At 33.4% G+C, this 60783-nt stretch overlaps 6 protein-coding genes, 1 long non-coding RNA gene, 1 other non-coding gene and 1 pseudogene across 14 annotated transcripts; 5 read left to right on the forward strand and 4 right to left on the reverse strand.

Annotated features, from left to right (window-relative positions):
• The first annotated feature begins 4078 nt into the window (after positions 1 to 4078).
• On the forward strand, positions 4079 to 18875 carry LOC120189116 (annotated as a pseudogene).
• On the reverse strand, positions 13905 to 15453 carry LOC120189117 (adenylate kinase isoenzyme 6 homolog). Its single transcript, XM_039192453.1, has 3 exons — positions 15238 to 15453; positions 14558 to 14703; positions 13905 to 14102 (listed from the first exon to the last, which is right to left on the reverse strand). The coding sequence occupies exons 1-3, from the start codon at positions 15436 to 15438 to the stop codon at positions 13916 to 13918; spliced, it is 534 nt and encodes a 177-aa protein (XP_039048384.1). The 5' UTR covers positions 15439 to 15453; the 3' UTR covers positions 13905 to 13915.
• An 11909-nt stretch (positions 18876 to 30784) lies between the features above and the next one.
• On the reverse strand, positions 30785 to 31630 carry LOC120188672 (small ubiquitin-related modifier 1-like). The gene is made up of 3 exons (XM_039192089.1): positions 31478 to 31630; positions 31234 to 31383; positions 30785 to 30982 (listed from the first exon to the last, which is right to left on the reverse strand). The coding sequence occupies exons 1-3, from the start codon at positions 31574 to 31576 to the stop codon at positions 30911 to 30913; spliced, it is 321 nt and encodes a 106-aa protein (XP_039048020.1). The 5' UTR covers positions 31577 to 31630; the 3' UTR covers positions 30785 to 30910.
• Positions 31631 to 34322: 2692 nt separating this feature from the next.
• TRNAI-UAU lies at positions 34323 to 34396 on the reverse strand. The gene has a single exon. It is a non-coding gene; the product is annotated as a tRNA-Ile (tRNA).
• A 1947-nt stretch (positions 34397 to 36343) lies between these two features.
• LOC120188670 (vesicle-associated membrane protein 721-like) lies at positions 36344 to 39551 on the forward strand. Of its 4 annotated transcripts, XM_039192086.1 has the most exons (6): positions 36344 to 36678; positions 37673 to 37814; positions 38116 to 38236; positions 38418 to 38480; positions 39127 to 39148; positions 39398 to 39551. In XM_039192086.1, exons 1-6 carry the CDS (start codon positions 36489 to 36491, stop codon positions 39421 to 39423), a joined length of 564 nt encoding a protein of 187 aa, XP_039048017.1. In that variant the 5' UTR covers positions 36344 to 36488; the 3' UTR covers positions 39424 to 39551. The 4 variants fall into 4 exon arrangements, with proteins under 4 accessions (XP_039048017.1, XP_039048016.1, XP_039048015.1 ...); XM_039192085.1 differs by having other exon boundaries at positions 39127 to 39551; XM_039192084.1 differs by lacking the exon at positions 39127 to 39148 and having other exon boundaries at positions 39171 to 39551.
• Positions 39552 to 40813: 1262 nt separating this feature from the next.
• Positions 40814 to 41233, forward strand: LOC120189051 (S-protein homolog 1-like). Its single transcript, XM_039192388.1, has one exon. It carries the CDS (start codon positions 40814 to 40816, stop codon positions 41231 to 41233), a length of 420 nt encoding a protein of 139 aa, XP_039048319.1.
• A 2465-nt stretch (positions 41234 to 43698) lies between these two features.
• LOC120188671 (photosystem I reaction center subunit IV A, chloroplastic-like) lies at positions 43699 to 44444 on the forward strand. Its single transcript, XM_039192088.1, has 3 exons — positions 43699 to 44055; positions 44181 to 44246; positions 44325 to 44444. Exons 1-3 carry the CDS (start codon positions 43783 to 43785, stop codon positions 44427 to 44429), a joined length of 444 nt encoding a protein of 147 aa, XP_039048019.1. The 5' UTR covers positions 43699 to 43782; the 3' UTR covers positions 44430 to 44444.
• A 2614-nt stretch (positions 44445 to 47058) lies between these two features.
• Positions 47059 to 48182, forward strand: LOC120188673. Its single transcript, XR_005522431.1, has 2 exons — positions 47059 to 47463; positions 47945 to 48182. It is a non-coding gene; the product is annotated as an uncharacterized LOC120188673 (long non-coding RNA).
• Positions 48183 to 48437: 255 nt separating this feature from the next.
• Positions 48438 to 51768, reverse strand: LOC120188668. Of its 4 annotated transcripts, XM_039192083.1 has the most exons (5): positions 51234 to 51762; positions 50259 to 50345; positions 49687 to 49967; positions 49147 to 49608; positions 48438 to 48500 (listed from the first exon to the last, which is right to left on the reverse strand). In XM_039192083.1, the coding sequence occupies exons 1-5, from the start codon at positions 51564 to 51566 to the stop codon at positions 48473 to 48475; spliced, it is 1191 nt and encodes a 396-aa protein (XP_039048014.1). In that variant the 5' UTR covers positions 51567 to 51762; the 3' UTR covers positions 48438 to 48472. The 4 variants fall into 4 exon arrangements, with proteins under 4 accessions (XP_039048014.1, XP_039048012.1, XP_039048011.1 ...); XM_039192081.1 differs by lacking the exon at positions 48438 to 48500 and having other exon boundaries at positions 48507 to 49608; positions 49747 to 49967; positions 51234 to 51768; XM_039192080.1 differs by lacking the exon at positions 48438 to 48500 and having other exon boundaries at positions 48507 to 49608; positions 51234 to 51768.
• Between the last annotated feature and the right edge of the window lie 9015 nt (positions 51769 to 60783).

Here is a 60783-nt window from a genome sequence, read left to right on the forward strand (position 1 = left end):
TTCAAAAGTAATTCTAAATACGAAAAATTCTACTATACATGTCGCATATCGTAATGTACCACTAAAGTGACGTATTAAAATGTATCATAAGTAAATTTGTTTTTATCATGTAAATATTAAAAAATATAAGGATTTATTTAAAACTAATCATTTATTAAAATTAATTATAATTTTAACTTATATAACTTAACCATCCTAATTCTAAATGAATTAAATTACTTAAATTAATTATTATTTTTAATAAAAAATTATAATTTAATTATAATTCTATTAAAATTATAATTAACTTTTAATAAATGATCAAATTTAAATAAATCTTTATAATTATAATTCTATTAAAATTATAGTTTTAATATTTACATAATAAGGATTTATTTAAGATTAATCATTTATTAAAATTTAATTATAATTTTAATAGAATTATAATTAAATTATATTTTTTACTAAAAATAATAATTAATTTAAGTAATTTAATTTGTTTAAAATTAAGATTTTTAAGTTATATAAGTTAGAACTGGCTACCAACATCAATCATGATCGGTGACCACCTTAACTTTTCGAAAAATCAACTGCTAAAACATCAGTGTTTTCGTTTGTCGTCATCCAGCTCGTCATCTCCCAGCATTCGGCCGCCGCGAAGGAGAAACTTTGTCGTTTGCGACTTTCATTTAATTTTTATTTTTTATGCACGGTGACTTTCGAAGAATCATCTCCTGCCGCTCGTTCATCGTAACCAGACCAATCATTCTAATATAACACATATAAGGGGGTTGGAATGTAATTTTACCATTAAAGAAAACTAATGGAAAAGATGATCAGAGAGTTAAGTGCGTTGGACTTATACACGACGGCGGTTACAGAGACGAACGAGAACCGACAGTCGTGGTTGGTCTGGCTAGGATGGGCGATGGTTGGGATGATTCTTTGAAGGTCACTATGCGTAAAAAAAGGAAAAATAAATAGACTACGGCCAACGCAAAAGGCAGAGCTTCTCTTTCGAGATGGCTGACTCTTGGACAATGGCGAATTGGGCGACGACAAACATAAGCGTTGGATGTTGCAACATTTGATTTTCCGACGAGTTAAGGTGATCGTCGACGATGACTAACGCTGATGGTCGCTTCTAACTTATATAACTTAAAAATCCTAATTCTAAACAAATTAAATTACTGAAATTAATTATTATTTTTAATAAAAATATAATTTAATTATAATTCTATTAAATTTAATAAATGATGAATTTTAAATAATTTTTCATACTTTTAAATATTTATAAAATAAGGACAAATTTACTTGTGGTACGTTACGGTACGTCGTTTTAGTGACATGTTGCGGTATACGACGTGCGTTGTATATTTATCCTTCTAGACACAATATATTTTTAATAATATCTAAATTTATTCAATAAATAATATATAATAATAATTACTATATAAAAAAAGAGTCGATAAATTTTAAAATAGACTAATTACACCACCTGCTCATTCAGTCTAAAACCTACTAATTAACTGTTGGATATCGAAAATATGATTATATGGGGGGGAATACCTAATCAAACAACTAAAAAGGTTAAAATATATAAATAATCAGTATTGCTGGTGATAAAGGAAAATAATATAATAATAATCGAATACGATAACACCAATCGATATGAGATCAGCAATTTGAAGATGAAAAGTAGAGGTAAATCAATAAGATAATTAAATAATTATCGATTGAAGAGATGACAATAAATCTAAACATAAAAAAATTTATAAAAGTAAAATAAAATCGTACATTTTGTTGATAAAATCTTTAATTATTTTTATAAAAAAATATTAAAAATTAAAAAAAAAACTAAATCTCAAAAAATAAAATGATAAAAATATGATAAATGGAGTTAATTATAGACCTTTGGACCGTCGATTAAATTTATTAATTTTAATTAATATATTTAATGATGATAGTCTAAGCTTTGAGTTTATTCCAAAGTTTTAATTGTCCAGCAGCCTAACATTGAAATGACCTACAAGTAATTATATCAAGCATACTTGATAATAAATGTTATATTAGATCTTATTACATGATATAAATGAGCATATGTTACATACAAATCAAATTATTTCAATAGTTAAATGGATGATTGTTATCTCTAGAAGTTTTAGCTTCGAGCATCAGAAACTAAAAAAATATTCGAAATTTCATTATCAAATGACCGAGAATGTTTAAAACATATACTAACCTTAGTTTAATAAAAGAAATAGTTTAGTAAATTGTTACAAATAGAGGGGAACTTTATATATATATTTATTAATTATGTGTTTGATTTTTAAATAATAAATCTTCATTATATTATTTAAAAGTTATATAAACACACAAAAATAAAAATCATTCTTATAATAATATTAATTAATATTTTAAAATATATTTAAAGAATTCATCAAATTAATTCAATGGTAGAAAGGAAGTGTAATTCTACTTGGGGATTTCTACACAAATAAAACTTCATTATAAATAAAACAATTCTTAATAAAACCATTATAATATTATCTTTATTTAATTAATATGTAATATCAATTCAATAAAAAATTCATAATAAACAAAAATTCTAATTTAAATTTTAAGTATTTTTTTTTAAAACTGGATTATTATTTAATTAATTCATGATATTAATTGAATTTGATCAATTTATTTTTAAACAAACGAAATTTAAATATATAAATTTTTCGTGAATAATCATATAGTATTAACAATATTTTTTTTAATTTTTTTAAATTTAAAATAAATATAAAATAATTTATGTTTAAATATAATAATTTATTATATAATATTAACATTTAAACTTCTAATATTTGTGATGCTCAATCCTCGAACTTTTAAAAAATATCAATAAATCAATTAGTACCAAAATTGCTTCAATCATTTCTAGTATTAAGTGACTTCAGTTGCATATATTTTAGTGGGGAACATGAATCAGACTCTAATGGCAATTTAGTAATTAAATTGAAAAACTAGTGGCAATTTACAAACTACTTTGCCCACCAACTTCCAACCACAAGACATCGGTCGCATCGACAGAATAAAATAAATAAAAGTGTAAATTATACAAATAGTCACCAAATACTTAGTGTACTTGTATTTTGATCATCAAAGCTTTAAAATTTTTAATTTATTTTCATTACGGTCATTATCATCAAAAAATATATTTGAGATGATAAATGATAATATATGTGTGATGCTGCTTACTAATAGAATCATAATTATGAAGTTCTATAAGTGAAAAATACTTATTTCTAAACACTAATCGATCTATTCACTAAAATACTTCAATCAGTTACTTGTAATGGCAATACTTAAACTTCTTCTGTCAATTCATTTCCCTTTTACATCATCTGAATACAATTCAATGATTAGAAACAAACTATTAATGGCTTCCATTTAATGATTAGTTCATTGTTTTTCTTTTTGTCGGACATAAAACTTGACAACGCATTCTTTATCTTGCAACTTTGAATTGCCTACGGTTTAATAAAATCAATTGATCATCACAGATGAGGACATAATATAGTCTCAAGAAAGGATTTTCAAGAAAAAAAATATGCTCGTGCAAGTTAAAGATACGTAGAGACTCCAAACAAGGGGAGCAAATGATAAACATATGAAATAAGTCAACTATTAATTTTCATTTATCGATGCATGGTTAAATGAAGTGAAAGTTGTGGATACAAAAAATAATAAATATACAACTAGACTTAAAAATAAACCATGAGTAATGATGAGACGATGGGCATTGAGTTAAGCATTGAAGAGGAATGTTTAGCTATGAAGGGGGGAAAGGAGAGAAAGAAGATAATGTGAAACCTCGACATCTCCTGTATAAAAATTGATAGTCATCATAATGAAAATGAATTAAAAGTTCAGTAATTGTATTGTAAGTTTTAAAAGATCAGTAATTGTATTGTAAGTTTTAAAAGTTTAGTGACAAAATAAAAGAAGACTAAAGGTTTGGTGACTATTTAAGTAGTTTAACCTAATAAAATTATAAATAAAATCGACCCCAATAGAGGGGAAATGCAAATCAGACTTACAAATAATTAAGTACTAAAGAAAGCTTAGAGCTTTTAGGAAGATTTAAGGAAGAGATAAGAGATGCTGAAGCTTTGTTCTTGTAATGTGACGGACCAAGTTCAGGCGTCGGCTCAATGCCGGTTCCTCGGTTCCCCCGGTCCGTTCGCATTTCGGCGGCGGGCCCCGGTCTCTGTCTCTTGTCCTCTTCCGAGTAAACTCAAGTTGACGCCGGTCATAGCGGTTATGTCGAGTCAGAAACCAGAAGTGGCCGAGGTCGTTAAATCCGGGTGGGGGAGTTTGGCTGACCGGCTCCGGTTGGGAAGCTTGGCGGAAGACGGGTTGTCTTTTAAAGAAAAGTAGATCGTGAGGTGTTATGAAGTTGGAATCAACAAAACCGCCACTATTGAAACCCTTGCTAATCTCTTGCAGGTGTGTTTTCCCCCCTTTGCTTCGAAACTTGCGTTCCTATTTTCAAGTTGATTTTATTTGTTTGCAACGCATTTGGTATTAATATCGAGTGTTAAGAGAGCAATTTGAAACTGTTATGAAACTTAAAGCTTTTTATGGGTTCTTTTCAATATAGCTTTTAATATTGTTGGATTCAGCATACATTGAAGTTTTGTCAATGTAATTTGGAAGCATGATCATTCTTATTTAAGTTAATTACTGCATTTCTCTATAGAAATTAATTAGATTAAAGCTAAAATTGAATGCTGAAGTTAGTGTAGTAATGAATCTCGCTGACTATATCAATAATATAAATGGTATCTAAAGTCAATGTTTAATAACAATTTTTTTAGGAAAAAAAAAACAATGAAAACCATATAGTTTTCAGTTCAAAATGAAAATTTTACATTAAAATGTTAAAACTTTTAGAATTACTAGAATCTATACTATATATAGAGCTCTTCAATTGAGTTGTACTATTCTTGCTTTAAATGTGAAACCGATCTATTTAGCTTTGATGTTAATTTCTACTTGCTCCTGTTTTCAAGTTTTTGCGAAACTTCGTTCTAGGAACTCTTATCATAGTTTCCACTCATTACATTTTGGTTTGGTCAATTTGTTTGTTAATTTCGACTTTTTGTTAGTTTAATCTTTTGGAAATTTATGCAATGCAGGAGGTTGGATCTAATCATGCTCAGAGTGTTGAATTTTCGACAGACGGGTTTGCTACGACCCCCACCATGAGAAAATTGCACCTCATATGGGTGACTGCACGTATGCACATAGAAATATACAAATACCCTGCTTGGTGGGTCACTTACTCTTTCATAACAACATTTTGGTTTCCATTTGTAACATATGTTAAAAAGTTTGGTATTTGATTTGGCGGTGTAGGAGTGATGTGGTTGAAATCGAGACATGGTGCCAAAGTGAGGGAAGAATTGGAACCAGAAGGGACTGGATCCTAAAGGACGCTGCAACTGGTGAACGTATTGGACGAGCTACAGGGTGCATCCTGAGCTTTTATCCGGCAATATCTTCCTTCTCTTTGCATGTTATAAGATTCATAACATGAACTGACCTAAGGGGACTAATAATTCTCTACACGCACTAGTCAACATTGAAAATTTACATCAAAATTATATTTTATTTACTAGCTTAGATTCTGTCCAGTGAATGATCTTTTTGCTAAGCCTGCTGCTCTTTCCTAACATATTTATATATGGTTGGTTGTCCCTTGTTCCCATATGTAATGGGGTAAGGGGGAGGTAAGATAGTAGGCTGCCCCCAACACCAGGTTGAGAGCAGCTTCCGTAGAAGACCTCCGAATTATGAAATGCCCTCCGTGGGACTCGATCCCATGACCTCAAGGTTAAGAACCTTGTGCTCTACCAACTGAGCTGGATTTAATATTTCCATCTCAATTTAATATTTCTTTATGAATGTCATTGACATATTTACATCAAAATTAACTGCAATGATTTGTATTAATTTGTGCTTATATATTTGTTAAGATTAGATTTATCCCAAAAGCTAATCGAATTTGGTATGGTTGCAGCAAGTGGGTGATGATGAACCATGACACGAAGGTTAAGAACCTTGTCCTAACATATTTCCATCTCAATTTAATATTTCTTTATGAATGTCATTGACATATTTACATCAAAATTAACTGCAATGATTTGTATTAATTTGTGCTTATATATTTGTTAAGATTAGATTTATCCCAAAAGCTAATCGAATTTGGTATGGTTGCAGCAAGTGGGTGATGATGAACCATGACACGAGGCGGCTGCAGAAAGTTAGTGATGTGGTCCGGGAAGAGCTTTCGGTCCACTTTCCACAAGAGCCTAGGTATGAGCTTTTCCTCACCTTAGACATAAACATTAACTCATTTTATATCTTCAATTACATAATTTAACGGGATAGTAAATGAAAATGACGTGATTATACTTCATTAACTACCTTAGCATTATTTTGTTTAATTTTCTAATTGCTAATGCTCGGTGCTTCGTTCAAGTTGAGACTGAAATTGGATGACTAATAGCTTATTCATAAGTGCTTAAAAATTTTGCTTCCATTCCTTTGGGATTTCAAAGGCACAAAAAAATTATGGTCGTGTATGTATTTGTGGCCTGAAAGCCTTGAAAAGGGTTAAGAGAGACCAATTTAAGAATTTTTATTAGTAAACCTCTTTTTTCATACATATACAAAAAAGAAAATCCAAATGAAGTTTCTTCGAAAGGGATTATTTTTGGAGTACAGTTCTAAACTATTTGTTGAGGTGTGGCGATGCCAAACACGGCTCTATGATTTCAACTGTGATGTTTCATAGTCTGCAGATGTGGTTGGACGGGGAGTATTTTGGTAAACATTTAGAATGTCTGTTTTAGTTACATATCAGAACTTTTAATTTATTTGCTTTGGACACACATTTCTTTATCAAAGTTGCCTGAAGCTGGATAGGGTAGTCAATAGTATACATGCATCGTGATGACCGAATCATCAGAATTTGATACTAATCTTTTAAGATGGCGGACTGAATGCTCAATATGTAAATTTATTAATCTCTATATTTTGTTCTGAGAAATATTGTGGAAATGCTGTAGAAAGCAGATGCTCCGACTTGCAGGATAAATTTCTCAACTCGGAAAAGACTCTTTCGATTTAAAGCTTGCATCAATAATAAAGCTAAACTTCTTAAGTTCAAGAAATACATTTCCCTGTTCTCATTTGTGCAATTTGTTTTAAGCGAGGCATTGTTTATTATTCGATTGATCCTCTTGTGGCCTTTACAGATTAGCATTTCCAGAAAAGAACAACAGAAGTTTGAAGAAAATTCTCAATTTAGAAGATCCTGCTCAATATTCCCGGCTTGCCCTTACGGTAAGATTATTTGGTTTATCTAAGCATCGTTCGAAAAATGGACTTCAAGTTTTTCCGTAAGAAACTTGAAGTATACCGGACCGGACTAGGCATAGGTACCTGGTTCAACCAACCAATTAAGTTCGGTTTTTCCATCATTGTATCTAAGTGTTTTGCATACTCTTTAAAACCCTTGATGTGCTTCTAAAATTTGCAGCCAAGGCGATCTGATCTGGACATGAACCATCATGTCAATTATGTCACCTACATCGGATGGGTTCTGGAGGTCAGTAGAGAGAGCATCCGGAAATTCTTTTGTTCTATTGGTTTTTGTTGTCCAAAGCCAGTTGGTTTAACTCTTCCGGTTGATTTTGTAAGTTGACGTCGATTATACATATCTATATGACAGAGCATGCCTCAAGAGATTATTGACACCCATGAACTGGCAAGAATCACATTGGATTATAGGCGGGAATGCCTACAGTACGACGTTGTTGATTCGCTTACCAGTACGGAGCCAACAGACAATGCCGAAACAGATTCAGAGCTTAACGGAACAAATGGATCTGCAGTGGCAAGAGAAGATGATGTGGACTGCCCTAAGTTTTTGCATCTGTTGAGAGTGTCTTGTGACGGACAGGAAATAAACCGAGGCCGTACCGAGTGGAGAAAGAAACATGCGAGATGAGGTACACAAGTGGACAAAGAAACCCTAAGGACGAGCAGATAATCCATAATCTACCGTACCGTTTTGCGTATTCATATAGTCGAAGGATGTCGTGTCAAGGTGTGGAGTTCAAAAATCATAGAATGGAGGAGAACGTAGCGAGGATTAGCTCAATACTGATGTTCGAAACATCATATTAAAATTCATTAATCTGTTGTGCTTTCCATCTTTCTTCCAGCTTTTCTTCACGACTGTGGTATTTACTTTGGGATGGGCATGGGTCGGGTTGGTTTTTTGGTAAACCCGTCCCGACCCGAGAACAATGACTCCTCTCCTGAAATCCGACCCACATGAAACAATATTTCACCCAACCCAATATAGAACTTAAAAATCTGACCTTACCTGATCAGATTAAACTTTACTCTTTGATTAGTTTGGTAGAACTATTTAGTTAGTTTAAGAACAAAGTCGATGACTTTATGCTTTTTAAACTTTAATTAGTAAACTAAACAAGTATTATAATATTAAATCAAAAGAAAAGCATGAAAATAAGATGAAAAATTGTTCTCCGAACTCTATAGTAGTTTATATGTTCTATATATAGCATATTTTCACGTAAACAAAATCAACAAATCCAAAAATCATGAAAAGTACTTACCTTACTACAAGTTGAAGTTCCTCTACTTTTAAGTTTTGGTTGGCTTGTTGTCAATTAATGGGTATCGACTCTAGAAGAAGAATGAATGAAAATGAAAAAAATTGAGGTTTTTTTATGGTTGAGAATGAATCGGAAATTGTAAGATTTAATCTTGAGCATGAAAAGGGTAAGATTTTGTGAGAAAATGAATTAGGGTAAGAGTTTCATATTTCTGCACATACAATCCTAGATCGAGGAGATAAGATTACAAAGGGAAAGTAAAACATTATAAATAAATAAAATATTAAATTAAGTACCCGGGTCGGTTCGAGTAAGGTATTTTTAACCTTAAATCAAAGTCCAATCCAAACTCGAATATTTTAAATTAAAACACAACCCGACCCGAACCCGGTTTTATTTAAATCCGACCAATCGGATCGGGTCGGATTCCGTCGAGTTTGAATCTCATGCCCATCACTATATTAAGTATTAATGTTTGAAACTCTTGTTTTACACCCCTACAATCTTGTGCTTTAGAACATGTTTTGTTTAATGTATGGGTCAATTTTCAGCCAGTCCCTTGGTTTTATGTCCTACTGTGAGTTTTCGGCACGAGTACATGGCCATATTCAATTTTTAAAATTTCAGATTCTCACGTTCTTATGGTAAAATTAGGGGGAAATGGATACTCAAAAAACAATTAGGGGTTTGTGGATGATAATTGATTTTGATCGGTGATTTTTCTTTCATTCTTTTTAAAATTTTAAGAGAAAATCAAAAGTATAGAGATTAAAATAAAATTTATAAGAAAAATGACTATACAATAAAATAGAATGGTAAGTTTAAGGAATATGTCTAAAAATTTAATTCACTTTCTGAAAATTTATATTTGAGTCTCTTCACTTTCATTTCTTTATAATTTGATTCCAAAATGCAAAATAAAAAAGAAAGCAAAGAGTAGCGTGTCAAATACTCACTGAATAATAATTTTTCTAAAAAACGAATTGTAGACACTATTTTTTCAATTTCATTAAAAATTATTCTTAATTATTATTTTTATTATTATTTTATTATAAATAAATACAAAACAACCCCAAATATATTACAAAACTCGAAGCCCAATATCTGGCCCAAACCCTTTAGGGTTTGTAACATCTCAACTAGGGTTTTCTAACCCTAGCCCCAGCCGCCGCAGATCCTCAACCGTTGGATCTAACATGATCCAACGGTCTTAATGCTTCCAGACAAAACCCTAGGGTTATGATACCCTAGGGCACACATGCGCTGCCGCCTATGCCAGATGCCACCTCCAGCCGTTGCCGACACTCCCATTGCCAGGTGCTCCATTCCGACGATGTCACCACGCTACCACGAACCGTCGAAGCTCCCAGAAGAAGCATTTCATCCGCCCACATGTCTCGTTCTTCAGTGAGTCACCACAGGTTCGGTGACTCACCATAACTCATCTTTGGGACTGGTCCGATAAGAGCCTCGGTGGTGGCTATAAAAGCCACCACACCTGCAAAAAAAGAAAGGAGACAGCCAGGGATAAACAGAAACAAACAGCAAAAAAGGGCAACAGAGAGCAGAAAACCACCACGAACATAGGCGAAAGATCCAAACAACAAGCCAAATACCACATCAACAAAAAACCATTCAAAAAAAGAAAAACAAAGAGAAGGGAGAGAAACTTACCACGTCCGTCGGAGCACTCCAAACCGCCGTCGAACCGAAAATACGCATTTTCCTTAGATCTAGGAAATATTGGAGGGTTTTAGGAGAAAAGGGTATCGGATTTGGCTTTAGAGTTTAAAAACGGAGGATTTGGGTTAATTTGTAAAATTTCGGCCACCGCCCGTACTCGACCCGAATATGAGTCTGAGGTGTCACATTGACTTTTCAAACCTTGACACTTAAAGAAAAACCCCGGGAAATTTAAAACTTGTTTAAAACATAATACTTTAATTTACATAAAAGAGACCACAAAATACAAACTTGATCAGAGTACTCATAATTAACGACTTATTACATGCCAACACTCTATACACAACAAAATAAATACTTTGTCGATTACTTCTGATCTGATCTTCTAGTAATAATATTGTCCTTGCTACTTCTATTCTTGCTCTTCACGTTTCTTGGTATCTACGTGTAAATCACTTACACGCTAAGTCATAGACTTAGTGAGGCAATAAATAAAAGTAACAGTAGATTCATGAATATGTATTCTTACTATTGATCATTATATTTCAATATGCATGGATTTATTCCTATGACATATATAATCAAGTCATACACATGAAACTTACCTTTTTGCATCACTTTCACTTTAATTTATATTTCAATTGCTGTTGCTATACACAACAAAATAAATACTTTGTCGATTACTTCTGATCTGATCTTCTAGTAATAATATTGTCCTTGCTACTTCTATTCTTGCTCTTCACGTTTCTATGACATATATAATCAAGTCATGTACCATGAAACTTACCTTTTTGCATCACTTTCACTTTAATTTATATTTCAATTGCTGTGTTGCCCATGTATATTATTGAGAAATAGAGGTATGTGAGTACATTGAGGTTGTGCACTAATGCTGTCACCACAGCTCGTATAAATTTCCTCATGGGCACCGAACATTTGTTCAGTATTCGTCCCGAAGGACTGCTATATATGTCCCGTAGGACCACTACGTCCCGAAGGACTATAATACCCTCGACTCTTGGCATGCCAACTATACCTATAGCTCTCGTATCATATACTATGGGCATTTATTATGAATATATTTCTCATCACTTATTCTTTCTCTTCGTCACATACCACATGTATGTAACCATATTTCATATCATATCACATATTGCATATTCATATGTCATTTCATATATTCACATAGCGTATTCTTTCACATTGGTCATATCTCATAGCATATATCACATATGCATATATCATATATATCATATCATATATTTATGTTTCATGCTCTTATGTTTATGCATATCATGTATTCATGTACATATAAGAATCATATATCAAATAACATTTTAGAAGTCACTTCTTACCATAGTAACTCCATCATTGGCTCATCGCAAGCCAATGTTCGTTCAATAATATAAGTACAATTAAAATTGCACTCACCTTAGCCTTGTTTGATTTGAATCAATTCTAATCATTTGATTATTCCAGAACTTGTTTAGGCTCAATATCTACATAAACATAACATTTCAAAACAACTATCAGAAGCCTAAACCTTAAACTTGATGTTAACAACTTAAATCGGTTTAATGAATCAAATTTTATTTTTTCATTTAGGGGGGAATCGATGCCCCCCAGGGGGGAATCTGTTCCCCTGCACATACTAGAATTTTCGTCCAAGAGGGGGAATCGATTCTCTTCATAGGGTATCGGTTCCCTCTACCCAGAAATTGTATTTTAACCTCGAAAATCATCAATTCTTTACTTAATTCTTCTATTTTAAAATTCTTCTATTTTAAACCCCTATCATGTCATTAAACTCAACTACCATTACTTAAACCAGAAAATGGCTACCGGCCGGTGGCCAGTTTTCTTTCTGGCCCAAGGAGGCCGGTTTTTTGATTTAAATACCCTCCCCGAATGACGTCGTTTTGAGGAGAGGCATGTCTGTAATTTAATAAGGGTAAAACCCTTTCCGCAATCATTCAAGTTCTATAAATTTACATTATGGTCACCAAAATCAATTTATATGTCTTTTAATTTGGTATTTCAATTTTATTTTTTTATATTTTCGCCACTAATTATATATTTTTATATATATGTTTAGGGTTATGGTTAAATTACATTATTAATGTTTATATTATATTAATGTTTCGAATTATAGTTTTAAGTTTTAATAACTTTTATTTTAAACCACGAAATGACTAATTAAGGCTAAATTACATTATAAGTACATATTTTTTTGAATAATTCAAATTAGGATCTTTAAATTTTATATTTTAATCCCTAATAGTTTGATCTTTTTTATTCATTTAAGTTAATTTTATAATTTTGTTTTATTATTATTTTTTATATATGTTTAAATTATTATTATTTTATTAGTATTATCTTAAGTCATATAAATATATATATAATATTTATTTATTTATCTTATTTATTTTCTATTTAAATCCTATTTTTAATTTTTTTACTTTTAAAATAATAATAATAATCATATTTTAAATATTTATATTTTTTAATATTAAGAAATAGGATGTCTTAAAACACCTAGAAGTCCTTTTCTGATATTCTTAAATAAATTTTTATAAACTATACTAATTTATTTTATTAATATTTATTTATTTTTTAATATTAAGAAAAAAGTTGTCTTAAAGCACCTAAAAGCCATTTTTTATATTTCTAAATTAATAAATATCTTATTTATTAATAGATTTTTTTATAGTAATAAATGTGAAATAACAAGATCATAAATTAAATATATTTGAATATTTAAATTTTTAATAATAGAGACAATTTATAATTAATAAGTACCAATTTGGGCATTGTGAGAGTGTTAATCCTTCCCCAAACGTAATCGAGTACGAACCCCTTTTTATTATTAAAAAAGAATGAATTTTTGGTTAAAACGCAGACCAGTTTATCTTTTAACTGATGTTTTCCTAAAAACTCTTTTAAAAGATAATTTTTAAGTATTCGACCTACCTGATCCAAAAGGCCAACGGCGACTCCTGAAAATATTTTAAAAACCATTTATTCACATTATTTTCTCGCCAAGTAAAAATTTTGTGCCCGGACGAAAACCGGTTACGGCACGAATATAACAATCAAAATTTGAAAACGATTAGAAAATAAAACCTTTTTTTTCCAAATAAGCCTAATATTCATGTTTAGTGGATATTCTTAAATGAGTATACCAACAAAGATTTTCTAAAAACAAAGTGTTGATGCATCAAACAATGAAAATATTCAATCCAAATTGCAAATGACTTATAGTTTCAAATGCAAAATGAAATAGGGAAAGAAAACTACAGAGAACAATGGTCAAATTCTTGGACTCAGTTACAAACACCATTAACAAAAAACACATTAGATAACAAATCTCACATAACCCAAACCCGACACATTAGATAACAAATCTCACATAACCCAAACCCGACCATGGAGATCAACACTTAAACTGATACTCGATAGAGACATACCTGATTAATGCACTCATGGGAACTTCTTCCGTCCAGTGAAGCAAAACATACGAGCCGTTAGTCGCGAAAGATTGCACGCGTTCAAGTTGCTCGGGGCCAGCTCCTGATCCAATCAGTTATGGTTGAAATATTTCTAGTGATATCCTCAATATTATCACTCTTCAAAGCTATTACAATATCTACTGGGTAACTTTCTTTTGCCTCCTCTAGCAGTACTTGAAAGATTTCACACTCTATGTTGTTTGAAAGCTTGGCACCCTCATAACCTCTGTCAGACAAAAAGAGTTCATGAGAAAACCACGTAAATGTGCATGTCTGATTCGGGTATATGTACGAGACAGGTGTGCTAAATTATTTCTAAGTTTTTTCCCAAGCATTCAGAGGATTCTTGGAGGGTGATATTCCTACACCACATCCAAAAAGTAACGGACACAAGTTTTAGGCACAAGTAGTTCAAGAAAAAAAGCATTGAAATAAAAAAGAAATGAAAGTAGATCATACGGCAGAACATTGGCACAATTCGAGTGTCGGATATGGTTATGTACCGAACATGAGTATGTTTAGTTTTTTCCCTATGTTTTTCCATATATTTGGAGGGTTCTCTTTGAAGGTCATATACTTGTCCTTATGTCCAAAAATAGGCCTGACATGAATACTTGAAAAGGATAAGTAGGAACAACATATAAATGATTGGTAAGAGTACTATGGACAGAACATTGGTACCTTTTACTCAACCGATCATACAACACAGTGTTGTCGGTTTGAAGAACTACAACAAGATCGAACCATCGTTCCGGAAAGAAATCACAACCATGATAATCTACAATGTTTCCGCCTTCTTCCATAACATCCTCAAGTTCATCACACACCTTCAGAATTCGATACATTGGAATCAAATGCAAAAAAACACATGCTAAGCTAAAAATACAGAAAACTAGACAGTAATCAAAGGCAACATACCCAAAGTATGTACCCAAAAGTATCAGTATCCACATATATCCGGACACTAATATGATCCTCGAAATATACGAAATGCATAGGAAAAATTGAGCATACCTATCTGTACCCAAAATTTTCCAGAATCCAGGTTACATAGAGTGAATCAGATATACAATCAAACTCCTCTAGAATAAGTATCTGACACTCCGTTCATACTTCATACTATATAAATAGAAAATTATGAATAGCAATAATCACAAACAAAAAAAGCCTAAGAATTTTTTCAAGTTTCAGAACAATTTATTGCTTAAATTAAATGTTATTCCTAAAAACTAATGGTTGTTTTAGCTTTCCTTTTGCAGTAATTAAAATCACCAATATCGAGAAACCCTAAATTAATAATCTCAAAATCCCATCAATCAATAAATTATAAGGTTCAAGCATAAGGGAAGAAGCGGAATTACGAGGTCTTCGTTGATGACGTGGCACTGGAGGTCGTCGTCCCAGCCGTCGTGCAAGTTTTTCTCCTTGACCAAATCTCCAATATTGACGTGGCGGAGATTGGTGGCCTCCGCCAGAGCCGTAGACGTCGTCGTTTTTCCGGTCCCAGGCGTGCCCGTTACCAGTATGTTGGGACTCTTTCTCTTCTTGCCGTCGGCAGCCATAGATAAATTCACTTATTCTTATAGTTGGTGCCTAAAATCAAGGGCTTACATAGGTTTCTACTTTCTCCCCGTTAAAAAAAACGCTTTTGCTTTTCTTTCTGGTTAAAGTAAACAAACGGTCACTAAATTAAGCAAAACTGATCCTTTTAGTCACTTACATTTTAGAAGTTACAAAATAGTCATTGCATTTACCAAATCGTTATAAAATAGAGAAAATAAACTCAGTGACCAAAAATGCCTTATAATATACGACTTTAACCAACTTTTTTTGGATTTGCCAAAATGACCAACTAAATCGCAATGTGATCGATAATTCGCAACGCGATCTCCGGTATCGCAAATCAGTTTCCAGATTCGCAACGCGATTTCCCAAATTCGCGTTGCGATTTTCCTAATTCACAACGCGAATACGTAAATCGCAACGCGAAAACGTAAATCGCAACGCGAAAACGTAAATCACAACGCGATTACGTAAATCGCAACGCGAATACGTAAATCGCAACGCGATTACGTAAATCGCAAAGCGAATACGTAAATCGTAATGCGAATCTGACTATCGCAATGCGATTTACATAGCGCCATTCGTATTAACGCGTATTTTTTTCAAATTCCAAACACGAATATATTAATATATCGAAACACTGAACCGTCCACAGTATATCCAGTAATCGCAACTCATAACCTAAAACCCTAAATCACAACTCAGTCTCATCTCCATCTCTCACTCTCTAAGGCGACAACCGTCCCCATCTCCGACGAAATCAGTCCCCACGACGATAACAGTCTCCATCTCCGACGAAATCATTCACGGTCAGAAATGGAAAATCAACCACCGAGGGTTAGTTTTTTTAATTATTTTTATTTTAAAATTTTTGCATTATTATTAGGTTTTTCATATTGAAATTGATGATAAGTTTACTGGTGTTTTCAATAATAGATTAACCATTTCACTTAGATTGCTTATTATATTCATTTGATTGCTGCCAATACTGCTAAACTGTTTAGTCTTTAACCCTGTGAAGTTAGTATTTGTCTTTGTTTTGTATTTTGGTTGAAGTAATGCAATCCATTCAAGTTTCTTTCAATTTTAGTATTTGAAACCGAGAATGACTATCGCAACGAGTGAATCGCAATGCGAAAATGACTATCGCAACGAGAGAATCACAATGCGATTTTCATTTCGCGTTGCGATTCTTGCGTTGTGATAGTCAAATTCGCGTTGCGATAGTCATTTTCGTGTTGCGATTTAAAGTTTCAGAAACTATTCTTCTTCTGCAAATTGAAACTTGAATGGGTTGCATTACTTCAACCAAAAAACAAATACTAAATTCATAGTGTTGAAAATTTAAGTTTGAAGAATAAACTACTACTCTTTATGTTTATTGTTCATATCTTCACAGTGTAGTTTTTGGTATATCTAAATTGGTATGTTTATTGTTTTTGCAGAACTTTTATTCGGCTCAATTGACCTTAAGAAATAAAGTAAGCCTGGCCAAAACAATTGCGTCGAAGCTTTCACCTGTACAAAGAAAAAAATTTTAGGATACTTGCTTCGGGCCATGGTTGAAAGTACAACATCCGGGTGGAGATGCTATGTTAACCCATCTGTTTCTTCAAACCATGACTATCGATCTACCAGAGACAATACAACGTCGTGATGAAGAGATATGGTTTGATTTTACGCATTGCGATAGTCATTTCCGTGTTGCGATAGTCATATTCGCGTTGCGATTTCCGCGTTGCGATAGTCAAATGAATGTCTAATAAGTGATAACAACTGAACATATCATAGCAATATTCAAACTCAAGTTACTAATACATGCCTAACTGAAAATGTTAAAAGTTCACACATAATATACACATAATACAACGTTTGCATTTAAAAATCACCTAAGTTAACAGTCCCAAAAGGTGAAGCCATTGTGATTGGGATTTTGATGAAGATCCATATTTTGGTAGAGGAAAAAATGATTGTGATGGCACTAGTGATCCACATGTCAACCTTGTATGACCACTTTCCTTGCACCGACTACATGTCGATCTCTTCTTCTCTTCACCCTTAGACGGTATACGATCGTGACCTTTTGGTCGGCCAGGTAGCCTTCTGTCCATGGCTGGTGGCAAAACTTGTTTGTAAGTCATCTGGTATGTGTAACACCCCCAACCCATACCCGACCCGGATATGAGTCAGAGATACTACATTGACTTTAAAACATAACTCTTAATAAATAATAGTAAAATATTTGAACTTATATTAAGAAAATACATTAATATACATACTGTAATATAAGTTTACAAAGATATTCAGAGCATACACAACTTAACCCTTTAATTACATGCCAACTGCTATTTACATAACAAAATGACCTACTGATTAAGTTGCTTCTGATCTGGGGGTTGCAGGAGTAATACTGTCAAGCTGCTTCACCTGTCTCGTCTAATTCCTCGGATCCTACGTGTGAAACACTCACACGCTAAGTCATCGACTTAGTGAGGCAATAATAATAACAAGGCAATATAATGTAATGAAAATATCAGGATCATATGAGATGAGATGCAAACATGTACTTAATCAATGTAGTATACTTCATCAATATCCATACCTGTAAGCGTATGACTGTAACATTCATGAATCTGTATTAATAAGTTTATTGGCCCATGATAGCATTGAGAACCTAAGGTATTGGAGTAATGTGAGGTTGTGCACTATGCTGTCACCACAGCTCGTATAAATGCACCGAAGTGCCCCGTAGAATTGCACCGTAGTGCCATAATATGTCCATAAGGACCACATAGAATTCCTTAAGAATCATATACATATACTATGGATCAAGTATGTGTCTTTCAAGACTTCACACAGGTTCCAAAGGATATACATATGTCCTAAAGAACCGCGTAGACCCTCTACCCTTGGCATGCCAACTATACCTATAGTTCTCATCTACATAACATGGGCTTATACATTTCCCGTAGTTCATATCGCGTAGTCATATTATTTCCATACCTTTATCACATAGGCATATCATTTACATACCTTTATCACATAGCTCATATAACTTTTTCTGCATATTCATGTCATGCAATACATATAATATGAATTCATGTCATGTAATACATTTAATATAAATTCATGTCATGTATCATAATATGGAATGTGATCATATGTCAAAATATGGAATCTAGACTTATCACAAGTCTAGAACTGAATATAATACTATATTCATGCTATGCATATGCACTCACATATACTTCTTTGCCTTTTCCTCGATCGATCCTACTTGTAGATTGTTCCCGAACTCGAGTAGGCTCGGTATCTACATAAACATAATTTTTAAGATGATCATCAGATGTCTATGTCTTGAAATTAAGCTTTAATAGCTTACTAATTTAAGAAATTTATAGCTTAGTCTTTCTTTCTTTTCTTTCTTCTTTTTTCTCATGGGGGAATCGGTTCCCCCCCTGGGGGTATCGATTCCCCTCAAGCATTCTGGAATTTCATTTCGTTGAGGGGGTATCGGTTCCCCTTGAATGGGTACCGATTCCCCTAACCCAGAAATTCTATTTTGAGCCCGGAAATCATCTCATTTCAACTCAAACATACATATTTCAATCCCTTTAATACTCTTAGCTCTCATACACTTACTTAAACTAATTATTATCCATTAAATACCTCTAAAACCTAGAAATCTAATTCTCCATTTAGAATTTAAGAATCCAACCCAAATTCCAATATGTTCTAATTTGAATTCTAACACCTCATACTTCTTAGTTAGCTTCTTGACAAGTCAAAAATCTTATTCAAACTTCAAAAACTCATTCCTATCAAAATTTCATCTAAAAATTCATTTTCCAAATCATTCTCTAAAACACTTATCTTGTTATTTTAATGTCATATAAGCTTTCCTTTAGCTTATATAACATCCAAGCTTTCATTTCCAATCTTAAAAATCAAAGAAACTACTAAGGTTCAGATTCTTACCTTTACTTGCAAGCTCCACGTTGAGAGAAGGAAGAGAAGAAAATAAGGAAGAAGGAAGAAGAAATGGGAGGGTTCTGGAACCTAATGTCACACGTGGGTTCTCATATAACCCCATAACATTTTATTTTAATTAAAATTTCCTTACAAATGACCATTTGGTCCTTACCTCCATCTCATATTTACTAACCATACTTTTTAAACTATATAATTATTCTACTTTAATCACCAAATGTTGAAACTTTGCAAATTAATCACTCACCCGACATGGAGGATGTTACAAATCTCTCCCCCTTAAGAAAATTCGTCCTCGAATTTTCATTGCACGAACAAATGAGGGTATTGATGTCGCATATCTTCTTCACGCTCCCATGTTGCTTCTTCTACTTTGTGATTTCTCCACAACACTTTGACCAAAGGAATAATCTTGTTCCTCAATTGCTTAACTTCATGGGCTAAAATTTGAATCGGTTCTTCCTCATAAGTCATATCCGGTTGTACCTCGATCTCTTATGGATTTACAATATGGGAGGGATCCGATCGATATCTTCGAAGCATTGAAACGTGAAAGACATCATGTATCTTTTCCATCTCAGGTGGTAAAGCTAGCTGATATGCTACCGGTCCTACTCTCTTTACAATCTCATATGGTCCAATAAACCGAGGACTCAATTTTCCTTTTCGACCAAATCTCAACACCTTCTTCCATGGAGACACTTTTAAAAACACTTTATCTCCAACTTGAAATTCAATTTCTTTCCTTTTTAGATCTGCATATGATTTCTGCCTGTCTGCTGCAGCTTTGAGATTACTCTGAATTATCTGGACCTTTTCTTCTACTTCCTGAATCAACTCAGGACCAAGCACTTCTTTATCTTTAAGCTCATACCAGTTCAAAGGAGTACGACATTTCCTTCCATAAAGAGCTTCATAGGGAGTCATCTTGATACTCGACTGATAACTATTGTTGTAAGCGAACTCTGCCAGCGGTAAATACTTTTCCCATGATCCTTTAAATTCCATTACGCATGCTCTCAGCATATATTCCAATATCTGAATAGTTCTCTCCGATTGCCCATCAGTTTGAGGATGAAAAGCCGTACTAAAGTTTAACGAGTCCCCAACGCTCCATGCAAAGATTTCCAGAACCTAGAAGTGAATCGAGGGTCTCGATCAGAGACTATGGAAACAGGTACTCCATGCAATCTAATAACTTCTCTAATATTCAGCTCTGCATACTTCTCCATAGAGAAATCCGTTCTAACAGGGAGAAAATGCGCTGACTTAGTTAATCGATCAACAATTACCCAGATTGATTCTCTTTTGTTCGGAGTCAAGGGTAACCCCGAAACAAAATCCATCGTAACATTTTCCCATTTTCATTGAGGAAAGAAAAGCGGTTGCAATAATCCTGATGGAACTTGATGCTCGGCTTTGACTTGTTGACATATCAAACACTTAGACACAAATTCGGTGATGCTTCGCTTCATCCCTGACCACCAAAATCGATCCTTCAAATCCATATACATCTTGGTTCCACCCGGGTGCATCGTTAACGGACTGCAATGAGCCTCTGTTAATATTTCTTTCTTCAAGTCGTCATTGTCGGGTATTACAATTCTTCCTTTACAATATAGATTTCCATCTGACTTAATCTCAAAGTCTTTAATCTCTTTGTTCTTTACTTGTTCAATTCTTTTCAAACACAATTCATCTTTACCTTGCAATTCTCCTATTCGTTCCAACCATGCTGGTTTAAGGGTTAATTCCACACAAATACCACCGTCTCCCGTTAAAGATAATCTTGCATCCATAGCTCGTAAAGCTGCAAACGTCTTTCTACTCAGAGCATCTGCTACCACATTAGCCTTTCCGGGATGATAGTCAATTATCACATCATAATCCTTTAAGAACTCTACCCATCTACGTTGCCTCAAATTCAATTCTTTTGAGTCATCAGGTACTTCAGGCTCTTATGATCCGTATAAGTAACAACGCTCCCCATAAAGATAATGACGCCAAATCCTGAGAGCGAATACTACAGCAGCCATTTCTAAATCATGAGTGGGGTAATTCCTTTCATGTGGTTTCAACTGTCTCGATGCGTACGCTACCACTTTTCCTTCTTGCATTAATACACACCCCAACCCGTTATGGGATGCGTCACTCCATACTACAAAATTCTTGCCAGATTCCGGTTGAACCAATATCGGAGTTTCCGTCAGAATTCTCTTTAAAGCTTCGAAGCTTTCTTGACATTCAGAAGTCCAAACAAATGGTACGTTCTTTCTCATTAGCTTTGTTAGAGGCAGCATAATCATAGAAAAATTCTTAACGAATCTTCGATAGTAACCGGCAAGTCCAAGAAAACTCCGAACTTCAGACACATTTTTAGGAACTTCCCAATCCATTATAGCTTTAACTTTCTGAGGGTCTACTCTAATCCCAACTGCCGAGATCACATGCCCCAGGAAAATTACTTCCTTTAACCAGAACTCACATTTGGACAATTTGGCATACAACTTTTTATCTCTTAAAATTTGCAAGACGATCCTCAGATGTGTGCTATGCTCTTCATGGGATTTCGAGTACACCAGTATGTCATCAATAAAGACAACAACAAACTGGTCCAGATAGGGCTGAAAAATCCTGTTCATAAGATCCATGAAAGCAGCAGGTGCATTCGTTACTCCGAATGGCATTACTATGAATTCATAATGACCATATCTCGTTCTGAAAGCTTTCTTCGGAATATCTTTCTCCTGGATCTTCAATTGATGATAACCCGAACGTAGATCAATCTTTGAAAATACCGAAGCTCCTTTTAGTTGATCAATCAAGTCATCAATGCGCGGAAGGGGATACTTGTTCTTGATGGTCACCTTATTGAGCTGTCGATAGTCAATGCAAAGACGCATTGATCCATCCTTCTTTTTAACAAATAACACCGGAGCTCCCCAAGGCGATACACTTGGTCAGATAAATCCCTTCTCTAGCAACTCTTGTAATTGATTCTTTAACTCTTGCAATTCTTTCGGAGCCATTCTATAAGGTGCCATTGCAATCGGAGCTGTTCCCGACATTATTTCAATTTGGAATTCTACCTCTCTATCCGGAGGTAATCCTGGCAATTCAGCAGGAAAAACATCAGGGAACTCTCGAACTATTGGAATTTCCTCTAACCTTTTCTCTTGAGCTCTTGAATCAATCACATTTGCAAGAAAACCCTGACATCCTTGTAGCAATAATTTCTTGGCAGACATCACTGATATTACATTCGCTAACGGATTAAACTTTTCACTGCTCACACTTATCTCTGTTCCTTCTGGACTTTTCAGAGTTACCTTTTTCAATATGCAACTAATATCTCCATAATACCGGAACAACCAATCCATTCCCAGAATCACTTCAAACTCGTCAAAGGGTAATTCCATCAGATTAGCAGGGAATTCAATTCCCTGAATCTTTATGGGACACCCCTTACAAACTTTATTCACCCGGGCACTATGGCCTAACGGAGTTGTTACTATAATCTCATTACTCGTAGCTTCTAAGGGAATCCTCAACTCCTTTACTAACTTACTTGTAATATAAGAATAATTAGAACCCGGATCAATCAGTACCAATACTAATTTATCATACAACTGAAAAGTACCTGCTATAATATCAGGGTCATCACGGTCTTCACTTGTCTTTAGGTTGTATACTCGAGCAGTAGATCGAACTTCAGGTTGAGCAGAGAATTCAGACGGGTTCCTTCCTCTGCCTCTTCCTCGTCCTCTTTGTGAGGAAGAACCAGCTCTTCCAGATGGTACCGGCTCACCAACAATCAATGGACAGTCCCTGACAAAATGTCCGGCATTTCCACATCGAAAACAAGTCCCAGCTGCCATACGAAAAGTTCCATAATGGTTTTTCCCACAATGCTGACACTGTCTCCCTTGACCCGGAGTAGATCTCCCAGCACCAGATTCCACTGACTGCGTCTGTCTAGGTCTTGCCTGACTTGCTCCCCTAGCAGACGATGCAACTGATTCTGATATAGTTTGTGATCGAAATCCCGAGTCTCTTCCCCTTTTTGTTGGTGCTGAGCTAGAAGAAGTAGTCGTCCTCTTTGATGTCTGAACTCTTGAGTCCCCAAATCGTTCATTCTGAGCCCTTTCAAGAGCTTTTGCACGATTGATCACCTCCTGGAACGAGGACAGGTTTAATACTATCAACATTTCTTTAAGTCTAGGGCGCAAGCCCTCCACGAACCATTCACAAGCATCTTTCTCAGTAGACACAAGCTCAGCTGCAAACCTGCTCAGCTTATTAAACTCACATTCGTACTCATATACAGAGCGGCTCATCTGCTTCAAATTCATAAACTCCTGCTTCATTTGTCGGATAAACTGATCTCCAATATACTTGCTTTTAAATTCTTCTAAAAACAAAGACCAAGTCAACTGGTCGGTGGACATCCTCATGGTGACGTTCGTCCACCATATCCTCGCCTGACCCCTCAATAAAGACACAGCTCCATCTAATTTCTCCACTTCGGAACAGTGGAGACCATCTAACATGATTTTCAAATCATTCAACCAAAGATCCGCTGACACTGGACCTTCCTCAGCTTCTCCCTTAAATTCGGGAGCTCCTAAACTTCTCAACTCTTTTGCTACATTAATTCTTGGAGTTAGTGGAGCAGGAGGTTGAAGACGCGTCAGAATAGCGTCTAACGTTCTGAAGAACGTATCTTGATCTTGCACAGGCACTCCTTGAGATGCCCGTTCTTCACTCTGCCTGGCCAGGGCAGGTGAATTACTGCTTTCAGCATGCCTATCTTCTCCCGCTTCACTTCAGGAGCTATTATGTCCGGACATCTAATAAGAATAAACACATTGTTCTATTAGCAAAACAGCATACTCATACTATACCAGATCAGAAGTTCTCACTATTTGTTGGTATGTATTCCATTTAAAGACTCCATAGACTCTGGTTTATGCCTAGAATCGACTAAACCATAGCTCTGATACCATTAAATGTAACACCCCCAACCCATACCCGACCCGGATATGAGTCAGAGATACTACATTGACTTTAAAACATAACTCTTAATAAATAATAGTAAAATATTTGAACTTATATTAAGAAAATACATTAATATACATACTGTAATATAAGTTTACAAAGATATTCAGAGCATACACAACTTAACCCTTTAATTACATGCCAACTGCTATTTACATAACAAAATGACCTACTGATTAAGTTGCTTCTGATCTGAGGGTTCCAGGAGTAATACTGTCAAGCTGCTTCACCTGTCTCGTCTAATTCCTCGGATCCTACGTGTGAAACACTCACACGCTAAGTCATCGACTTAGTGAGGCAATAATAATAACAAGGCAATATAATGTAATGAAAATATCAGGATCATATGAGATGAGATGCAAACATGTACTTAATCAATGTAGTATACTTCATCAATATCCATACCTGTAAGCGTATGACTGTAACATTCATGAATCTGTATTAATAAGTTTATTGGCCCATGATAGCATATTGAGAACCTAAGGTATTGGAGTAATGTGAGGTTGTGCACTATGCTGTCACCACAGCTCGTATAAATGCACCGAAGTGCCCCGTAGAATTGCACCGTAGTGCCATATAATAATGTCCATAAGGACCACATAGAATTCCTTAAGAATCATATACATATACTATGGATCAAGTATGTGTCTTTCAAGACTTCACACAGGTTCCAAAGGATATACATATGTCCTAAAGAATCGCGTAGACCCTCTACCCTTGGCATGCCAACTATACCTATAGTTCTCATCTACATAACATGGGCTTATACATTTCCCGTAGTTCATATCGCGTAGTCATATTATTTTCATACCTTTATCACATAGGCATATCATTTACATACCTTTATCACATAGCTCATATAACTTTTTTTGCATATTCATGTCATGCAATACATATAATATGAATTCATGTCATGTAATACATTTAATATAAATTCATGTCATGTATCATAATATGGAATGTGATCATATGTCAAAATATGGAATCTAGACTTATCACAAGTCTAGAACTGAATATAATACTATATTCATGCTATGCATATGCACTCACCTATACTTCTTTGCCTTTTCCTCGATCGATCCTACTTGTAGATTGTTCCCGAACTCGAGTAGGCTCGGTATCTACATAAACATAATTTTTAAGATGATCATGTGTCTATGTCTTGAAATTAAGCTTTAATAGCTTACTAATTAAGAAATTTATAGCTTAGTCTTTCTTTCTTTTCTTTCTTCTTTTTTCTCATGGGGGAATCGGTTCCCCCCCTGGGGGTATCGATTCCCCTCAAGCATTCTGGAATTTCATTTCGTTGAGGGGGTATCGGTTCCCCTTGAATGGGTACCGATTCCCCTAACCCAGAAATTCTATTTTGAGCCCGGAAATCATCTCATTTCAACTCAAACATACATATTTCAATCCCTTTAATACTCTTAGCTCTCATACACTTAAAACTAATTATTATCCATTAATACCTCTAAAACCTAGAAATCTAATTCTCCATTTAGAATTTAAGAATCCAACCCAAATTCCAATATGTTCTAATTTGAATTCTAACACCTCATACTTCTTAGTTAGCTTCTTGACAAGTCAAAAATCTTATTCAAACTTCAAAAACTCATTCCTATCAAAATTTCATCTAAAAATTCATTTTCCAAATCATTCTCTAAAACACTTATCTTGTTGTTTTAATGTCATATAAGCTTTCCTTTAGCTTATATAACATCCAAGCTTTCATTTCCAATCTTAAAAATCAAAGAAACTACTAAGGTTCAGATTCTTACCTTTACTTGCAAGCTCCACGTTGAGAGAAGGAAGAGAAGAAAATAAGGAAGAAGGAAGAAGAAATGGGAGGGTTCTGGAACCTAATGTCACACGTGGGTTCTCATATAACCCCATAACATTTTATTTTAATTAAAATTTCCTTACAAATGACCATTTGGTTCTTACCTCCATCTCATATTTACTAACCATACTTTTTAAACTATATAATTATTCTACTTTAATCACCAAATGTTGAAACTTTGCAAATTAATCACTCACCCGACATGGAGGATGTTACAGTATGTCCCACTCAGAAGGATGTGGAATAGGGTAGACAATCTCGCCATAAGTCTGTCGATATACTTCTGTAGTGTAGCAATCCATAGCGTATGTGCTTGAATCATTTTGGTTTAGATGAAGAGAAACTTTTATAACATGGCCACAAAGATAACCAGATGTTTGTCATTTCATACAACTACACATCTTTGCATTTAGATCAACAAGCCCATTTAAGTTATTATCCAGTACTTCAAACAAAGTATTTGAACATGGTTCAACTCTCCATGACGTTGACTTCACAATACGTTTCGTTATCTTTTTTTCTGTCCATGATGTAACACGATGTTCCAATGTTCATTTAAATTTAAATAAATAATACTTAGTAAAATATATGATAAGTTACGAATTTAAAGAAATAATACCTGCATGGTTTTTTTTCTTGTAGTATCACTGTTGAATAGAGGCTCAAAAAAACTCCATTAACATAGTAATGGGTAATTTCCGGGAATGACGACTTAGAGCGTTGATTGATTCTGCACTATTAGACGTCATGAAACCATATCTTGCTCCAATTTGATGTACTCTTGACCATATTTCAAACCCGACATCTTCTAGTGTTTGAGCACACTGAGGCAAAACACGTCTTAAACAGTTTATATGCTTATTAAAATCCACTTCCCGATAAGCTTTTACAGCATTCCAGTATGTCCATTTGTGATTTTTTATACCAGCAGACCTTGATTTTAGATTTCTATACAAATGAACACCACAAAGTCCATGAAAAGCATCTGGGAAACACCTTCTAACAGTGTTGTCAATTGAGTTTGCCCTATCGGACATGATTGTCAGATTGCTAATATGACCTATGCAATCCCTAAGATGCCCCATAAACCATGTCCATGAATCAGAGGTTTCAGATTTGCCAAACCTGTAAGCTATTGGCAGTATCCCATTGTTAGCATCCATGGCTACTGCTAATAAGTTTACTCCAAGGTATTGACCTTTTAAATGTGCTCCGTCAACTATAATAGCTGGGCGCATGCAATTAATAAACGAACGAATCTACAAAATCATATACACAAGAAATATAATCATTTAAATGTGAAATGCATGTAACTAACAAAAATGAATCAACAAAATTATATTGATTTACTAACCGCAACACCAATGGCGATAAACAGCAAATCAAAGCGTCCATCTTTATCTGTTTTGATATGAGTTACCGACCCAAGATTTTTCAGCTTTAAATTGTGACAATAAGCTGGCAGTTGGGAAAACGATGCTTCTGGCGACCCCCTCAACAATTCCAAGGCATAACATTTGGCTCTCCAAGCTTGAGAATATGAGATACTAATCTTGAACCGAGCATTCATGTCAGTCATAATTTCATGTCCCCGATATACCCTACCATTCAAAAACATTAACTCAACCAGAAAACCACCCAACACCTTTTTGTTTGCTTGTCTATGGTGAGGAAAAACTTGGGTTCTTGAACATGTATGTTTATCAATAAAAGTCCTAACTTGAAACATTTCGCAATCTTTTATCCTCTTTGCAATCATACGCCACATACAGTTTTTGTCAATCATACACCTTGTTTCGAAACGATCTTTGATTGATTTGTTAACTTTTAGTTGATAGCCATCTTCCACACATTTCGTATACAAAGCTATCTTCAAGTCTTCCTTTGTATCAAAACAATCATCTTTCTTGATACGAATAATTTTTGTGTAACAATCAACTGCTATCTTTACAAACTCTTCTTCCGGTATCTGAAGTAATTCTGGCATATTCCAGTTATACTCCCGTGGCATTTTCTTCGGGGACTTTTCTTTGGGGATTTATTCTTCTTCTTCTTTTTCTTCTTCAGTGTTATATGAATTACAGAATGGATGTTCAACATGTTCATTTACAGTCGTAACTTCCTCCTCATTATCATCAACAACATATTCCTCGGCAACGGCTATTTCATCATCAAAATTCGGGTATTGACCAATATCAAAATCATTACACGCAGGGTCTGTTTCTTCTTCTAAAAAATCATCAAAATCCGAGTATTGACCAAGATCAAAGTCCGGGTATTAACCAAGATCAAATTTCGAATACTGACTAGTACTCACAATTTTTTCTGTTGGCTCATCATCGTCTAACTGGTCAATACGAAAACCGGAATTTGGTGCTGAAAGTTGATTGGGATTTGGATTAGCGAAAGGTTGTGGGTTTTGAGATTGTGTTTGGTATTGGAAATATGGTGAAATAATATTTTCTTGGTGATGAAATTATGGTGGAACCATTAAATTTTGAGCGCCATAAACTGGGGTTGAAAAACTTAGTTGATTACTACCCGCTACTGACCCAACTTCACTACTTCTAGGTTCAACAACATACAATGTAACATCATCACTTGAAACACTAATGTAAGCAATGAATCGTTCAACATCTTCATTGTCGGTTAACAAATAAACTTTACCATTTCTCTGATAAGATAGCCTAAATCCACTTAGGGGCTCTAAATTCAATTTATTTGCAACACGTAACATTAGAGTTTCATAAGTTAACTTTTTTAATAACAGTTTTAGTTGAAGATTCATGGGTAAATGCATATATTGTAAAACACCATGAACATTCTCCCATGACCCTCCAAAACACAAATCTATCCAAACATGATCAACATTAGATGATTTCATTATTGTAAATTAATTTACTAAACAAACGAGCTGCGAAACTAAAACATGTTGCCGGATGGGGAAGTATGTCATTGGATATAGGAACGGATATCGCCGGAGAGAGTGATAGATGGAGATGGAATGAGTTGCGATTTAGGGATTTAGGTTATGAGTTGCTGCTGCTGCGTAGTTATATACCCAAAACATTTGTGTTGCGAAATTAAAACCTGTTGCGAATTCAGAAATCGAGTTGCGAATTTGAAATTCAGTATTGCGATAGTCAGAATCTCGTTGCGATTTACAGATTCGCATTGCGATTTACGTATTCGCATTGCGAATCTGGAAACTGATTTGCGATACCGGAGATCGCGTTGCGAATTATCGATCGCATTGCGATTTAGTTGGTCATTTTGGCAAATCCAAAAAAAGTTGGTTAAAATCGTATATTATAAGGCATTTTTGGTCACTGAGGTTATTTTATCTATAAAATATTCTTTGTATACTATATAATAGTGATAAATTTTAATATGTTTAAGGAAATTTCATAGTAATTTGACAATTTTAATAATTATTTTATAATAATTTAATAAATTTAATGATCATTTTATAATTTTTAAAACCTAAGTAACTAAAAATGATTTTTTGTTTAGTTTGGTTATTATTGATGTACTTTATTCTTTTGTTGAAATCGACAATGGCAGTAACATGGATGTACAGTTGATCCAAATCAAATAGTTTTCAACTCAATTTTATAGGACCAAATCTTTTACAGATACAATTGAATTGAGTATGGTATGAGATGAAAATTTTGAATTGATTCAGATATAAGATAAAGAATTATCTGACTCATCTGGATAATAATAATATAATAGATTTTTATATATTTAAGAATAATTGTTATAATACATATATTTATATTTCTTAATTAAGTTACTATTTTACTTAATAAAAATAATATATGTATATGTAATTATAAAAATAAGTCAAATAAAGTGATAGATGAAATAATATTATATTAAGATGATGTTTAGGTGGGCCATAATCACAACCCATGATCATCCCAAAGCACAATTAAGGTTTTGAAGAAGAATTCTTTAGGCCCTATAAGCTTGAAGTCGGCCCGTGAAAAATGGTAGGTTTATGTTTTCTCTTGAAATTGCATCGCTTTAGAAGTTTTGAAATAAGATTATAGTTAGAGATATTACAAATACCGTTGTAAATATTTTTAATCCGTAATATTAAATACGTTGATCAATTAATCTAAGTTAAAATTATAAAAATATTTTATTTTATTATAAATATAATAATTTAAATATTAAATGTTCATAATATTATAATTTAAATCTGGTATACGAGTTCATAAATTTAATTTTTATACTTCAAATTGGTAAAATCTTATTTCTTATATATTTTTTAAATTATTGACTTAAAATATATAAAAACAAATACAATTAAATTAAAAAGATTTAAAATAATTTAATTTAAGAATAAAAGTTAAATCTATAGCCATACATAAGACTAAAAGGATCTGCAACAATTTCTCATAATACTTTGAAAGAAAAGGCCAGATTATCCATAGTTCATAGAAATCAAGTTCACAAACCAACTATTCCAAATATCCTCCACAATCTTCGTTTACATACATTGATGAAACTATATTTATATATGATGATACCTACTACTTTGCACCAAGTCTTCTGCTCCTCTCAAATTGGCATACCTAAGAGCTTCCGCATCCACCTCCGGTCTGGTGCAACATCGCGTCGATTTCATCTCCATCCTCCATCTCAAGCTAATCGGGTCACAAAAGAACAATATAAAATCGATTACCAAACACAACTATGATTCAAATCCTAGTGTTAATTTGGTTTCAATATTACTTAAATATATTTAGTTCGGATCAGTTTACATTCAACAAGTTAATCACTGATCGGATCAAAAGCCTGTTCATGAATTTATATAGCATCACGGAACCTTGAAATAACAGTAGCAGCCATCAAAGACAAGTAAAGCAACGCGTCAGAAACACGCAAGGGAGTTTACCTCATCGGGAGTCTGCTCTCCTCGGAGCCTCCGTCCATCGAACAAGAAGGCAATGGAGTTCGAATCTACTGATTGCCTATCGCAGTATGCATTCATCAGTTTCCTCAGTTGAGTGCCTCGCTTAATCCTGAAGAAAACTTCGTTTCCATCCTACAAACAAACGATCGAAGGATAAATAATAAAATCGAAGAAAATATAAATAAGAAAACGAAAGGGATGATCTAAATGACGTAAGAGTAAAAACCTGGCCCTTCACTTTGAGGTTAATATGAGCAGCATCTGTCGGCTTCTTATCCTCCTCCCCTCCTCCGACACCAACTCCACCACCTCCTGTCGCAGACATGTTCGCTTGCCACTCTTCTCTCTGCCTTCGGTTTCTCGTGTGCGAAACAAACCGTAGCGAATGGAGCTTTCAAATAGAAGCGAGAGCGTTGGTTCCACGCTATATATATATATATATAGAACTCTACTAAGTGGACCCCGGTTTTGTCAAATCAAACGCGCAGGTTCCTCGCGTAGTGGCAATGAGGTAATATTATTCAAAAAATATAAGCATCCCTCGTTGACGACGTGGGTGTGTTCTTATGGAGCGAGCTTTACCATACTGAATACTAGCTTGATTTGACAAAAGAAGCGCGTTGAATTAACTGGATTTGATAATGGTTTGGATTCCGGGTTGGGTGAATTGGAACGCCGTTGGAATTTTGTTATTGCTTTTTCTGGGGTGATCAGAGTGGACGGACAAGATTGATATTTTATGAAAAGGACGGTAGAAAGTCGGTTAGAAAATTATGTGTGGGGCAGTGTGAAAATTCGACGATTTTGCTTTGGTTGGTAATTTACGATGTCTCCTTTTTAGACGTGGAAAATACAAATGGGTAAACTATATGAATGGTCACATATATTTTCAGTCTGATCAATTTTGGTTATCTATTCAGAAAAATAATGGTTTTGGTCCATACATTTTTTGGTTCATTCGATTTTAGTCCCTTAATCGATAACTCTCAAACAAACAATATATTATTACATTTCTGCTTGACAAACTAAACAAGGTAATACAAAATTTTTTTAGTAATGTTACATTCTAGTAATTTATTCTCAAATGTAATCTTATATTCTGTTAACCAAACACCCTATAAGTATAAAGTACATAAATGATCCCTGATTTTAGGATGTTATTTTGTTGAGTCCATTCACTATTAAAAGTTATAAAATGATCCTCTGACTATAAGACATTACTTTGTTGAGTTCCTTAACTATTGAAACTTACAAAATGATCATCTGAATATTTATATATTCCAAAATCGCCTTTTACCGTTAAAAAATTAAGGTCGTCTAAACTGGATGTTAACCTTTTAATCGAGATATGATAAAACTATATTTGAATGATGTCTATTGACATCGTCATTGCTTTCAAGTACTGGCTCGACAACATAATGTATCAAACATTAGTTCAATGACATAATTCAAACATAAACTCGATCCATAAAATGTAACTTAAATAGTTTTAGGATCAAATTTTATCATATTCTAATGAATATGTTAACATCCAACTCAGACAATCGTCAATATTTTAATGAAAAATGATAAGTTTAGAATACATGAATAGTCAAGTGACTATTCTGTAACTTTTAATCTTCGGGGGCTCGACAAAGTAATACTCTATAACCAGGGGATTATTTATGTACTTTAGCCTAAAATTAAATATAAAACAAATTTGACGATTGGCTTGAATTTCATTTGTAGATAGGGTCGGATATTTTTCGTTATAATTTAAAATATGATATATTTATTTGTTTTTTACTTGTTTTGAAAAATAATATTATTATATTTATTTCAATTTTAGAATATAAATATGGAATGGTCATGAGTTGGGTCGTATCAAATCTTTTATCTAATCGATTTCATTGTAGTATTTTTGTAGTCATCAGTTAAACGTTTATTTTGAATAATTTCATTGAGTGATCTCAATAATTAAAGAGAATATTAAAGATGTGTGTACGTTGTCAATCGATAAGAAAAATTATGAACACACATACATTATGATCACCCAATAATATTAAAAAAACCTTATTTTAAACACATTTTATCACCACCTTTTTCGATAGGCAAGTTCCTTAGAAGGAGTTGCATGGAAACATCACTGGATTCTAGGGGTGTAAACGAGCTGAGTCGAGTTTGAGTATTGTTGAGCTCGACTCGACTCGAAAACTCTGAAATGAAGTTCGACTCAACTCGAAAACTCGCGAGCTTAAAATTTTCAAGCTCGACTCGAGCTTAAAATCCTGAACTGAAGCTCGTGAGCAGCTTGAAAAGGCTCGAAATGAAAAAAAAATTCTTAAACTTAACTCGATTAAAGCCTCAAACTCAAACTCGAACATGAACCTTAAATACATGAAATTTTACTATATTAAAAAAATCAATACATAAATATTAATATTATTATTAATTTATTTTAAAAAAAATAAAATCTTAATATATTATATTTTCGAGCTGCTGACTAATTTTTCGAGTCGAATATCGAGTAGCTCGTTTCAACTCGTTAAGAACTCGAGTCGAGCTCGAGATCGAGTCGAGTCCATTTGATCCGAGTATTTATCGAACTTTGATCGAGTCGATCTCGAATAGCTCGCGATCTGTCTCGTTTCATTTACATCCCTAGACTGGACCCAACAAACTTAGGCTGAGTAGGTTTCTGAACAATGTTTTGAATAAATTGACCAAATACTTTACAAGAGACACACAGCTTTGCATAAGACAGTGTCCACATTCACGATGTTTCCCCCAAAGAACACTGATCAGTTCATGCATAGAGCCAAACTTTGGCGATGAACTGCATAACAATGGCATGCTGCCAGAGACGAATTCCTTCATCTATTACCTAATTGGGTGGTTTAACAGTCATCTTCATCTGAGAGATCAGGAGGAAAGAAATCGAGAGTTTGAGATTCATTCCAGTAAAAAAAACCTTGAATCAAAACAAATAACGCTTTTTACGAAATGAGCTGCAAAATCCTTTTTAATGTATGAACGTAAGATCGAGGGAAAATAACTTAAGATGAAAGCGTTCCAAATTTTAAGTAATATAGTGGCCCCGGCGGGGCTCGAACCCGCGACCTTCGGCTCATAAGACCAACGCTCTAACCAACTGAGCTACGGGGCCATTGACATTACCAAACATTTTTAGTAAAATTTTGGTAGAAACTCTTTCAAATTTGTTCACTATGGGAGCTTCAAAACTCTCCTTAACATATCAAATTGTAAAGCATAATTGTCCCAAGTGAATTCGAGCCCGCCTCCTTCAACTCAAAAATATAACGTGCAGGACTTGCTTTCTTATAGACGAAGAGGTCACCGTAGACATAGGAATGATAATATGACAAAGTTATTTTTATTAAAAATAATACGAGATAATTATAAAATATTATTTGTTTATAATTTTTTAGTCATTGATAATATATAAACACTCTGCAGTTGCTTGATTCCAAAACCTTTAGAGATAATAATACTTCCCTCAATCTCCGAGACTGCATAATAAGTTTTAATACGATGAGCTTGTGAAAATATTTGTTAATGAAGTGGAGCTTAGTCCTTATTATTATTTTTCAAATGGATTCTTTTTCTAAATGTCTCTCATGAGTTAATTTTTAAACATGTTTTGATTTTAAAACACCCAAATGAAAATGTAAAGTACAATATTGTTTTCATTAAAGGGGTATTTAGTATATTATTAAATATTTAACTCAAATATTTCTCAAAAAACAATAAAATACACATTTAATATATTTTCACATACATGAGACGATATAAATAACATCCCACTCAATTGCAAACCGATAAATTATATTAAATTGAAATATTAACATGTGAGGGTGCATGATAGATATCTGGTTAGTGACAAATGAGATATATATAACAAGTTTGAGGATTTTATAACGAGAAAAATAAATTAATTGAGAAAAGAGAGAAAGGAAAAAGAAATCTTTTAGCAGTGATATTTAGTCGGAGAAGGCATCAATAATGACATAAATGATGATAAAGCTAGTGATGATTGTCGCTAGTAAAAAAGAAAAGTTTTTTTTAATATATAAAGAAATTAAAAAAATGAAATGCGTGCAAAAATATGTTTGTGTTTTTAAAATGAGAATTAAATTTACAAGTTTTGTAAATGTAAGGGGTTAATTTATTGAGTTATTTAAAATTATGATCAAACTAAAATAATATATATTATTAGGATTAAATGTATTGTTATTTTAATTAAAAGTATGTATGCCATCATTTTGGTTAACTATTTGATGGTTGATAATTTGATTGAACAATTTTGCTAACGTTAGTGCCTCAATTAAATTTTTTGTTTAGTGCCCAAAATGAAAATATAATTATAGTTTAGTGATTAAATAAGAAGTTTATCCTAAAAATCAAAGTTCAATTTCTTTATTTATTTATTTTTAGAGAAATAACAAACCATAAGTTGCTTCGAATAGCTGGTTTTTGGCCCACGGTAGCTGTCGATCCAGTGGGTAGCTGATGCGATACTCCTGCAGCTATATCCTTAGTATATTTTTTAAAAAAATAATCCACATGTTCAAACAATTTAATTCTATGTCCTAAATCAAAAGCTGTTTATTTTTTATATACAATTATTTAATTTATTAATTAATTAATTTAGATTAGATATTATAAAAATAAGTGTAATCTTTAATCTTACTCAAGAGATTTAATACATCATCTCACTAAATTAACTGATTTTTGATTAAATCATAAACTGTTTTAAAATTAGTAACAAGCATACTTACAATTTTATTAAATATTTTTTGAAAGTTAAAATTATTTCACCATTCTACGTATTATATATAAATTGTGAGTTTAATCCCTGTACTCTATAATCTTATACATTTTAAATGTTTAAATTTTAATTTTAATCTAATAAGTAATTTTAAATAAAGTTTTCCTACTGGTTTTACTATAATATATAAATTAATACATTAATTCATATTTTTCAGTTGAATTTTAGAAAATACATTAATGCAATTTAAATGTTTTTTTATCTGATTTGAAAGGATTAAATTAGCAAAAAAAAAAGTTTGGGCCTTCAATTGAGAGGCCAAAAAGATTAAATTTTAGCTTCTCATCTAAGCGAAAAAGACCAAGGAAAGTCACCTTTCTTACCATTTCTTTCCCTCTCCGAATCTAAAACCTCCGATCTTTCCTCTTTTTATTCGGTTCCATCTCTGCGGGAGAGGAGTTGTTTTTCGATGGGGCAACAGTCGTTGATCTACGCCTTCGTGGCGCGAGGCACGGTCGTTTTAGCCGACTACACGGAGTTCAGCGGTAACTTCACCGGCATAGCTTCTCAGTGTCTCCAGAAACTTCCTGCTTCAAATAACAAGTTCACTTACAACTGCGATGGCCACACTTTCAACTATCTCGTTGATAGCGGCTTCAGTAATCTTTCCTCTCTATCTCTCATTTTATTTTATTTTTATTTTCCGATTTAGTTTATCGATTTCTATGTGATCTGTTTTTTTTGGCTGCTGCTTTGATCCGACGCAGATTTTTTTGGCCTCGTTGTTATTTATAGAATCAGTTGGGTTCTTTCTATTTTAGGAATATAGATGACATAACTTTAGTAATTGGAACTTTAGAAATTTGAGTTTATCTAAAATATGGAATCTTTTGCCGATTAAATCAATTAAACCCGCGTAGAAATATCGTGATTATTAAGGCTTTCTTAGCTACATATTGAAGCAAATAGCAGTGGGTCGCATTTCGAGACAAGAACAAATGCTAGCATTTTTGGATAATTGAAAACTAAAAACTTGAAAGATTTTAGGCAACCGAAATGCCATGATTACACTTTTATATGAACTATTGTCTATAAATGCGTGCAAAAAATTAATCATAATTTGCACATTCTTAACTAAATATGATTTTAATTTTTCACTTTTGCTTGCCTCTAGTGGCCTGAACAGGTTAGACTAGAGTTTTGGATTTCTTTCAAAAGCCCCACCAGAATCAAATTGTTATAATTGATTTCACATTTGAAAGAAAAAGTTTTATTGCGTGTTCGGGGTGTGTCACTGTCCAGCTATTTCATGATCATGTTTTTACCATGCTCGACTTTCTTTGTACTTTTTTGATGTGTCCTTATTTGTTCTATGTGAAATTTTCCGCGTCAAACATGCATTTGATACTTGGACACTCCTTTAGCAGAAGTGTCTTTGCTTCATAGCTTGTAGAAGAAGAATGGGCGGTTTGGTCCATTAATGTTTTGTTCATACATTGAAAGACTGAGCCTAGGCATTCATTTCAACTGGTACATTTGGTTCTCACATTATTTTTCCTGTTGCTTCACAACTCGTGTGTTGGGTTGCATCCTTTATCATGAACTCAAGGTTACTTCATTATTTGTTTGAATTGACCTCCTTCCTCTTTGCAGCTTATTGTGTGGTTGCTATTGAATCTGTTGGCCGACAGGTTCCTATGGCATTTCTTGAGAGAATTAAAGAGGATTTTACCAAGAGATATGGTGGAGGAAAAGCTGCAGCTGCTCCTGCAAACAGCTTGAGCAAGGAGTTTGGGTATTTCTTTTCCTTGACCTTAAAGAGTAATGTTATTTGGACTTGAGTTTGGGTGTCAGATGCTAGTATGTGTCCGTTACGGGCATGTTCAATTTATTTTTCGTTCCAAAATCCAGGTGTCTGGAGGATCCTTCCCTTCTTGGAGGGTCATATTCTTGTACCCATGTCCATATGTACCGGATACGTTGGACGCAAGTATTGCTTGAAAATGAAGAGTTGGAGCAATATAGTTAAAGAGAAAGCCTTTTTTTGTGTGTTATCAAGTACATTGATAGCTACATTTATTATATCGTTAATCTAGGCCAAAACTGAAGGAGCATATGCAGTATTGCATTGATCATCCTGAAGAGATTAGTAAGATTGCCAAGGTGAAAGCTCAAGTTTCAGAAGTCAAAGGAGTTATGATGGAAAATATCGAGAAGGTAATTATTGACTTATTGACATCTTTCATATTTTTTTATGTACATCCTAACATAGACTATCGAGTGGTGTGAGGGTTTTAAGTGAAAAAATCTGGCTTGACAAAAGTACGGACAATGATAATAAAGTGTTTGTGATATTCTTATCTTTTTTTTCCTTTTTCTGTTACCATTTATTTTGCAGGTTCTGGACCGTGGCGAGAAAATTGAGCTTCTGGTGGATAAAACAGAAAACCTTCGCTACCAGGTCAGCGGACGAATATCATATTGTTCTACTTTAAGCAATATTTTCACTATGGATAGAACCATAAATGGGGCATTGTTTAGGTTTGTTTGGTGACTCCTGTTAAAACTGTGCTAACCTCTTACAAATCAGCATATATTTTAAAATTTTGTTTTGAATAGTCAGCATCATTAGGTAACTCCTTTGTTTTCTGAATCTTCACTAGGAATTAGATCATACATGGGCTTGTTACTTGGACTTGGGTGTAAGTTTAAGATACGTGGATGTTCAATTTTTCTGAAAGTTTATATATATAATGGGTCCTCGAAAGGTTATATCTCATACTCATATCCGGAATTGTGTGGGGAATTGGTAATTTAAGAAAAATGAAAAGTTGAAACAACATAACATGTAGGGCAGTCATTGGTTTGTTATTTGACTAATTGGTAAGATGCGAAAACAAAGCTGTTAATATTATCATCACAGGGCAACTCCAGGGTAAGAATTTTAAGTTAAATGTGGGATCCATGAGGATCAGAGGTGCATTTCTTTCATTTTAAAAGTTTTAATCAATACTAGTTCTCAAATATTCAGGAGCTAGCTGAATAGTTCAATTAGTAAACCTGAATATTTCTTACATGATTATCCTACCGGTACTTAAAAAGTATAGGTTATAGATAATGAGGGTATTTGTTTGTTTTTTGGGCATTGTAGGCACAAGATTTCCGGCAGCAGGGAACCCAGATGAGGAGAAAGATGTGGTTACAAAACATGAAGATAAAGCTGATAGTTCTCGGAATCCTGATTGCTTTGATTCTCATCATTGTACTGTCCGTTTGCCATGGCTTCAAATGTTGATGAATTGCTCGTCAGCTCTATATTCCACTGCTGGCTCATAGACCGGAATCGCTGCAGTAACTAGTAATGTATGATGCTCCTAGGCTTCTTTTTTTTTTTTTTGATTTGAATTACACGTGCTTAATGATATAGCCTTATTTCAGAAGACTGTGTGCATGTAGAATGTAGGTTTGTATTTTGGATTCTTTTCAGCAGTATGTTGATGTGTGGATACATGATATGTTGGAAAATTAAAAAGAAAAATTGGTGCTCAAGAATACGAAGGAAGCGTTTTCGAGTTATGTTCGTAGACAGATTCGAGCTTGAGCTGGAATTATTTAATTCCAATATATCAAATAGTATTCGAGTTATTCGAGTTAGAGAAATTGATGGTCATATGGGGAAGTATCAAGTTCGAGCCTGTAAAGGCGTACAAGCCATTGAATGGATGGACAAGCAGGCTAACACTATTTAGTGTTATGAATAACGGGGAGTGGAAAAACGAACATTTCATTTAGTGTTATGATATTTATTTTGAAATATCAGGAAGATTAAAAAATATTGACTTTCAATTTATTGATTTTTTTATAAGTTATCAATTGATATTTAAAATAAATATAAAAAATTAACGGCCGCACAATCTAATTATTAAAATTACTTAAAAAATTATAAAATTTTAAAAATAACTAACAACTAAATCATAATAACATTTACAACCCATTTATACTTTTAAATTTGATAATATTTTTCTAAAGAAATATTTAAAAAACTAATTTCACCTAAATAATGTATGTCATTAAGGAAAAATTATCTCATACATTGATAGCGAGGTTGAAAGACTCTACAAGTAGAGTTGTAGAACGAGTTATATGTGAATATATAGTAAAAAAAGTAAAAATAAATAAATAAATAAATAAAATGATATATGATTATTTGACTATTACTTGTAAAATTATAATTTTTCACTGTGAGTGTATTAAATATTAACTTACGTTTTTAAGGTGATTATAAAATAATATTTGTTTTAAAGATTCACAATCATTTAATAATGAAAGCTCAAATACCCTTATAATATATGATACTCTTAGACTTCTAAGGATAACAACCATTTCTTTATAATACTATTAGACTAAAAATTTTGAAATAGAAAATAAATTATCCTATAGCCCTTATACCTTCGTCCTTGATTATAATATTTATACTACTGGATAATTAGCTGCAAAATTTGTGTTAATCATTAGATGAATAATTTCTGTAACAACTGAAAAACTAAAATGTTTGGCTTCCATTTTCGAACTCTCCATATTCCTTTTTTAAGCTAGTTATGTTGCTAATTTGCTATCAAACATCACTTAAGTTACATGCACATTTAATTCCCTCAGAACCCTTCAATTCCTTGCATGCAAACGACTTACATAAATTGCATTTATACAATTCCACCACTCCAAGATTTAGCTATAAAATCAAAGGCAAATCCGAGCGTTCTTACCTGAAAATATTGAGATATGCATCTTCAAACAATGCCATCCTCCAATGGCTTCCTCCTTGTCGTTGCATTCGCCATCCTTTTCATCGCGCATGGACAGGGGTTGCCTCCGGAGTTCACGAGATGGTATGTTCACGTAGTTAACGGATTGAGCAATGGTCGAACGTTGTTCGTCCATTGCAATTCCAAGGACGACGATTTAGGCGGCCGGAATCTAGATCCCGAAACCGATTTCAATTGGAGTTTTCGACAACATGTTTTGCGTCGAACCCTCTTCTGGTGCTACGTGAGCAAGGACGGGGCTCACGCGTCGTTCAAGGTCTTCTGGCAAGACGTGCTTTTGTTCCACAAGTGTGCATGGAAAGACTGCATTTGGATTGCCAAGGATGACGGCGTTTACATCAAAGATCTTGCTAGAAATACCGACGAGTTTCGCCGGAGATGGAAACCGTGATTGCTCTGAGACTGAGTTTCAGTATGTGAACATCTTTATTAGGTTTTCTTTATGTTTGTTGTTAGAATTGCTCGTCTAGCTCAATTGGTAGAGCGCAAGGTTTTTAACCTTGTGGTCGTGGGATCGGGCAATTCATAATGGATGTCTTTCACGGAAGCTGTTTTCAACCTGGCGTTAGGGACAAACTACTACTCTATCTTCCCCTTACCTCATTACATATGGGAATAGGGTCAATTAATTTTTATGTTTGTTGTTCCTATCAAAATACGACCAATTATGACATGTTCAACTTTAAAAATATGTATTGCAAATATATAATTCCAATCTTTTTCGTATTATATTAAGAGTTAATTGCATTATATACTTTCAAAATTTGACTCTCATTTTAAATTTATCTATAACTTTTTTAACATTTTAATTTTATTTCTAAATTACGACTTTCGTTCTAAATTGGATCATAAACTTTTTAACATTCTAAATTCATCCTTAAATTATGATATTGATTCTATATTGATCCCCAAACTTTTGATTATTATAATTTCATCCCTAAACATTTGAATGATTTAAGGAGATATTATTGGAATGCTCAAATGTTTGGGGATCAATTTAGAATGAGAGTCATAGTTTGAGGATGAATTTGGAATGTTCGAATGTTTGGAGACCAATTTAGAATGAATCACAGATTATGGATGAATTTAAAATGTTTAAAAATTTAAAGACCAATTTAAAATAAAGATAGAGATGAATGATACATTTAACTCTTATACTAATAGTATTAATTAATTTTGTGAAACTTCCACTTGCTTTTGCTCTATAAAAAGGACAGAAGGGCACAAGAAAATTGATCGTATGAACACTTTACAGCAAAAGGAAAATATTTCTATCAAATATGAATCCCTCCCCAAATGTTACCAAATTCTTGCTGGAATACTTGAAATATTTGGTGATAATGTAGCCATTTAACTCTGCATATGACAATCTTGAATCTGAATAGCAAATGACTAATGGTTGAATACGTATGCAGTTCGTGATTATACATGCTATTTCTTTCAGATATGCTTCCAAATAAGTTTTTTAGAACTTTTAACGAGAATAAAGAGTTCGATCAACATAACTTTCGTGTACTAGAATGCAGTAACTTCAAGTTGACACCGACTTATATTTCCCCTCGTAACTTTCATGTGATGCCATGACTTCTATATAACTGTTTCCTACATCATGCCATTGAATTCTGTATTACAGTTCGGATTGCAGAGTGGCGATAAATATAATTCATTGAAATAGAATGCCATCTGCAAGTTTGAAGTTGAAGTAGAACGCTGATCAAAGAGCCCGCTCCATCTCACAGGCGGCAGTGTCTTCCGTATTTCAAACCGATCAAGTACATATCATCGCACTCCTTTAGATTCTTGGCATTTCCAAACGAAGTTTGAAGTTGCGTATAGGTAGTTGGACTCGTTCGTGTGTATAATCGTGTTTATGAAACGATTCTAATGATTGAATCTGGTGATACTGGTCGAATACTGTACTCTTGTTGTCATTTGAAATGATTTGTTTGACTGAATGTTGTATAAAGGGTGTTGATTTCATTTCCTTTTCCCATCTTCATCAACCCTATTGTTTCCCTGGGGCTTTGACTTGTGTTGCCTCTTGAAGAATGAACCGGTGACTCGTAAGAATTAGCTCCGCGCGGTGGAAGAATATAGAAAATATTAGGCTAAACTACACTCTAGTCACGAACCTATTGTTTCTTTTCAATTATGGTCACCGTACTAATTTTTTTACAGAAACATCACCAACATTATATATTTTTCTATTTTAGTCATCGACCACTAAATATTTAACAGCATGGACGGACATTCATGGAGTCAAGAGAAGACTTGGCTCTCGCCAATTTTTTTAAGTATTAATATATATATATATATTAAAAAATAAATAAGAAAAAGTTTAACTCTCCCTATTGAATAGTGACGTTGATATAATTTTTTTTCTCAAAATTCTACGTCATTTTATCTCTCTTCGTCAACAGCCTACGTATTGTTTTTCTAATTTTTTCATATCCAATTGAATCCTCAAATAGGATAATTAAATCAATTAAATCTTCAAACTAAGAAATTGAATTAATTAAAATTTTAAACTAATTTTCACCGTTAAGTCATATTCTTTTAGGATATTTCTGTCATTTAACAACATTACCACACAACATGTGTACTAAAGGATGAAAAAACAATTAAATTTAATAGTTATTAAAATATTTTTTCATACTAATAATAAATTTTAATATTTTTAAGATGGTTGAAAGAGAAAAATGAAGACATGGATTAGAGTACAAAATTTGGATTACATTATCCAAACAAATAAGATATGGTGCATACGTGGCAACTTCCTAGTGGTTGAACAACTTTCCACACCCTCAAAATATCAGATAAACCATTGATGAACAAGAATCCAATAAGTTCAAGGCCTCTCAATCATTGTTCCTTCATTTGCTTAAAACCATTGAACAACACAGTTTCAACCTTTCCATCAGTTTACAACACAGAGAGACAATGGCCAGCTGCGGCGGCATCGGCATGGCATCGGCTGCCTCGAGGCTGCTATTAACTCCCAATGTCACGGCCACTGCAATGGCCAACATCAACATGACCTTTTTCCCTTCCAAAATCAACAACAACAATAATTTACGGCTCGTCGTTAGGGCAGCCGAGGAGGCTTCGGCAGCAGAGCCAGCACCAGCGCCGGCAACCGCCACGGCGGAACCAGACGGCGGTGAAGCACCTAAGCCTAAGCCACCACCCATTGGACCAAAAAGAGGAACCAAGGTTAGCTTCCACCCCATAATGACAACATTTAATGTCAGACAATATGTCTAATACGAATATGTTTAATTTACGACCCTAATTTAAATCCGAGAAATAAATTTTGAATAGATTTTGATCTCTTGTAGGTGAAGATTCTCAGGAAGGAATCATACTGGTACAATAGCTATGGATCAGTTGTTACAGTTGATCAGGTGATTGATTCGAATTATAATTTTATTAAATAATGTTTTTATTTAAAAATAAAATCATTAAACTTTGAATTCGACCAGGATCCCAAGACTCGCTACCCCGTAGTGGTTCGATTCAACAAAGTTAATTACGCAAATGTATCGACCAACAACTATGCATTGGATGAGATTGAAGAAGTTAAATGATCTCACTTGGCATGTTGTAATTTTATGATGTATCATATTGGACCGTATTGATATATTTCGACATGTTCATGTATTCATGTTATTTTAATTACATCGAGAGGAAATGGACTCGACTCGAAATTCTTTGCCCTATATAAAAGGATCTATTTGCCTGTAGTAGGGGTCAAGTAAAGTTTAAACAACTCTGCTATGGCAATGTTAATACTCAGGATTGTTGGGCACCGTCTCGATTTACTTCACATCAAACGTAGTTGACATGTCGGAGCTCGTTACATGAAGGTCGCCAAGAGTGGATCTGTTCGGTATGGAAGGCCGGTCCGGGCGTGTAAAGATGTGCAGCAGATTAACAGAGAGTAAATTTGTTTACCACTTGAGCAGCGAATGGTAACATCTTCTCCGGTGGCATGCCTGCACAGAGAGTTAAAAGAACGGAAAAAGAAAAAGATTATAATCGACCCCCTATAAAATGATATACACATTGCAGACACGGCTGCACAAACCCAAGACTTCTAGAAAAAATAACATTCTCTTTTACTACGGAGAGACCACTTGATGGGATGTGCTTTCACTTGAATCCATAGAGAACTTTAATCATTTTATGTCTTTCCGCTGGATTGCATCAGCAAGACAACATCCTGGTTTCTACCTTCAGTTTTTTCTTTAACATTAGCAATACTATCATTTTATAAGATTGTGGCTTGCATCCATGCACAAAAAGAGAATGTAAATGAATACTATTGTAAATAAAAGGACCTCAAGAGCTGCTCAAAGGTGGACTTAAGCCATCGAAGGCACTCTACAGAAGATTTATGTTGCACGGATACTGTAATTCAATGCCGTTTCAAGTACCCAATGCGTCCCAGAGATGGATATGAAACGGGTACAACTTCAGTATGTAATTGGGATGTCTCATATTGAAGGAGTATGACTAGTATTAATTAAATACGTTAAAGAGATTTCCGAGGATGTAGATGTCTGATCATCGCGAATAATAATTAGGTGATTTAAAAAAATAGTTAACCAAAATAAAATCTCATGAATAATCGAGTGACTAGATACATAACTTATTCTTTTTTTTTTCTTTCCGAATTGACCTTTCCGATGCTCGGTAATATTTCACTTGTCTTCAGTTCATTTAATTTAGGGGTAAAAGATTACCTCTGACTTATTCAACTAAATATTAACTTCTATTTAATTTTATTTGATAAGATGAAAAGATATATATATATATATATATATGTCGAAACGATTTTTCTTAAAAGTGAAAAGGTGAGGTTTTGAAAATCATATCAATTTTTGAATTATTATCTTCCAAATGATTAAAAAAAATGCAGTTTAAAAGACTTCTCGTTTCGAAAAATTTTGAATTTTCTTTACGATCGAAAAATACGGTTCGAAGAGTCGCCACCAATCTTTGATTAGGGTGTGATTGGGCACCAAAAAACGTTTCGTCATTTTAAATAAAAATTAATTTTAATTAAAACAACAAATAGAGGTCTGCGTTACCAAAAAATGAGTTCGGGAGTCGATTACGTGTGGGGAAGGATTAGCACCCCCACAACGCCCTAAATCGGTACCTAATCGATTAATTAACGTCTTTGCAATGAACTTTACAAATTCGGATTTATTTTGATTTTTGATCCCATAAAATAAAAATGTAAATTTAAAACATTCAAAAGCACTCAAATAAATTAAATTAAAATTACCGAGTCGTTTTAGAAAGATAAAGAATGTTCGATTATTTACAAATATCGAGACCAGATCTTAAAAGTTATAACAACCTTTTCTCGATAAATTTAAATAAACGAACATTTCCTTTTCTTTCGTTCCCAAATTTTAGGTGACGAATCAATTTTTTTGTTTCACTTTCGGGATACACTTTTATTTTAAAATCATTAAAAGCAGACCTCAAATCAGTTATGACTGCCTACTTCAACAATTTTAAATTAAAAGGATATTACCCTTAGTTAAATTATGTAACATGTCGAGTTATGCAAATGAAGATATCATACAAATTGTGCAAATCGTATGTCATGCCAGAAATTAATTAAATAAAATTACAAATATCATACAATGTGACATGCAAAAATTATATACATATGTTTTAATTAAAAATCATAAATTATGCATATTGACATATTATGAACACATGTGACCTAAATACAAAAACAAAAGCATAACATGCTAAACTATAAATTTAAAAAATGTATATATACCTGTTAAAATAAGGACTAAATTTAAAAAATGTAAAATTCAGCATACTACATAAATTCAAACCATTTTAACATGAAGGACAAATAATTCAGACCCTAAGTTGCTAATAAACCATGAGCATGCATAGGACTGAAATAAAAGAACATAAAATAACATATCAAATACATAAACTATACGAAGTACAAACAAATAAACTAGCCTAATCTAATGTAAACTAAAAGGAAATGAAGCGTAAATTAAAAATATATATGTATATATCACTAATTAAAACAAGGGTTAAAACGAAAATGCTAGTTATGAGGGCCTAAACCTAATCTATCCTTAAGGTCACGGTGGCTAACAATAATTAACCCTAAGGTTTTAATATATAACCTAACTAACCTAATCTAATGTAAACTAAACTTACAGCCGCATCAAACTCCTTTCTTCTTCTACTCTCCCCTCACGCTCACACCAGAGAAAAAAACTACTGCCGCTTCTTGAAGGAAATAAGAGAGACCCAAAGCGTATATTTTCGTAAGAGAGAAAAGGATTCGACTTTGGGCTACTAGCAGGAGACTAAGGAAGCGCCTTCTTTAGAAAATTTTAAGAAACCGTTTTGTGGAATGAAGCCAGAAGACGATGGAGGGAGTAGGTTATGCGAATTGTTGGAGTTGGAGCTGTTGGGTCTTGAGATTGGTTCAAGGGAGTAGAGAAAGTGCTCGAAGAAAGTCCCAAGCAAGCTTTGGCCTTGAACACAAGGGACTACAAAAGGATTTCAGGACTAATGGCCAAACGTAACAAATCCATGTCAGGCAAAACGAAGCAAACCAAGATTAAGGTAAACATTTAAGCTATCTCATTTACACTTATGCTAGTTTCAAATAAGGAACAATAAAAATGAAATAAAATAAAGTTTCAGAAGACGAATTAGAGAAGGACCTTGGAAATTTACTTACTTATACTCGAATGCTAAAAAAATTGACTTGTTTCTATTGCTTGCTTCCAACGAACAGGGCCAAGGAAATCCCTTTGTGACAACACTGTTTGATTTTGAATGAGAAAGAAATTTTTACACCAATGTTCTTTTCTCTTTGATCTATTGTGTTAAAAAAAAACCAATGAAATCTCTGTTTTTCTCGTAATGGTCGTTCTCTGCTTCAATCTTCTTGCTCGTTTCCTTAGTTCATTCCCCCCTTTTTTTTCTCTCGTTCCCTCTGTAATCTTGTCCGTGTTCTTTTTTGCTCTGTCATCCCACCTCCTTTTGATGATGAGTGGTTATCCTTTTTTATGGATATCCCCACGTCCCTCATTTGTTGCAGGTATCTCCAAACGGTTGCACAGGACTCGTCTGGCATCTGTTGGATAAACTGCTGAAGATTTTGGTGATGTCTCCACCCTTGAGCCTACACTTGTGGGTTAGTCATGTCTTGGGCTCCGACCAAATGGGTTTGCTCTGATTCGGGCCCCTATTTGGGTCATAAATGTAATCTTCGGCTCGAATAAAGCTCGGACAAAATGAGCGTCTACAATATATAAATGTTAAAATAGATATTTAAGTCAAATTTGAGATTTGATATCCTAAATCCAACTTCGACCAGTCGAGACTGACCAACATCCATGAGAAGATCAATAAGGCCATTTTTGGTTCGTTTTAGAATAAAATTAACGTTACGCTAAGAAAGAATTACATAAATTATTACAACTTTGCAAACATAAGTAATCCCAATCAGATGAGATCAGATCGAACCGGACAAGTAGTTTGACTCGAATATAGTAGACTAGATTTATTAAAATATCATACATAGGTTTTGGAAGGCAAGGACACGAGACAGATTATGCCGCCTCCTCTAACTCTTCAAACAAAGGAAACCATAACTTAGGAAATTGAAACTACTGGGAATCATACATTCAATATGATTGAATGAACTAATTAAACTAAGTTCTGAGGTCCAAGTTCCCCTCTGCAAAGCAGCAACCTACGGATCACTTCTCTTTCAGGGTCTGCTGCTGTCGTGTAAGGAACAGATTACTTCTTTAGAGTGTGCACAAGCAAATGCAAATCCGCTATGCGCGAGTTTGATGATCCCAAGCGTTTTCAATATCAAAGAAAAGCATACCAGTATCGAAAGATATATGACCAAGAGGAGACGGTGCATTAAGAGACCCTTCTGGAGTACAATGGCTATCCAAAAGGATGCTCTCGAGCTCATTGTAATAGGAGTTATCTCCCTCGTTTACTTTGAATGGTTCTTCTCCCATTGTGGTCCCTGAGGTGTGCTGTAAATAATCAGCAGGAGGTTGCTGATTACTTTGACCGATGTCCTCCACCCAACTAATGTCAAGACCTGAGAAACCATCATGTGTTGCCAGACGATTTCGATTCTGAACTTGATTGATATCTTCATGTACATTTGACTGAGGAACATGCCAATTGTTTCCTGAGGATAAAGATGGTGCTGAGTTCATAAAAACACAATCCGTACTCGGCCGTGAGGAGATCTGGTGTGTATATGTTTCTAAACTTGTGTTTGAACAATTTTTTGGCCAGTCAATAGGATTTGTGTTCCCTTCGTTTGATGTTGTAACTGAAGCAGGATTTTGTTGATACCTTGATGCACGAACAGAAGAAATATCTTCAGATGGAACATATGGGGCGTGGTACACTGTTGAGGAAACTTCCGTGTCAAGTCTTTTGGACATTGTGTTGGAAGAGACAAATTGGGAACTCAAGTTCCCAATCTTAATGCCCCGATCCCTTCGAATTACAGTATTACGCACGCCTAGAACCTCCTGCGAAACTGAACGTGACTGAACCATGCTTTTATTTCGAACATGTCGACCACCCACACTTGTGTTATATGGAATCCCATGTCTGGTGGATGAGGAACAAGCACGGATTGTGGATGGCCTCGAGACATGATTTTGTGGTATGCAGCTCCCAGAGGCTTGAACTGGAGTTGGTCTAGAAACATGATTTTGTGGTATGCAGCTCCCAGAAGCTTGAACTGGAGATGGTCTAGAAACATGATTTTGTGATGCCAATAGAATAATGTCACGACATGGCACTACTGTAGAAGGAGAAATGACAGTAGGAGTTGGTCTAGAAACATGATTTTGTGTTGTCAATCGAATAATGTCTTGGCGTGGCGCTTGGTTAAGTTGGGGCACTACTGTAGAATGAGAGGTGACAGGATGTGCAGAAACATTTCTCCCAAGCCTGAAATTCTTCCGCAGAGTCTTCCAAATCTCCTCTTTATCAGTGGCATGACAATGATCGGTATTAGAGATACCCGAGCCCCAATAAAAACATGGTGCTCGCATGTCGCAAACAAAGCAATGGCACTACAATTTAAAAAAGAACATTCATAGCTCACGTTTAAAATGGATGCTAAATTCAAGGGCACCACAAACTCAGAAAGAGAGCAATAATCATGAATCTCAAAATTAAAAAGTTGCAAAAGTATACCAGTTCACAATGTTGTTCTGTGAGTTTGAACTGAAAGGAAATTTAGAATTTAAAAAAGAACATTCATAGCTCACGTTTAAAATGGATGCTAAATTCAAGGGCACCACAAACTCAGAAAGAGAGCAATAATCATGAATCTCAAAATTAAAAAGTTGCAAAAGTATTACCAGTTCACAATGTTGTTCATGTGAGTTTGAACTGAAAGGAAATTTAGCACAATCATGCCGTGGATGGGGGAAATCTCTGCATGCGATCTGCAAACAGATAATATAGAAAAATGAGACAGCCATTAGAAATTTCATGCCTGTGAGAAAAACAGTCTGGAACACGTGAGCAAAACGAAAAAGAGAGTAGGTTTTCAACATTAAATGTAAACATGTAAGATGGCAATCAGTATGTAAATGCCCCTGATGATCTTCCCTCAAAATTTCTTGGGAAAGCTAGTGATCTTCCCTTTCTCCAAAAAAAATAGTGAACCAGCTCTCACAAGTGGAAAAGAGTAGGACACATTTTCTCGCTGCAACAGATGATTATAATTTTTCAAAACTCAATTCTTACCTTCTTGCCGTCCAAGTTGACACTTACACCACAACATACCGATGATCCCATGACGATGGAGCTTCAACTGGTTGAAAGGGCATCGCTAAATGGCGTGAACACACAAAATCGCAGGAGCTAGAAGACATATTACTAAAAGGAAAAAATCTAGAACCACAACAAAACACACAAAACAACTATTCAAAAAATGCCAAAAAAACATAACACAAATAAATTTTAGCATTCACTTTTAAGAACCCAGATATCTCAATACCCGTTTCCGATCATAAATTTGGACACAGTACGAACACAGCTGTCCTTCTCATCGCAAGGACATAAAGATGTGATAAACATGATATCAACAATAAATACTAAGAATCAAGACAATCAACTAATTTCTATTTCTCCATATTCCCTTCCTTAGCATATACACCAATAAAAAATTTCAATAGGAGCTACTTGAAACTAGATAGAAATGCCATTGCTCTAATTTTCTCGGAAAACAAACAGAGAAAAACAAGCACCATCGATGAATTCAGGCACAAAAACCAATCAAAATAAAAGTTTTATACAAGAAAATAGTGATTAAAAATTTCGGTATTCACCTGCCCTTTTTGACCAACAACGAGCAACTCATCAGAATCTTCATGGTTATCATTAACATCGGACACCACCTTTTCTGGGTCCCCTTCTAAAACGATACAATCATCGTCTTCTACATTAAAATCCTTCTCGACCGATAAGTTCCGTGATTTTGACTTCTTATTAGGGTTAACTTCCCCGACCACCACCACCTCATCTGAATCGTCGAATCCCTTGTTAACGGCTTTCAGAACTTCTGAAAACCAGTCGTAGTCGTCCCCTTTAGGCTCTTCCAGATCCGACGTCACCTCTTCCTCGTCGGAGCTTATATAAAAAACCACAGGATTTGAGCCCATCACCAAAAAAAACACAATACAGTATAAATAAATAATCTAGGGTTTCTAATTTTGTTTTCAAATGAAGTAAATTATAGTAACATTATTTATGGGAAATGTGAAGATTCTGTAATCTGAAGTAAACAAAGAAGAAGAAGAAGCATAGATCAAAACTGAAATTATGGTTTGAAACCATCAAACGAGTTTGAAGAGCAAGAATAAGAAAACAAAACTAAATGAGACGGAAACTGAGAAAAAGGGCAGGTATAATGGAATTTGCACAAAAAACAATTGCTTTCTTGATGAAATTCTAAGGGAGCTTTGAATTTACCTTTAATTTTTAATTTGATATATATATTATTTATTTGGGTAAAGTATAGTAATGGTTACTGAACTTTTCTAAAGCTTTCATTTAGGTCCTTCAACGTTTAAAACTTATAATACAGTCCTTCAATATATATTCCGTTTGCAATATGGTCCCGACGTTACACTGTCGTTAGTACGTATGCAATATGGTCACTGAACTTTTCAAACACTTGCATTTAGGTCCCCTAACTTTTAAAACTTACAACACAATCCTCATTTTCATTCTAAACCCCAAATTCCTTTTTGATCTCGAATTTCCTTTATAAAAGTTTTTTAATCAAAGGAGATATATCTATTCAATGTGCATTTACTTATTTTATTGTGTTTGTTTATATAAAATACTTCTACTTTACAAGTCAATTATAAAATGCTTAAAATATATAAATGACCTTTAATTACATGATATTATTTTATAAATTCTCACCAACTATTAAAAGTTACAAAATGATGTCTTAAGAGTTTTGTTTTTATCAAGTTTCCGACTATTAAAAGTTACATAATTATCACATTATTATTCGTATGTTCAAACCTGTCTCTTTATATTAAAAAAGTAATGGTCGTTTGAACTAAACACTAACCAATTGAATGAAATATGATGAAATATGTTAAACATCCGTAAAATTTTCAAGTTAAAAAATTGTTTATACAAAAAATGAAACTCCTTTATTTTTTAAAGAAAACAAATTTACAAACAAATTTACAAACTTAACTAAAATATTTCAATATTTATATGCCCACTTAAGTAATCATTTATCGTACTCGAATGATTCTGAAACGCCCCAACCTGTATTCGACCCGAATACGAGTCTGAGATGTCATATTGACTTTTTAAAACCATTTCCTTACAAAATAATTGAACATTTGAACTTATAATAATAAAATACAATAAAATACTATTAAATTATGCTTCATTATAAAAATCTACATATTTGTGAACAGTAATTATATGTATGAACAATACCGTGAACAATACCATGAACAGTGAAATATTTTGAATATCAATTGTGTATCGATGCACTGCTACAGTAACTTCGGTAAAATATGTATAAATTCATAAAAATCCAAGTTTTCGTTTGTATAAAATTACCGTATACATATACACATTTAAAAACATTACAAAACTCTATCATATGATTTTAACAAAACCGATTAAAACATATTGTATTCAAACTTTTATTTACATGCCAACCACTACCTTATTACAAAATACATACTATTTAATTCTTTTTTGATCTGATCTTTAGAAATGAGAACTGATGTCTTGCATAACTTTTATCAATCTTCCTCTTCTCAAAACCTACGTGTGAAACAATCACATGCTAAGTCGTTGACTTAGTGAGGCATATAAAACATATAAATAAAATAATGCATTTCATATCCATATGAACATATCATCTACTCATTCAATCATGTCACATATGATTCCATGTAATAATAGCATGATAACATGTAATAATGCAAACACTTTTATACCTTTTTGTAAGCCCATGTACATTACTGAGAACTCAAGGTATTCGAGTACATTGAGGTTGTACACTATTGCTGTCACTATAGCTCGTATGGGGTCCCACTAGGGGCTATGAAATTTTATCCCGAAGGACCTATGTACTGTATTTGTCCCGAATGACCACTCCTTAAGAACCATATACATATTCTGTAACAGCCTCAATACCGGGTTAATGACTAAATTGGAAAGTTTCAGATTTTGGGGATTAAAATAGAATGAATGAATAGTATAAAGATTTATATTTAAATGATTGTGTAGGATTGAATTGAAAATAAGAAGGAATATAAGGGCAAAAGAGTCATTTGCAAGGAAAATTAGTTAAAGAAAGGATATATATGAGTACACGTGGGTTGAAAATGAGAGAACACCAAAGGCTTCCAGAGTTCTCTTCTTCTTCTTTCTTCTTTGTGCGTGTGAACCAAAGCAAAGGTAAGTTTTCTGATTGTTGAGTTTCTAGTTAAATTTAAGATTGGGTTGTGATCATTAGATGATAACTAAGATTAAGGAAAGCTTAAGTTATCTTAAAATCAAAAGATAAAGAAGTTATGAGAGATTAAAGATTTGGAGTTCTTGAGTGAAATCTTGAAATAGAGTTTATGATAAGAATTGAAAGTTAAATTTGACTTGTCATCAATCTAGTTAAGACATATGAAGTGTTAGAAGTGGAATTAAAACATGTTGCAAAATTGATGTAATTCTTGAATTATTTATGAAGGATAGGATTTTGAAGTGTAAGATGAAATAAATGAGTATAGATTGGTTTAAGTATGTGTACTGGAATTAAGAATGAAAAAGGGGATGAGACATGAAGGATTTAAGCTAAAATGGATGAATTTTCGAGTTCAAAAAGAGGATTCTGGGCAGAGTGCATCGATGCACATTCAATGTGTATCGATGCATCAAGGTTAAATCTTAGAATTTATTGAAGGTGCATCGATGCATAAGGAGTGCATCGATGCACTCTTTTAAATTAATTGAACATCGAATGCTATTTATACATCGATGCATAAGGAGTGCATCGATGAACCTGCTTAAAATACAAACATCGAATAGGATTTATGCACCGATGCATGGGTAGTGCATCGATGCACCCGTCAAGGGATGCATCGATACATGGTGTAGTGCATCGATGCATACCTTCAATAAGAGATGGAAATAGCTTTCTTTTAGCCTAAGGATTATAGTTTGAAATATATCAATTCGTATGCTGATAAGTATCAATGTATTACTATGTAGATTTAGAGCGTAATCTCATTCCAGAACAATCGAATAATTAGAATCGAATCAAAGCAAGACTAAAGTGAGTACAATTTAAATTGTACTTATGTATCAAATAAACATTGTCTTGCGATGATCCAGTGATAGAATTACTATAGTAAGAAGGGACTTTTAAAGTGTTATTTGAATTGTGATTCTTATGTTTGCATGAGTACATGAAAATGGGTACATATGTTATATGTATTGCATCTGTTACATGAATTGAGTGAATAAATATTAGTGTGATGAGTTATGTGAATTGGTTTAAGTAGTGGATGTAATTATATACGTTATGTAATATAAATATGTGCTATGTGATGATAAGTTATGAGAAAATATTTATATAGGTAACAAGCTACATGAAATTGAATTAAGTAATATATGAAACTAGAATATAATTAATGTGAAATAAGTGATTAGGTAAAACTGTGAGAAGTTATAGGGCATTGTTATTCGAAGTATATGAAAGTATGTATATGGATACCTGTATAAGTTTATATGTTATACTATGTGCTATGTGATGTATATATGAACATATGTGAACAAGATATAACATGCGAGTTTACATGAACAAATGAGGAATGATATAAGTCATATGAAATGATCTACGTGAATATATGCACTTGTGATACATGTGATATGATATGAAATATATGGTTACACATACATATGGTATGTGACAGAAGAGAAAGAACGAGTGATATGGAAAGCATAAATGATAATGCCCATGTTATATGATATGAGAGCTAGTGGTATAGTTGGCATGCCAAGAGTCGAGGGTTACAGTGGTCCTTCGGGACATAGTGGTCCTTCGGGACATATCCAGTGGTCATTCGGGACATAATAGTCTTTCGGGACGAATACTGAACAAATGTTCGGTGCCCTATGAGGGAATTTATACGAGCTGTGGTGACAGCATTAGTGCACAACCTCAATGTACTCACATACCTTAAGTTCTCATAGGTGTATATGGGCTAATAAAAAGACAATAACAAATTTAATACATATGATGTATATGCTTTTGGTGATATGGAATATGTTCCATGAATTATATGATAGTATGTATGTTTAGTTGTGAAATGATATACATAAATGATAAATACAAGATCATATGATAAATAGAGATATCGATAATGATGGTATATGTACATGTATGTATTTTGATATATGAAATGTATTATGATTTCTATTATATGTTTTATATGCCTCACTAAGTCAACGACTTAACGTGTGATTGTTCACACATAGGTACCAAGAAGAGGAAGAATGATAAAAGTTAAGCAAGACAGGTCAGTTCCTCCTTTCCAAATATCAGATCAGAAAAACATTGTATAATATGTATTTTATAATACGAATGGTAGTTGGCATGTAAATAAAGTCTTAAATTTGATATGCTCTAATTAGTTTTGCTAAAATCATATGAATATCTTTTATATAATTTAGTAAGTTGTTTTTAATAAAAGTTTTAAAATTATTCACTATTTTATACAAGTACAGGTTTTGAAAAGTCAATGTGACACCTCGGACTCGTATCTGGGTCGGGTACGGGTTGGGGTGTTACATATTCCAATGGATCAAATATGTCTCAAAAGACCCTGTAAATGTTCCAAAGGATACATATAAGTCTCGAAGGACCACGTAAAACCCTCGACTTTTAGCATGCCAACTATACCACTAGCTCTCATATCATATAACATGGGCATTATTATTTATACATTTCATATCACTTGTTCTTTCTTTTATGTCACATACCACATGTATGTGTAACCATATATTTCATATCATATCACATGTATCATGTATTGCATATTCATATGTCACATAACTCACATGTAGAAATGCACTTACTCTATAGACATGTGCATGTATTCATTTTATTGCTCTTATAATCACATATAATAATAACATATACCTATTTCTATGTACTAATGCACAAATCATAATCACATAACATGTTAGAAGTTACTTCTTACCATAGTAACTCCGTCACTGGCTCATCGCAAGCCAATGTTTGTTCTATAAGCACAAATTAAATTGCACTCACCTTAGCCTTACTTTGATTCGATCCTAATTCTTTGATTGTTCTGGAACTTGTTTAGGCTCAACATCTACATAAACATAATTTCGAGATGATTTTCAGAAGCCTAAACCTTATAACTTGATATTACTAACTTAGGCTAATTTAATGAACCAAAAATTCACTTTTCCTTTAGGAGTGTATCGATGCACTATAGGTGCATCCCTTAATGCATCGATGCACCTTCAAAATTTGTCTTAGTGCATCGATACATACTCATAGTGCATCGATGCACCTGTCCAGAATAGACCATTTCATCTAAAAATCCTCAACACTTCATCCAAATTTTCATGTGTAAAATCCTAATTATGCTACTAAATTCATCTATAACAACTTTAACAAATTCCTATCATTCCAACACCTTATAATCTTCCATATTTCATTCAAATTCTTAAAGCGAAGAATCATACCAAATTTTCCATGTTATCCAAACTTAATTCTAACACTTCCAACTTCTTATTCTCGTAGATGGCAAGTCAAATTCATCCTCCAAATTCATTTAAACATTCTTATTCAAAATTTCACTTAAAAACTCATTTTCTTTAATCTATCATAACTCCTTTATCTTTTGATTTTAAGATAACTTAAGTTTTCCTTAAGCTTAGTTATCATCTAATGATCAAAACCCAACCTTTAAATCAACACATAATCAACTAATTAAAAAAACTTACCTTTACAAACTTGGCTCCCTTTCTCTCGTATGATGAAGAAGAAGAAGATGAAGAGAGAAAATATCTCCCCATCCTTATCCCCACATGCCTATATATCATTTTTTTCATTTGCAAGTCAAATGACCCCTTTTCCCTTTCATTCTTTTAATATTTACTAACAACTTTCAGGAAATATCTCCACATAAATCATTGAACTATTCAACTTTTATCCCCAAATTCTGAAATTTTTACAATTTAATCACTAACCCGGTATTGAGGATGCTACAAATTCATCGGGACTCTTCCATTAATGTTGATATCCTATCGCGAATAAAGAAACTTGTAACATGCACACAAAAGCAATCTAGACGTTTAGCTTATAAAATTCAATAGTATACATTTATTATATACTATTTTATAAAGTTCACATACATAAACGTGCAAGTAAAATATGAACATGTACGCATTAAGTATAAAGATCTATAATCCTTAATTAATTATTAGGGATTATCATACTTACACAAGTGCAAAGAGTAGCATATTTCAAATCAAATAGGTAAATACTAAAGTTTTATAATCCTTAATAATTATGAACATGTACGCATTAAGTATAAAGATCTATAATCCTTAATTAATTATTAGGGATTATCATAATGAAATTATTATTTTATTCATTAACTTATTGGCTTTATTTGGAAGGAATTTCATGGTTTTTTATTTAGTATATGAATTTCTAAAGTTTATTCTCTCTTTTATTTCTCTTATAATAAGTTTTGTAGGTTATATCTATAAGCTTTGATTTTATAAGACTATGATATAGCAATATTTAAGATAAAATTTTCATATTTATTTTCTAAAGAAAATTTGATATCGAAAAGGAATTTGGGGTTTAGAATAAAATTGATGATTGTGTTGCAAGTTTTAAAAGTTGTGGGACCTAAATGCAATATCTTGAAAAGTTCAGTGACCATATTGTAAACGAACTAACGACATTGTAACGTCGGGGACCATATTGCAAATGGAAAAAATGTATTGCAAGTTTTAAAAGTTGGGGACCTAAATGTAAGCTTTAAAAAAGTTCAGTGACCATTACTATACTCTACCCTATTTATTTATAGATTAATTTTTTTAATTATTGATAACTTAAATATATATTATATATAATTGTTTAAATTTAATTTTTTTTTAAAAAAATAATATTTTTTATTATTTAGATCACTAAATATATTATTAATTTTTTTATAAATCTAAGTAGGTACAAGATAATATGTGTAACATCCCAAATTATGGGTTAGTGACCAAATTGTAAAGTTTCATAATTTGATGACTAAAATAGAAGAATGAAATAGTTCTATGATTATTGGATACATATGATGAAGGTTATTTTGTAATTGTTAAAGGAAATAAAGGGTGAAATGGTCATTTGATCATTTAATGAATTATATACACGTGGGAAATGGGAGAAACATCCAGAGTTCTCTTCTCCTTTCTTCTTCTTCATGCGTGGGAGAGCAAGGCAAAGGTGAGAGTTTTATTAGTTGATTATTATTTGAATTTTAAGCTTGGTTTTGATCTTTAGTTGATGGATAAACATAAGGAAAGCTTGGGTTACAGTAAAGATCAAAGAATGGAGGGGTTAAGAGAGATTAAAGATTTGGAGTTTTTATATGAAACTTTGGAAAAGAATTGATAAGTAGAATTTGAAGTTAAATTTGACTTGTCAATGGTTAAATTAAGAGATTTGGAGTGATAGAATTTGATTTTGAACATATAGAAAATTTGATATGATTCTTGAATTACATATGGAAGATAGGATTTGAGGTTTAAGATGAAATAATGAATATAGATTGGTTTAAGTATGTGTACTAGAGTTAAGAATGAAAAGGAGATGATATATGAAGTGTTGGGCTGAAAATGAAGTGATTTTCGAGCTAAAAATATGATTTCTGGGCAAGGGGAATCGGTACCCATTCAAGGGGAACCGATACCCCTTCAAACGATAGAATTCCAGAATGTCTTGAGGGAATCGATACCCCCATAGTAGGGAACCGATTCCCCCTAAAGGAAATGTGAATATTGGTTTAATAAGTTCGTTTAAGTTGCTAGTATCCAATTACAAGGTGTATGTATCTAATGATTGCCTCAAAATGTACATGTATGTAGATTCTACGCATAAAGCAATTCCGGAACGTTTGGCAAGTAAGATCGATCAAGGAAAGATAACAGATCGATATTGACTAGTGAGGCCAGGTGAGTGCGTACTATTAGAATATACGTATTGTGTATGGAAATTTGACTTGCGACAAGTCTGTTCCAATATGTTGAATATATGATTGTATGATTATGTTTATATTACATGAATATGTTTAGTTGTATTACATGTTAGGTGGTATGAATTTATATGATATGTGTTATATGGCAATGATTTATTATAGGAATTAGATGAGTTATATGAACCTGAGATATAAATTATAGGAGCATGAATTATGTAAAATAGCAATGATTTATATGATAACAAGAAAGGATATAAATTACATGAGTTCGATATATATATATATATATATAATTATATATATATTATATAGGAATTGTATAACCAACTTATGAGATTAGATGAAAAGTGAGATAAGTTAAATAACATTGATTTATAGGGCAATATAAGAATGATATATAAATGAGGAGACATTGACAGAAGTGATTATATGAACATGTAAATAAGTTATATGGAGAGGATATATGAGTGGAAATGAACATATCATACATGAGTCATATGGGTAAAGATTTATGAATCTATAGGAAAATTTATGGGAACTATGTGATGATAAGTTTGAGAAAATATTTATATAGGTAACACGCTATGTGATATACTTGGTGTATGATAATCATATGAGAATAAGAGATGACAATGAGTTACATGCCAGATGAACACAAGAAAGTGTTATAAGCTACGTGACAGATGATTATGAAATCATACGAAAAGTGAAATGTACATGTGAATATGTGAAGTGATATGAATATAATGCCCATGTTATATGATACGAGAGCTATAGGTATAGTTGGCATGCCAAGAGTCGAGGGTTTACCTATGTCTTTCGAGACATATGGACAGTTTACCTAGGTTCTTCGGACCTATGGACAGTTTACCGAGGATCTTATGACCTCTGGACAGTTACCGAGGATCTTTATGACCTCTGGATAGTTACCGGGTCTTTGTGACCTCTGGATATGTCCTTCGGGACATTTATATGAGCTGTGGTGACAGTATAGTGGTGCACAACCTCAATAGACTCACATATCTACAGTTCTCAGGTGCACATGGGCTAATAAGTAACATGGAATGTAATGTATAAGATAGTGATGTATATACTTATGGGGATATGT

Source organism: Hibiscus syriacus, unplaced genomic scaffold (assembly GCF_006381635.1).
Source record: "Hibiscus syriacus cultivar Baekdansim isolate YM2019G1 unplaced genomic scaffold, ASM638163v2 tig00116951_pilon, whole genome shotgun sequence".
Lineage (NCBI taxonomy): Eukaryota > Viridiplantae > Streptophyta > Magnoliopsida > Malvales > Malvaceae > Hibiscus > Hibiscus syriacus.

Coding starts and splice junctions, on each gene's coding strand:
- LOC120188671 (XM_039192088.1), top strand. CDS start 43,783: ATGGCCAGCTGCGGCGGCATCGGCATGGCATCGGCTGCCTCGAGGCTG. Junction 44,056..44,180: donor GACCAAAAAGAGGAACCAAG/GTTAGCTTCCAC, acceptor GATCTCTTGTAG/GTGAAGATTCTCAGGAAGGA. Junction 44,247..44,324: donor CAGTTGTTACAGTTGATCAG/GTGATTGATTCG, acceptor GAATTCGACCAG/GATCCCAAGACTCGCTACCC.
- LOC120189051 (XM_039192388.1), top strand. CDS start 40,814: ATGCCATCCTCCAATGGCTTCCTCCTTGTCGTTGCATTCGCCATCCTT.
- LOC120188668 (XM_039192080.1), bottom strand. CDS start 51,566: ATGGGCTCAAATCCTGTGGTTTTTTATATAAGCTCCGACGAGGAAGAG. Junction 50,346..51,233: donor TTGTTGGTCAAAAAGGGCAG/GTGAATACCGAA, acceptor ATCTGTTTGCAG/ATCGCATGCAGAGATTTCCC. Junction 49,609..49,686: donor TCTCCTTCTACAGTAGTGCC/ATGTCGTGACAT, acceptor TGGGAGCTGCAT/ACCACAAAATCATGTTTCTA.
- LOC120188672 (XM_039192089.1), bottom strand. CDS start 31,576: ATGTCTGCGACAGGAGGTGGTGGAGTTGGTGTCGGAGGAGGGGAGGAG. Junction 31,384..31,477: donor ACCTCAAAGTGAAGGGCCAG/GTTTTTACTCTT, acceptor GTTTGTTTGTAG/GATGGAAACGAAGTTTTCTT. Junction 30,983..31,233: donor GAGAGCAGACTCCCGATGAG/GTAAACTCCCTT, acceptor TGACCCGATTAG/CTTGAGATGGAGGATGGAGA.
- LOC120189117 (XM_039192453.1), bottom strand. CDS start 15,438: ATGGCTGCCGACGGCAAGAAGAGAAAGAGTCCCAACATACTGGTAACG. Junction 14,704..15,237: donor ACGTCATCAACGAAGACCTC/GTAATTCCGCTT, acceptor CGAATTCTGAAG/GTGTGTGATGAACTTGAGGA. Junction 14,103..14,557: donor TATGATCGGTTGAGTAAAAG/GTACCAATGTTC, acceptor TTTGTCTGACAG/AGGTTATGAGGGTGCCAAGC.
- LOC120188670 (XM_039192084.1), top strand. CDS start 36,489: ATGGGGCAACAGTCGTTGATCTACGCCTTCGTGGCGCGAGGCACGGTC. Junction 37,815..38,115: donor AGCTTGAGCAAGGAGTTTGG/GTATTTCTTTTC, acceptor TCGTTAATCTAG/GCCAAAACTGAAGGAGCATA. Junction 38,237..38,417: donor TGATGGAAAATATCGAGAAG/GTAATTATTGAC, acceptor TTTATTTTGCAG/GTTCTGGACCGTGGCGAGAA.